This window comes from Ruditapes philippinarum, unplaced genomic scaffold, assembly GCF_026571515.1.
Source record: "Ruditapes philippinarum isolate M1 unplaced genomic scaffold, ASM2657151v2 ctg991_1_1_1_1, whole genome shotgun sequence".
Classification (NCBI taxonomy): domain Eukaryota; kingdom Metazoa; phylum Mollusca; class Bivalvia; order Venerida; family Veneridae; genus Ruditapes; species Ruditapes philippinarum.
Window position 1 is genome coordinate 1 of NW_026858667.1, and position 72,089 is coordinate 72,089.

At 33.1% G+C, this 72,089-nt stretch overlaps 6 protein-coding genes across 11 annotated transcripts in view; 3 read left to right on the forward strand and 3 right to left on the reverse strand.

The window, feature by feature from the left end:
• Positions 1-16,007: 16,007 nt before the first annotated feature.
• Positions 16,008-20,802, forward strand: LOC132753893 (putative nuclease HARBI1). The gene is made up of 6 exons (XM_060744436.1): positions 16,008-16,726; positions 18,004-18,105; positions 18,341-18,418; positions 18,544-18,650; positions 18,899-19,098; positions 20,704-20,802. The coding sequence occupies exons 1-5, from the start codon at positions 16,189-16,191 to the stop codon at positions 19,085-19,087; spliced, it is 1,014 nt and encodes a 337-aa protein (XP_060600419.1). The 5' UTR covers positions 16,008-16,188; the 3' UTR covers positions 19,088-19,098; positions 20,704-20,802.
• On the reverse strand, positions 19,118-22,735 carry LOC132753894 (uncharacterized). The gene is made up of 5 exons (XM_060744437.1): positions 22,575-22,735; positions 22,180-22,269; positions 21,288-21,407; positions 20,798-20,846; positions 19,118-19,394 (listed from the first exon to the last, which is right to left on the reverse strand). The coding sequence occupies exons 1-5, from the start codon at positions 22,705-22,707 to the stop codon at positions 19,268-19,270; spliced, it is 519 nt and encodes a 172-aa protein (XP_060600420.1). The 5' UTR covers positions 22,708-22,735; the 3' UTR covers positions 19,118-19,267.
• Positions 22,736-24,027: 1,292 nt separating this feature from the next.
• On the reverse strand, positions 24,028-32,565 carry LOC132753895 (zinc finger protein 91-like). Of its 2 annotated transcripts, none has more exons than XM_060744438.1 (2): positions 32,456-32,565; positions 24,028-27,565 (listed from the first exon to the last, which is right to left on the reverse strand). In XM_060744438.1, the coding sequence occupies exon 2, from the start codon at positions 27,266-27,268 to the stop codon at positions 24,602-24,604; it is 2,667 nt and encodes an 888-aa protein (XP_060600421.1). In that variant the 5' UTR covers positions 27,269-27,565; positions 32,456-32,565; the 3' UTR covers positions 24,028-24,601. The 2 variants fall into 2 exon arrangements, with proteins under 2 accessions (XP_060600421.1, XP_060600422.1); XM_060744439.1 differs by lacking the exon at positions 32,456-32,565 and adding an exon at positions 32,189-32,291.
• A 7,482-nt stretch (positions 32,566-40,047) lies between these two features.
• LOC132753897 (uncharacterized) lies at positions 40,048-56,305 on the reverse strand. 5 transcript variants are annotated; one of them, XM_060744442.1, is made up of 11 exons: positions 56,168-56,262; positions 54,793-54,880; positions 53,440-53,562; positions 52,677-52,724; positions 50,837-50,902; positions 49,952-50,017; positions 48,493-48,558; positions 42,418-42,619; positions 41,961-42,050; positions 41,010-41,099; positions 40,048-40,646 (listed from the first exon to the last, which is right to left on the reverse strand). In XM_060744442.1, the coding sequence occupies exons 3-11, from the start codon at positions 53,526-53,528 to the stop codon at positions 40,362-40,364; spliced, it is 1,002 nt and encodes a 333-aa protein (XP_060600425.1). In that variant the 5' UTR covers positions 53,529-53,562; positions 54,793-54,880; positions 56,168-56,262; the 3' UTR covers positions 40,048-40,361. The 5 variants fall into 5 exon arrangements, with proteins under 5 accessions (XP_060600425.1, XP_060600426.1, XP_060600428.1 ...); XM_060744443.1 differs by lacking the exon at positions 54,793-54,880 and having other exon boundaries at positions 56,168-56,305; XM_060744445.1 differs by lacking the exon at positions 50,837-50,902.
• Positions 56,306-56,319: 14 nt separating this feature from the next.
• LOC132753896 (eukaryotic translation initiation factor 5B-like) lies at positions 56,320-62,882 on the forward strand. The gene is made up of 10 exons (XM_060744440.1): positions 56,320-56,460; positions 56,658-56,690; positions 57,727-57,839; positions 58,810-58,838; positions 59,476-59,974; positions 60,230-60,276; positions 60,696-60,842; positions 61,367-61,492; positions 62,263-62,385; positions 62,756-62,882. The coding sequence occupies exons 2-10, from the start codon at positions 56,679-56,681 to the stop codon at positions 62,848-62,850; spliced, it is 1,191 nt and encodes a 396-aa protein (XP_060600423.1). The 5' UTR covers positions 56,320-56,460; positions 56,658-56,678; the 3' UTR covers positions 62,851-62,882.
• Positions 62,883-62,963: 81 nt separating this feature from the next.
• The window catches only part of LOC132753902 (uncharacterized), a 12,746-nt gene continuing 3,620 nt past the window's right edge, over positions 62,964-72,089 (forward strand). The window contains exons 1-6 of the mRNA XM_060744453.1: positions 62,964-63,000; positions 63,719-63,846; positions 64,600-64,686; positions 67,100-67,192; positions 68,133-68,219; positions 69,012-69,210. Coding sequence (XP_060600436.1) covers positions 62,964-63,000; positions 63,719-63,846; positions 64,600-64,686; positions 67,100-67,192; positions 68,133-68,219; positions 69,012-69,210 — 631 coding nt within the window. The remainder of the gene's footprint in view (positions 63,001-63,718; positions 63,847-64,599; positions 64,687-67,099; positions 67,193-68,132; positions 68,220-69,011; positions 69,211-72,089) is intronic.

The following is a 72,089-nucleotide window of genomic DNA, read 5'->3' on the forward strand; positions in this document are numbered from 1 at the left end:
ATCTTATTATAACGAAGGCGAGATTAAAGTCGTTAAACGTGTTATAGATGTATTACTCAATGTTGAAGAGGAAACACATCGCAAACAAAAGACTAGCTGTTTATGAAATTGGAGTAATTACTATGTATCAAGCTCAAGTTCATGAACTGAAACAGCACATTAAAAAAGACATGAAAATAAGCACAGTAGACGGGTTCCAGGGACAGGAAAAGGATGTTATTGTAGTCAGCACCGTCAGAAGCAACGAGAAAAACTCACTTGGATTTTCAGATGATCCCAAAAGGCTTAATGTTATGTTTACTAGAGCTAAGAGAGGCCTTATTGTTATAGGTAATAAAACAACGCTGAAGGCTTCATCCATATGGGCAAAGTGGCTGCAAAATGCTCCTGTTCTTGACACAGACGTTATAATACCAGCCGGAGAACAACAAGTTCTAGTCAGAGAACAGCAAGATGAGATTCTTTATCAGCGAAAACCAATGAATAAGAAATCCAAACGGAGGAAGTGATCTTTTTATCAGCTAGGACCGATCTCTCACGTATACATATCTATGTATTGTATATCGTTCAACTATATGCGCCACGTTGATATGACCTGCCCTTTTATGCTTTTATATTTGACATCAGGAGAATAAGTTGACTTCCGCTTCTAAGTAGATAAAACAAAGTTATTGATGAACCAGTGCTGTCCTTTTTTGACTATTTGTTATATACACCACATGTGGTCCAACGAAGTGGATATCACAATGACAACGAAATTATAAACTATCTTGAATGGTCACGCCTTCTGAACAAATTTAAGATAATTCAGTTAGATGCACCCGATAACTCGAGAAACAACAGGGATCACGGAATTACATGATAAGATCTTTGATTTGCTTAGAAGAAGAAGAGAAGGAGGAGGAGGAGGAAGAGGAAGAATTCGAAATAAATATCCAATGAAGAGTTTATTTATACTATATGATATACTAAATTTTATGATGGTAAAAATTTCAAATTTTAACTTGTTTTGCTAATGCTCCGTTTGTTCAAGGGTCTGCTTCACGGAAAATATTCGAGATCATGTATTTGGAAACAGCGAGAATTCTTCCTAGATGTTTATTTGCAAAGCTCTTCATATGAAATACATGTATAACCCTCAGGTCGAAAGAAAAGACATTGCATACATTATGGTCTTTCTTTTAAATGAATGCAATGTAAATCAAATTATCCATATTTTTGACGCGGAAATTTTGTTGATTTCACATTACCACCCGATTTCAGGATTACAAAGGAAAAAATAGCCAAGGCAAAGGATCGTACGTCCAAAGAAGTGCGTATTTTATAAGAAAGGGCATTCGTGTAAAGTCTGCAGCGCATAAATATTTAAGATCGTGAAAATAGATAAATATCAAAGAGCAAGAAAGATAATAAAAAAAAAACCACAAGATAAAGAAATGTTAGTGAAGTATAAGATATGTTCATACAGGCTTCAGACATTTCTATTATGTGCGATACTAAATCAAATCACACACCAAACAAATCATACGTCAGTTTACATTCAGTCCATATTTCGCTACTGTGTTAATCAAGACAATAGTTATTGCAAACATATGAATTGATGGAAATACTCGATGTAAATTTATGATTAAACATCTTTCACGAAGAAATATAGTAGAAATCAACGTGAAACAGTTTGCATTTCGGGAATTATAGACACAAAACGACGTGTGTGACAGTTAACATTTCCTTTGAGTATTTCGAAACATCAAAAGAAATTATTCATATAAAATTCTTCATAATTCCTGACATTTCCATACCAATGAATTTTTTTTCTTACCTGAAGACGCTTTATTTCGCACATTCTCTCTCTAATGATGAAGATCTTGTAATGAAGTTTTCACCGATTAAGAACATGCAACAATACAATCGGATACTTATTAGACACATAAATGGACGATATACTGCCAAAATACAGTGGGAAGATTGTCGTAACAAGCAGATAAGTCGAATTAAAAACGATCAAGATCTTCTTCACAATTATGGAAATAACATACAATCAGGGGTAGAAAGTAAGCGTAGAGAAAATTACTCAGAAATTAGTCACTTATATAGACCACACATCAGTCTCCACCACATTGTCATCAGATTGAAAGTATACTACTTTTCCATGATCCTGTGATAAAAACAGCATCCACAACCATATGTAGATATTGTATATGACTGCGGTTTCAAGGCATAAAAAATATCTTTATTTGAATGATTGTTTGATGAATGTCCAATCACAGCTCAACGACTTGACCTCAATATTGCGGCATTTAGGTACTACAAATTTGCCTTCTGTATTCAATTTGATATTTAAAAAATCAAATGTTATCCAGACGATCGTGACCTTACACGATTTCCATGCTTATCAGATCAAAAACATAAATTCTTAAAATCCGTTCTTTCTGAAGCGAAGTACTCATTATTCAGATTGAACGCTGTAATTGTAAAACACCTAGGTCTACTCTACATCAGTGTGAAATAACAGAACTAGTAAGACAAGTGTTTTTTATCTCTACATAACAGTTGAGAGTATACAGTTTGATTTGACAGCTAACATCAAACCAGACTAACAGGCATAACTTTGAAATCAAACAATATAGTGTTATGCGAAATGATCAAGTCACATGCAGACAGCGATAAAATTGAAGTAACAAAAGTCCTGCGAATGCATCCGATGAAATGTATTTTCCACCAAAAGTGCCAAACCAAATAAACGGGAGTTCTGAAGAATCTACGTTGATATTTGACCTGTTTGATCCGTCACTGTCTGGGAAAAGATATGAACACATTTGCAAGTTACAAATTTGAGGGGAATAAAGATTTACCGGAATACATAATAATAGACTAGAGGAGATCTTACCAAGACATTCGAAGTAAAATTCGACATATAATGGCTGCTATAAACCGTAAATACATATATTTTTTATGCAGTGACTGTCAAGTTATGTTGATTTAGATTCCTTGGGCCAAGCTGCAACCGATATCTTTATCAAATTGTGTAAAGGAAATACGCGAGCTGATTGATGGTTTAATTGGCAGTATTTTTATATTGAGAAGCAATACCTTCTAGAAAAATAAAAACAATCGATTATGGGTGAATGGACTGACCTTGCTGATAACACTTTATTTCCAACTTCAATACGGCTTCATTACAGCCAATTTTATTTCGCTTAAGTTCTGGGTTCAAAGTATTTGTCAAGGTGTCTTAAACACTGTTTGCTCGTAAATTACACGCAGAAAGGTTACAGAAAGAGCATATCTGACAGGAACATAAGAAAAGCATCAGAAAAGTTTTTGGAAATTGATTAGCATAGATGTTCTTTGCATACTTGCTGTAGAAAGAGTATGTCACCAATAACTACCCGTTTATATACACAAACACAGGTCCAATAGATGAAGATCAACTTACATCGTCTCATCTTCTATACGATCCCTATATACCCAGACGACAGAGAACCCACATCAAAATCTGTTTAATAGATTGAAGACTGCAACATTTCTGTTCAAGATAGAAATCCGAGTACCATTTGTCGCTGCAAGAGTTGCATAAATGTCCGGTATACATGGCGACACTGTTACGGTTGTTGGCGTGGTTCTATTTACTGAAGAAGCGCTGGTCCTTATGCATTAAAATGACGTAATGTTGGTTACGTACATATTCGAGCGAGCTGTTTCTGATAACTTCGCGACAATTAAGCTATTTTCACTTGATTTAATTAAAGTAACACTTAAACACATATTTCACGTACATCCGCAAATATGTTTAAACTATTTGTTCATGTTTCGGTGCGTTACCTGTAAAAATCAGTTATTCATTGAAAATTCTTATCTACATTTAATTATGTATGTAATATTATGAAATAGTATCTTGATTTGAAATTAGAACCTGTAAATTTCTATTTAATGATCAGAGACACTAAAAGAATTTTAAGTGAAAATTCAATCTATTCACAAAATGACTTGTAAAGATACCCGTGTTACTTCTCACAAGATTTCATTTTGCTTTCTTTTTTAACCATAATCGTATTAATGTGCTTAATTTTGCAAGCTATTTTACAAGACATTGTTCTAGTGTTTGTTGTTTCCATAATCAGATGTAGATGTACATTTATCAATTTTATCTATGTTGTTGAATTGTAATTATGGAAACACTAATAAGGAAATTGATATCAATTTTGAGTGCATTGTTGTATAATTATGCATTGTTCGAGTTCAAATGCGCTTGAATATTACGTGTATTACAAAGCATTTGAACGATAAATCGTGCATTTTTATACTACATGTATAATGTAAGAATATATCGATTCTAACATGCTAACAAGAGCACCGCTAGGCGGAGCATTATATGCCCGAAAGTGTTTTTTTTTAGTAAGGATGAAGCATTTGTAAGACATGTGACCCCAAAATCAAAAGGGGTCTTCTACCTTATATGGACAATCATCCTAAGAAGTTTGAATATTGTGGGCCAATTGGAACTTTAATTATGCTCTAGAAACTGTTTTCAGTATTAAGGTAAAAGTGACTTTGACCTTTGACCTTGTGACCCCAAAATCAATAGGGGTCTTCTACCCAATATGGACAATCATCCTATGAAGTTTGAATATTGTGGGCCAAATGGAACTTACGTTATGCTCCGGAAACTGTTTTTGGTTTTAAGGTAATTGTGGCCTTGACCTTTGACCTAGTGACCCCAAAATCAATAGGGGTCTTTTGCCCAATATGAACAATCATCCTATGAAGTTTGAATATTGTGGGCCAAATGGAACTTAAGTTATGCTCCAGAAACTGTTTTCAGTTTTAAGGATATAGTGACCTTGACCCTTGACCTTTTGACCCCAAAATCAATAGGGGTCTTCTACCTAATATGGACAATCATCCTATGAAGTTTGAACACTGTGGGCCAAATGGAACTTAAGTTATGCTCCGGAAACTGTTTCCAGTATCAAGGTAATAGTGACCTTGACCTTTGACCTTGTGACCCCAAAATCAATAGGGGTCTTCTACCCAATATGGACAATCATCCTATGAAGTTTGAACATTGTGGGTCGAATGGAACTTAAGTTATGCTCCAGAAACTGTTTTCAGTTTTAAGGTCATAGTGACCTTTGACCTTTTGACCCCAAAATCAATAGGGGTCTTCAACCCAATATGGACAATCACCCTATGAAGTTTGAATATTGTGGGCCAAATGGAACTTACGTTATGCTCCGGAAACTGTTTTTGGTTTTAAGGAAATAGCGACCTTGACCTTTGACCTTGTGACCCCAAAATCAATAGGGGGCTTCTACCTTATATGGACAATCATCCTATGAAGTTTGAACATTGTGGGTCGAATGGAACTTAAGTTGTGCTCCGGAAACTGTTTTCAGTTTTAAGGTCATAGTGACCTTGACCTTTGACCTTTTGACCCCAAAATCAATAGGGGTTTTCTACCCAATATGGACAATCATCCTATGAAGTTTGAACATTGTGGGCCAAATGGAACTTAAGTTATGCTCCGGAAACCAAATTGCTAACGGACGGACGTACGAACGGACAGACAGACAGACGGACGCCAGGGGGTATAACATAATATGCCCTTTCGGGCATATAAAAAAGAGAACTGGTAAACATATGCCGAATAACATTGAGCGTAGAAGTAATTGTCTGACGTCATTCGGTTTATATTTACGCCATACATCACGTAATTTATGACATGTAAACATTCGTTTTTTATGCTTTGCATATATCACTTGATATTGTCCTGTAGATTTGTTTGATAGGAGAATAATGTGAAGTGTGTTAGAATGTATGATATTTATTTTTAAATTTTATTGATAAAAACAAAATTACAATAAGCTGAAGATGTATTCAGGAATGTTTTTTGTAAATGGTGTATTTACTTAGTATTTGTGTGATATAAATATGATGTAATTTATCATATAATCATTTTATCAACTGATATGCTGTTATATTTACTGTAGAATAGAACGTAAAAAGATTGGTACCTTGTTACTCGCCAGTGACATTGACCATGAAGGTCAAACGAATAAATTTTGCTTGAGTTTTGCTACAATTGTCTATTACTTATTTATGAGTGGATTTTCTTCATATTTGGGCACAACCACCCTAAGAGAACTGTCTTTAAAAAAATCGGACTAAGTTGACTTTGACTTATAGATTATTGTAATTTTACAGTTTTTCTTGTGCTATAATTAATTGTCTATGACTTTGTAATAATAAATTATATTGTCATCATACATGTATACTACAATTGTTGCCTTGACACAAGTCACCAAAGAAGATTTTATTGAACTTGACATTGACTTAGGTCAAAAATGGTGAATTTCGCTCCATTTGGCCATAACTTTGTTTGTTATTTATTTATGGATTGATCAATACTTGGACAAGGGAATCCTTATGACAAAAACCGTTTGTTGAATAATCCAAATGTGATCTTTATTTGACACTGACTGTCAAGGTCAAATTATTGAAATTTGCTTTAATTGTCATAAATTTGATCTTAACTTACAGATTTGATTTTTAATTGCACCTAAAACACATATGACAAAACCGACACGTTGAATTTTTCCTGATATGACTTTGGCTTTAAATTGACCTTCCCTGTCAAGGTCAAATTATTGAACTTTGGTTTGATTGTCATAACTTTGTTATTTATTTACAGATTTGATTCATTCTTGGACAAAGAGCACTTGTGACAAAACGGACATGTTGAATTATTCTGACATGACTTTGATCTTCATTTTGACTTTGAATGTCAATGTCAAATAATTGAAAATTTTCTTAATTTGTCATAATTTTGTTATCTATTTATGGATCTGATTCATTCTTGGACGAAATAACACTTATGAAAAAGTCGACATGTTGAATTATTTATATATATATGACTGACTTAATTGACCTTGCACGAAAGTGTCATAACTATATATTATTGATTTATGGATTTGATTGATTCTTGGAGTGAACTTAAGGCCACTGATTACTTACTTAACTAACAGGATGAAACATGTCACCTTGACCTCTGAATGACTTTGATAAAAAAAATCAATATCAAATATGAAATTTGAATTTAATTTGTTTAGAAAATTGCCGTCTTCAGGAGCGCTCTTCACTATAATATTTTGCCTCTATTTTTGAATTTAGAAATAAGAAAAAGTCAAGTGAGGCCCCGCTTGGCGGTGACTCTTGTATGTCTCTATCGAGCTTCAGAAATTTTGTTTCTTTATATCGTTATACATTGTATTTTTTCTTTAACTTGAATCAGCAATTTTTGTTGTAGATAAAACAATTATTCTTTTAGGAAATTGTGAAATGTTTAACACTATTTAACCAGTATTTCTATTGCTGAGAATAAAATAAATGTTTAAAAATACCATACGTGTGTACTAGTGTATGGACCGCTAAGCATACTTTCATAAAACTCAGCATGGTCCTTTACGAAATATATCATGGTTAGATCGTGTAATTACCCACCGACTTTCCTGATCTGCAGGGCATAGTTACACCATGGGAGGAAGCAGGGAGGGCATTTAGGCCCAAGGGCGGTTGCAATCATGTCTTTGCTCACCAAAATCTAGATCAACAAATGTCAAAGTTAAATTTTGCATCTATGAATGGCATTTAGTCTAAATTTCAAAGCTGTAGCTTAAAGAAAATGGGTCACATGGTTTAAGTTTTAACTATAATCATAAAAGGAAAATCCATGACCCTTAAAGTTGGGCCAAATTAGACCGCAGAGCTATAGCTTGAACAACCTTGGAAAGGCTCCTTAAGACAATATGTTATACCAAATATATGTCAGATGAGAAATAGACAATTTAAGTTTACTTTATATATATACTTTATAAGGAACATTTATGACTCCGAGGTTGGGCCAGTTTAGAAACCAGGGCTATTATTTGAACAAAAATTGGTACAATATTCCATGCCAAATAATTAAGCTTTAGTCTTAATGGTTTTAGAGAAGAACTGTTTAAGTTAATTGTTACTACAACGAAAATCCACGACCCCCTACCGCCGGTATAAAACCAATTTAAACATAGGTTATACTTTGCACCATGAAAGCTGGAAGTTTATATTTGGCATGAAACATTGTTTAGTGAACCGCTACCAAGTTCAAATTATAGCCCTGGGGTCTAAATTAATCCCGCCCCAAGGGGTCATGGATTTTCTTTATTATATACCTTATATAATTATATAGTACAAGAGGGTCATGATTGATGGTCCTGAGTCGCTCACCAGAAACAACTGCTTTTCAGTAAAAGATTAAAGACTACCTAAAGAATGCTACAGACAAAAGTTTGATGATCATCCATCAATTAGTTCTGCAGGAAGAGACCTATTTCTTTTTTAAGTTTTAGCTGCCCCTAAAAGAGACCATTCAAATTAATATGAAAAAATTGATAAAAGACTACCTTAGAATGCTACAGACAAAGTTTGGTGATCATCCATCAATTATTTCAGTAGGAGATGATGTTCAAAACTTTTTTTTCTATTTTTAGCTTCAGCCGCCCCTTAAAAGAACCAATCAAATTAATGTGAGCAAACTTGATAAAACACTACCTGAAAATACTACCGACAAAATTTGGTGATCATCCATCAATTAGTCTGATGTTAAAAAGGTTTTTCTATTTTCATCTTCAGCGGCCCAAAAAAGGAGCCAATCAAATTAATATGAGCAAACCTGACAAAACACTGCATATATATATTTATAAGAATGCTAATGACAAAATTTGGTGATCATCCATCCATTAGTTCTGTAGAAGGTATTTCTATTTTTAGCTTTAGCGGCCCCTAGAAGGGTCCAATAAAATTAATATGAGCAAACTTGACAATTTCCTCTCAACAAGAAGGCTATGACGGCCCTGGAATGCTCTCCTGAGATACGTTGCAAGAAAAAGTCACACTTTTCAATATCAAAGTCGGTAAAAAGGTAAAATTGGGTTTGTAACTTTTCACCCAAGCTGCATTTTTTAGATATTATAATTTTCTACTTGTCTTCTGCACAATGCTTCATGACAATTATCTAAGTTTTAGCATAGTAATTTCACACAAGAAACTGTATGAAATGTGTATCACTCGATACAAACTAAGTCACTATCAGGACGGGGCCAATTTTGGATGTTCACTAGGAAATGCCAAATAGCTGAGATCTTGGCATTTGTAGTTTCAAAACAAGAACGTGTTTGTTAAACACAAATGCCCCCGGCTAAGATTCTTGTCAGTAGCAATATTTCAAAAAATGTTTACCCATTCACTCAGTTATGGACAGAAAAATTGCCAAAAAATTGTAAAAACAAATTATATAGCTTGACAAAGTCATAGCATTTTGTAATTGTGAAAAATATAAGTTGCCAAGTCATTGCTCTGACTTGTGAAGATGAAAAATATTCAACTTCATGCAAGTTATCTTCCTACCAAATATGAAATACATCTGTCATTAAATAAAGGCTGTATGGGCAAAAGTGTAAAAATCTATTTTTAGCACTGGTGACCTTAACCAAACTCACCCCTAACTCTATCCAAAAGAAGAATACTATGTAAGTTATCTTCCTACCAAATATGAAATACATCTGTCAATAAATAAAGGCTGTATGGGCAAAAGTGTAAAAATCTATTTTTAGCACCTTAACCAAACTGACCCCTAACTCTATCCAAAAGAAGAATACCATGCAAGTTATCTTCCTACCAAATATGAAATACATCTGTCAATAAACAAGCATTTGATAGTATTGCGGGCAATACAGTAGTCCCCTACCGGTCCCTCAAAAAGTTCTTTAATTGTCATACACTCCTGTGTATTGCCATTTATAATGAATTTGAGGATGAAGTCTGTATTTGAAAATATCAACCACAAAACATAATAAAATAAGTTTGTCTATATCACAGTAATGTGTTAAGTTTCCATGCTTAGTAAGGAAATTATGTTTATACAACCTTGTCATATTATTACGATGTGGGATTTTAAAGTAAATCCTATAAGGAATGAAGAAGTTGGAGTGAAAATACTAGTTTCTTGAAAAAAATCTAAGTTCAAGGGGGACATAATTCTAGAAATAGTCTTGCTAGAGTATTTAACCTTCTCAAAAATATCTAGTGATAATAAGAAACATATATATGAAGTTTGAAGTAGATACATAAGGAAATAAAGAAGTTATTTAAAAAAGACAACATTTTTTCCCCTAAAAAATCTAAGTTCAAGGGAGATAATACTGATATTTTTTGTGCTAGAGTTATAAACCTTGTCACATATGATGTGGTTGTTGACCAGAAACTTATATTTAAAGTTTGAAGTAAACACCTTAAGAAAATAAGAACATATAGTGAAAAAGCTGAAAAATTTAAATCAGAAATCTTGAAATTCAGGCTTTTTGTTGCCATAGCAACCAGAATTTTCAACATAGGAAGAAAAGAAAAAGATGTGCATAATGTCCAGACTGCCATCGGGTACCCATATTTCAAGTTTCATAAAAATATTTTCAGTACTTTTTGAGTTATCACTGGATCCAGTTTATGTGTTAAATTTGCCATATTTTCAGACTATTTGTTGCCATAGCAACCAGAATTTTCAACATAGGAAGAAAAAAAAAGACGTGCATAATCTCCATACTGCCATCTATCCATATATCAAGTTTCATAAAAATATTTTCAGTACTTTTTGCGTTATCGCGGGATCCAGTTTTGTGGACGGACGGACTGACAGACAGACGGACAGACAGACAGACGGACGGAGGGTAAACCTAAAGTCCCCTCTTTACCGGTAGGGGACTAATAAAGGCTGTATGGGCAAAAGTGTAAAAATCTATTTTTAGCACTGGTGACCGTAACCCAACTGACCCCTTACTCCATCCAAAGGAAGAATACCATGCAAGTTATCTTTCTACCAAATATGAAATACATCTGTCAATAAATAAAAGCTGTATTGGCAAAAGTGTAAAAATCTATTTTTAGCACAAGTGACCTTGACCCACTGATCCCTACCCCAATCAAAATGATGACCATGCAAGTCATCTTCGTACCAAAGATAAAATATATCTGTCACTTAATAAAGGCTGTATGAGCAAATGTGTAAAAATCTATTTTTAGCACTGGTGACATTGACCCAACTGACCACTAACTCCATCAAAGTTTATGTTTCTATCAATTATAAATAACATCTGTCTATAGAATAAGGTCAATACATCTGTAAAAATGTAAAAATATATTTTTAACATTGGTGACCTTGACATTGGTAACATTGACCTTGACCCAAATGACCCCTTACTACACCCAAAGAAGGAGGACCTCCCTTGGCATGTTTGTATTAAACTAAAACATCAACTAAAATATAAAGGCTGTATGAGCAAAAATGTTTATATTTATTTTTTAAACCAGTGACCTTGACCTTGACCCTAGAGACCGCTTACTCCACAAAAAATTAGAAGACCATCAAAGGTATCCACCTACAAAATATGAAAGATATCAATAAGGAAATTAAGCAATAAGGAGAAATTTAAAATAAATCCAACTTGCCGAAATAGGTTAACCAGACAAGGCCTTAATTTCAAAGTGAAAAAAGGGAAATAACTGGGAAATATGGATGACACAGTTATATAACTTGGCAATATCATGTACTTTGTATTGATAAGTAAGTGTGGAAATAATAAAGCCATTAGTATTGATAGAACTTAAGATACAAATGTATTTCCAACTTGCCGTTTTAGGTTAACCATTATTCATTTTCTAAGTGCTGAAAAGGGCAATAATTTGGTAAATATGAATGCCAGGGTTATGTGACTTGCCCAGATCAAGTACTTTGTATTGATTAGTAAGTGTGTAAACTTAGAAGCCATTGGTACAGGTAGAACTTAAGAACAAGAGCGATCAGTAATCACATGTGTCGCCTCATGATGGCCAATTTCATGTTGGGACAAATTTTGTGACAGACGGACAGACAGATGGACAGTGCAAAACTAGACTTGGTACTGATCATTCCTGTAAAGTTTGGATAAAATTGCACCAGAAGTTTATGAGGAGTAGTCCGGACAAGCTTTTGCATATCTGGCAACACACAGAAAAAAACACCTTTTTATCAAAGGGCCATAACTCGGCCAAAAATCATTCAACCAGAAAACCCATGCAATATGCGCAAGGACTTGAGCTACAGATCAATCCTGTACAGGTTCATTGAAATTGCATTAGTAGTATAAGAGAAGTAGTCCGGACAAACTTTAAAATTAACAAGAAGCGCCGCAATGCGACGAAAACCAGGTTTTCAACGACCAAGTTTTGATGTGACAGCAATCAATAGGTCAAAGTGCACTGAAGTTATTGAGTAGATACTGAAAATTCTATTGTAAGCAAATTTCCTTGACCTTGCTCCCAGATATCTAAGTGGCAATCGAAAGCTGCCACTCAGCAAGTTCGGTGTCAAAAGGTCAAAGCAAACTAAACTAACTGACATGAAAACTAAATACATTAACCTTGATCACAGACACCTGGGTAGCAATCCCAAGCTGCCTCTTGATATAAGCTACCCATTCATCAAGTTTGGTGTCAATAGGCCAAAGCAAACTCAAGTTATTGAGCAGAAACTGAATTTCTATTTTTAGTAACAGTGACCTTGACCTTGATCAAAGACACCAGGGTAGCAATCCCAAGATTCCTCTTGATATAAGCTATCCATACACCAAGTTAAATGTCAATAGGCCAAAACAGTCTCAAGTTATTGAGCAGAAACTGAATTTCTATTTTAGTAACAGTGACCTTGACCTAGATCACAGACACCTGGGTAGCAATCCCAAGCTGCCTCTTGATATAAGCTATCCTTACAACAAGTTTGGAGTCGATACACCAAAGCAAACTCAAGTTATTGAGCGGAAACTGAATTTCTATTTTTAGTAACAGTGACCTTGACCTTGATCACAGACACCTTGGTAGCAATCCCAAGCTGCCTCTTGATATAACCTATCCATACACCAAGTTTAATGTCAATAGGCCAAAGCAATCTCAAGTTATTGAGCGGAAACTGAATTTCTATTTTTAGTAACAGTGACCTTGACCTAGATCAACGGCATCTGGGTAGCAATCCCAAGCTGCCTCTTGATATAAGCTATCCAAACACCAAGTTTGGTGTGAATAGGCCAAAGCAAACTCAAGTAATTGAGCCGAAACTGAATTTCTATGTTAGTAACAGTGACCTTGACCTAGATCACAGACACCTGGGTAGCAATCCCAAGCTGCCTCTTGATATAAGCTATCCATACACTAAGTTTGGTGTCAATAGGCCAAAGAAAACTCAATTTATTACGCGGAAACTGAATTTGTATTTTTAGTAACAGTGACCTTGACCTAGATCACAGACACCTGGGTAGCAATCCCAAGCTGCCTCTTGATATAAGCTATCCATACAACAAGTTTGGAGTCAATACGCCAAAGCAAACTCAAGTTATTGAGCGGAAACTGAATTTTTATTTTAAGTAACAGTGACCTTGACCTTGATCACAGACACCTTGGTAGCAATCCCAAGCTGCCTCTTGATATAACCTATCCATACACCAAGTTTAATGTCAATAGGCCAAAGCAATCTCAAGTTATTGAGCGGAAACTGAATTTCTATTTTTAGTAACAGTGACCTTGACCTAGATCACAGACATCTGGGTAGCAATCCCAAGCTGCCTCTTGATATAAGCTATCCAAACACCAAGTTTGGTGTGAATAGGCCAAAGCAAACTCAAGTTATTGAGCGGAAACTTAATTTCTTTTTTTAGTAACAGTGACCTTGACCTAGATCACAGACACCTGGGTAGCAATCCCAAGCTGCCTCTTGATATAAGCTATCCATACACCAAGTTTGGTGTCAATAGGCCAAAGAAAACTCAATTTATTGAGCGGAAACTGAATTTCTATTTTTAGTAACAGTGACCTTGACCTAGATCACAGACACCTGGATAGCAATCCCAAGCTGCCTCTTTATATAAGCTACCTACACACCAAGTTTGGTGTCAATAGGCCAAAGCAAACTAAAGTTATTGAGCGGAAACCAAAAGTTGACGCCCGCCCGCCCGCCGACTTCGGCATTACAATAACTCCGGTTTTCGTTGAAAACCTGGTTAAAAATTATTAAAGGGCCATAACTCTGACAAAAATCATTGAACCGGAAAATGCTGACAATATGCACAACTACACTTGGTACTGATCATTCCTGTAAAGTTTGGATGAAATTGCACCAGTAGTTTATGAGGAGTAGTCAGGACAAGTTTTGTGACAGACAGACGGACAGACAGACGACGGAGAAGTGATCCCTATATGTCGCCACTTCTCCCTAGAGGCGACACAAAAATTCAACTTGCCGTTCTAAGTTAACCTCATACGGACAGACGGATGGTTCAATCACTATAGGCCCGGGGGCATAAAAAGAAGATTTAAATTTATTTTATCATACAAGTCATAAAAAGTAAGAGACCCCCAGGGCCTTGGGTATGTTAGGCCCCAGGGGCATAATTTATATACATATTATATAGACTCCCAACATGATTGTACAAACTAAATATTTAAGATCTGCGTAATGTACTTTCAGAGAGGCGGCTTTAAGACATTTATACCATACAAGTCTTTGTAAACTAAGTGACCCTTAGGGCACGGTCATTTTTGACTCTATGCATATAACTTTTATATCTTGAAGAGGTCCACTTGGCAATGAGACATTGTTTGTTTGTGTCATTTTACGCCTTTTTCAACAGTATTTCAGTCATATAGGCGGGTAGTTTCCTAACCATCATTCCTGGAGAGTTACACCAGTACTAGACTACCAACCTCCGCGCTAAACTACCTAAGCATCTCCCGGGGGTCGAACCCACGCCAGAGAAGTAACTGGATTAGAAGTCATCGACTCTAACCCCTAGACCACGGAGGCTGTTGGCAATGAGACATGCCAAATATCTACGTTATTGACATTGTATACAAGTCTAGGTACATTAAGTGATCCCATGCGCAGGACCAATATAAACCCCTAATGCATGAATTATATTATTTTTGTGCAGGTTAGCTTGATCATGCTACATACCAGATTATATAATTTTATTTTTTATGACCTTATTCATCAGACTGGAACCATTTATATAAATTGTGTTGGTTGAGGACTACCTATGGATCATTCCTGTGAAGTTTGGTCATAAATCCAAAACTGGTTTATGAGGAGATCAGGACCGGGTTGTTCAAAACATTGGTTAAAATTAACCAATGGATAGCTTATCCACTGGCTAAATCCTTAACCAGCGGCCAGCTATCCTGGTGATAAAATGTCATTGTTCGACAGTTGGATAGTACACTGGCTACCTAACCAGTGGATAGAGTATTTATTCACTGGTTAAGTACCACAATGCAACAGGGTTGGTTAGTGATTCCGGAAACAAAATGGCCGATTTTTTGTTAAATAATAAATTTATTATGATCAAAAAGCTCCCAAAAATAATTTTGCATGTTTTGTGCTTTTTTGTTTTTGGAATTAAACAAAAAGTATATCAGAGGCCTTAAAGTATTGATAGATTTACACACATAAGAAAAAATTCAAAAACAACTTTTTTTTCAAATTTTGAGTTGAAATTACTTCCATTAGATGAGTAATGTTCTAACACTGACACTTGTATGTTTTATTAAAGAATAAAAAAGTTATGACTGTTTAACTGAATTTTCTAAACTACAACAACAACAAATTTAGATTGAAAAAGGGTTCTAGAAGCACATTTTCAGAAATGCTTCAATTTAATCCTATGCATTTTATATGAAATTTTCTAGTTAAGAAAAATAAACATATATTTGCAACAAACTTTTTTTTTAAACAAGTTTTAATGATTTTTACTGTTTAATGATGATGACTAACCACTGGTTAATGGTATTATCCGGTGGTCATAGGACTGGCTTAAGTTAACCGCTGGATAACGCATTTTATCCGTTGGATAAGTTTTGAGCAACAGAATTTATCCAATAGACAAATTTAACCAGCTGCAGCCAATTGTATAAACAATTTAACCGCGCGGTTACCACACGGTTACGGTAACCAGCCCGGTAACCTCGCGGTAAGCGATTGTATAAAAAACATCAAAAGCAGTTACCGCGCTATAACCGCGGTTAAATTTAACCCAGGTAAAGTAGCTCGGTAACTGCACGGTAACCAAAACCAACATGGCGGACATTTTACGCGTTTCACACCGACGACCCCGGCAATTTCGACGAGTTGATCGACAATTGACTGACTTTACGGACGAGGAATTGCGGAAACGGTATAGGTTTTCTGCTGACAATATTGACAGACTAGTCAGACTTATTGGACCACTTTTGGTGCGACAAACCCGTCGGAATCAAGCCCTTACACCCCGACAACAGATTTTGATTACCTTGAGGTTTCTTGCCACGGGTAATTTCATGCAGGTTATTGGTGACACCTTTGGTGTGGACATTGCTACAGTTTCCAGAGTTATCTCAAAAGTGACTGACATACTTTTCGGACTGAAAGACCAGGTAATAAAGTTTCCAATGACCGACACTGACCGACGAAAAGTCATGAATGGGTTTTACGCAATACGCGGATTTCCCTCAGTGATTGGATGCATAGATGGAACTCACGTAAAACTGATATCCCCAGGACAACCAGATGAAGCAGCATATGTGAACAGGAAACATCAGCATAGTATAAATGTACAGGCAACTTGTGATCATAAAGGTACATACACATATACACATTACAGTAAACAACTTGATTTCCAATTCAGATTTTGTTGACTTATAATATCTACTGCAGTAAACAATATATAATAGACTAAGATAGTTCAAGACCTTTGTTTCTTTATAAATAAATCTTACCTGTACTTTTCTATAGTGAAGTCATTGTCATTTAAACTCATTTTCACTATTTCCTCACTTTACAAATTTTCTTAGACTCTCTACTGTAGACCTAAAGTTGACATGATACGATGATACTGTACACAATGTCACTCCCGAGTCCTGTATTTTCTATAATCTATATTCAGTATAGTCTAAATTAATTTCTCAATCTAGAAGTCACAGCACAACTAGAAACCCTACTGTAACGACACATGTAAATTTAATTACTTTCACTTCCTCTTTTACCAGAATAATGATTTTTTCCTGGTAAAGATGACATCACATATTTGATGACATCATTAAGTGTCAAGGTAAAAGTATTGTATGGAAAGCAATTACTGTCATGTTCAGCACACACTCATTGGTTAGCGATGTAATAGTACTACAGTACAGTACTGCTGTACAATCAGCACTTGGTTTTCGCAAAACTTATTTTGCAACCTTTAAATGTTGTTTTTTTTTATATTAGACTCTACATATAAAGTACAGTACCCAGTATAGTACAGTATAGTTTTTAATGCGAGCAGTTCCCGTACAAAAATCGAAGTGACTTAAATATTATTTTTTATTACGCTCACTCACCAAAAAATTAAATGTTACACATCAAAATTAGGCTCGTCATACAAATTATGGAAATTCCATTATGTTCTAAACATAGAATAACCCTTAGTTATGAGGCCTCATATGGGGTACCGTAATTATCCATTATTTTGTAAGAAGAGAAGTAGTTCCCATACATGTAATATAACCCATTATAATTCTAATATGTTGTTATATCGGACCTATTTTTCATTTATAATTGTTGAAGAGACCATTTCCCAGAGTAATGTAGGTGTTATTCAGGATATAGGGCGTAGACTAAACGCTAGTATAGATCTATTACCCGGTACCATTCTCCTAACGCATTCACATGCATTGCATGATAAATTTACTCAGTAAAGCCATAAAATTATTAGAAATAGCTCGTGAGTGAAAGGTTTGAGAAAAGGCTGGTACATGTATTATCTATTCAATTATTATCTTTAAAGAAAATACATCTTATTGAAATTTGATAATGATATTAACGTTATTTCCATCATAATTGATTGATTCGAAATTTATTGTATCATTTAACAGGGAAGTTTACAAGCCTAAATGCGTGCTGGCCAGGAAGTTGCCATGACAGCCACGTCTTCAGAATGTCAAGTATTGGCAGACACTTGCAAAGTCACAACCAAGGTACTTTTTATAATGTTGATAAATAATGAGTTATATGGTTATCAATGTATTTATTAATTAGAATGAAGCGATTTGGTAACGTTATTTAAATATGTATTATATCTAAGGCAATAAAAATTATATTTCTAAAAAATAACTTATTAAAGCGATTTACTACCAAATCATCGTTTTTCTCTATTCTGTAGTATAAACATCAACAGAGAGTATAGGATAACTTACAATTTATTAATTTCAGACCCACAAAATGGATACCTTTTAGGAGACAGTGGATACCCGTGCCGACCATTTCTTATCACACCCTTTTTACAGCCAAGTACGTACACATACACATTTAAATATAAACTTAGTGGTAGCATATTGTTTTAAAAATTCGATCTTTTCATAATTTCTGTTGACATTTTGAGACTGGTGATCAAGAACAAACCATTCATTTTGTAGGAAACGAGAATGAAGAGCGATTTAACAAGGCACACATTTCGACACGCAATGTAGTAGAGAGAGTGTTCGGAGTTTGGAAGAGAACCTTTCATATCTTACATGGTGAAGTATGTCATATTTAATACACTTTTTCCAGTTGTATTTCAAAAAGTTCATGTCCTTAATAATTCTCTTATTGAGAAAATTGTCAATGACAAATACATTTGTAATGACATGTACATGTCCTTCTGTTTTACATTACATAATGAACATTCAAACCGCGCGATAAATTTTATTTTTATTTGCCGTGTTGTACGTTCTAAAAGGTTTTGACGCTTACATTTAAAATAAAATTGACACATTTTTTCGATTATAGATACGCATGAAACCACATAGAGTCACACGAATTATTGTAGCCTGCGCTGTTCTGCACAATTTAAGATTACAGTGGGGTGAGCCTCAAGAGGGCAGTGACTCTGACCAGGACCAACCTCCAACAGAGATATTTCAGGGGACTATGGATGGCAAAGGAGTGAGGCAGCACATTGTTCAGACATATTTCTAGGATAAAATATAGTTAGTATATAAGAACATGTTTTTAGGCAAATACAATCTATTTTTCGAATTTCAAGTTTAACAAATTTTATACTCCAAATACAATATTTCATTTAAAACATCAAAATTTTAACAAGTTCTGTCCTCAGAACAAAGCACCAAAGCATATATTTAAATAGTTTCGTTTATATTAATCAATTTTATATTTCTCTATCAAAACATCAGCCAGCTGTGCAAATTTATTGTAACATTTCATTTGTGTCTCGGAGAGCTGGATCTGCCTCTCATAAAATGTCATCTGTAGATCCTTCAGTGTTCTGTAATATATAACAGAAATTTTGGCGTACATAACATATTTATATAAATGATCAGCATTATTTTTTGTCCAATCACATTGTAGTATTTTTCAAATTTCTGCTAAGTCTAACTTTGGTTTATGTGTACTAACTAAATCAAATTTACTTAATCTGCCGTCTAACCTGAGTCTAACAATTTTCAATAATGCATTATATTAGGGAGGAGTTAGAGGTGTGATTTGCACTCTGAATTGTAAAATATCTGGGTTAGCAAACAATGCCAACGTAAAAAACAATTGGGCGAGGTCAGGTGTTTCTAAATGTGAGGATACAATCAATTAATATATTACATAGATAATACATGTGGGGCATGCAGAGACAAATGTTTTTTTTATATCCTTTTAACTCTATGAAAAGTGCCTGTTATAAATTGCTGACTGTTTTAAACTTCTTTTTTTCTAGAAAAAGTAACCAAAACATAATTTTCTTTCAATTGATAGGAATGAACTGCATTAACAATCCTTGATATTAAGAATACAATGATTATAAATACATTTTTTGACTGGAAAACTCATGGTAAATGAACAGCCTCCACCTGTAAACCTAGATTGGCACACAAAAAAGCTGTTTTTCAAATGAGCAAATCAATTGGGATTTTAAATGTTAGTGAATAACTTAAAGCTAATAATGAATTTGTATAAATTATTAATCTAATGCACTTTTTCACATTTTCCATTTATTTATAAAGGATGTACACATTTCGTTAACTCCATTGATTTTACCTAATTGCATCATTTTCCTCGCTGTTTTTTTTTCAGCATGATAGTCTAACTGTAGATTAAAGTATAAATTCTGTGACATTTCAGTAAAAAATATGCCTGATTATTTGTTAATAGGGCCATTCATTTAGCTTATCTAAATGTGATATGTTAGAAACTTAACAAGGTGTAGACATCTTGTAGAGCGAAAGGGCGGAGCTATCGGTGATTTAATGAAATGCCTTTTTTTTGGTTGAAAAAAAAATGTTGATCATTAAATAGGTTAATGTTTAAAAATATGCATTAACAAAAATAATTGGTCGCCTGCCTGCGGCAGGCTTGACCAATTATTTTTGTTAATACATATTATTAAACACTAACCTATACTTAAGTTTTGTTCTTTTGCGACTAAGTCTGCACGTTCGATATCTTATTTTATTCATTCTATTATGTTACATCTATCATATCCTATCACAAAGCCATATAACGATTTGACAGATTATCTATCATTAAATTTTGATCTCTCTAGTTTAAAAAGTTCTTAAAAAAGATCAAAAACATATTTCTTCCAGGCTTACAGATGATGAGAACCGGAGCTGGGTGTGACGGACGTATTTTTTAAATTTTGTGAAATGAATTTTAAATATATTAAAAATATGTTTTAACCTTTTCTGGTGAGTTTTGTTTTTATGCTGCCTCTTTTCATCCGACGTAACTGCAAATAAATTTTACACTTTATTAGATTAATAAAATTATTGTGAAATATCGCCATATATATCCCACTTTGAATGTAGGAGAGATAAATTTGATTAACTGACTAGATTGGGATTTTTTCTTCCTTTTTTAACGGTTAACCCGTAATAAAATCACACAAAACTGAAAATTAGGACAAAAGTTATGACGTTCCAGCTTTACTGGTGAAGGAAGACGACAAATGTTCCTTCATGCATTATTTCACGCACGGGCGACTACTTGAGTATTACAACCGACCTTCCATGAATCTCAAAATTTATAAAATCAAACTAAGATCCACAAGCTTTAGTATGGTAGCAGATAGATGTAATTGTATATGATATACTGTACATCTAAGCTTTATTGAATTTGGTAGATGTGATAATAAAGATTTATAAGGAAAACAAAATTAAAAAATAATCACATGAAGCAGTTTGGCTTGGAGCATTTGTTGCAGACTCCTCTGGATAACTTGCTCTTTGCTGTGTGAAAGTTTCGTCTGCTGTCACCGACATGGATGGCATGTTCATGTTATCTTGAACATCTGCAATATTTCATTTGTAAAAGTCATGCAAAAAGAAACATTTTTGAATATTGAATATTTTTATGAAAAATATAATATCTGAGTATGGGTCATGAAAATTGATTTATATGGATTAAGAAGACTAAGAAGACTATTCACAACTTAAATGTCATATCTAATAAAATGTATGATACACCTTCCTACAAAAGTACCAATATTACAGAATTTTACAAGAAAAATAAATCGTATCTGTTTACAGTAATATTGGAAATTGTCGTAGTTGGGGCTAGTTCTTCCTTTAAAGACGGATGTAGCCTTCCATAGCTCACCGAAACAGGTCAACGGGTGAGTTTATTTGTGAATAGAGTTAGGTAAGGCAGGAATGTGTTAAATCGTTTAAATGGTTGGTGCACACGTTTACTGTGTTTAATAATTGAATAATATCTGTAAAAACTATTTGTTTATTTAATTCTTATAGCATATACAAGTTCAAAAATGTTGAAAATGAAATAAATTAATTACTTTACTGTATTACACATTTGTAAAAACCGCCCACTAAGATAAAGTGTTCTATTCTGTGAATAGTGTGTAAACCGGTAAAATTTTAAACCAGTACTGTATGCATGTGTTAACATATTGGAATGTAATATTAATTATTTATTTATCATAAATTTAGTGACTTGAATAAAATGAACGTTATTGAGGATAATAAGTGCATAATTTAGGAAATGGATAGTGAAATTTATTTCGGAGCTTATTAAATTATGTAAAGGAAATCAGAAGATCCAGACACCTTGTGTTAACGTCTCAAGCGGGCACAAGCTTAGAAGGCCACTGCTTAGAAGATTGTCATCAACAATGTCATAAGTTGAATCATTAAAGTCTGAAAAAAACAATAACACACATTTCATAAGATGGAAACGCTATATATGCATATGACTTACTTTGGAGTGTTTTAATATAATTTATAGACCTTTAGGTCAGGAGAATGAAATTGGAAATACAACATGTAACGAATAGTCAGTAGATTTACTGTAAATAAATTAGACCTGACAGTGTACGTACTTATTGTCAAAACATGTCAGTCAGGATTGATGAAGTAATTCAGGTATGTACTTTTTGATATTTACTGTAATATACTAAAAGTTTTTTTATAATTATTTTACACATATTCGATTAGATATTTACCTTTGTTTGTGATGACGGTGTCGGCATCAGAACATACACCATGGAATGATGCTGAGGTCTGGAACAGGCTTGCCACAGACTGAGATTGCTGCGACATCTCAGGTCTTGCCGGTCCACCTCCCGTTTTCCTCATACTGCACTTCTCTGCAGAAACTTCACTCTTAGCGCACAGACGCTTGGGGGTCAGATCCTGCCCCCCCCCCCCCCAACGTGATACGCCCCTGTTAACACTCTACCAAAACTATTTTAATGTTTAAACACGAATTGTAATAAAGTACTTTATTGAGACTTGATGGTATACGGTATTTTTTTCATATACGTTAAAATTGTTTGAAAACCATTTTTATCGTTGTAACAGATGTACAATTCGTGTTTAAATATTAAAATAGTTTTGGTAGAGTGTTAACAGGGGCGTATCACGTGGGGGGGGGGGGCAGGATCTGACCCCCAAGCGTCTGTGTCTTAGCGTTCTTAACCTGATTGTGAACAAAACATATTTTTCATATGTGACGTGAAATACATATTGTTTGTATATCTATTACCTAAAATCTATAATATAAATAGGTAGATCTCTACATATCATTCATGTCATTGTCACCATATTGAATGATTTAGACAAATAAATCAACAAGATAGCTTTTAAAACCTTTGAATATTTTAAAACAAATTGATTAAAAAATACATCACAACCGGTTGCTTATATGTGATACACGGAAAACTTGAAAACAAACCATATTCCTCCACTTTTCTTTAACTTGTTTGCTCGTTCGGGGGCCGTTCCCGCAAGCATTAACCTCTTCCGTAAGCCTATCCCAGACCTTAGACACCTTTTGGGAAGCCCCAGGCCCTCCCTGTGCATGGCTGGCTTTCAACGTATGTAAATTGATTTTCATAAATTCTGTTATCACATCCGTTTCACGGAGATTGAACATTCTTGCTCTATTTATTTTTGTGGTGGACGCCATTTTGTTTGTAAATATTACCGTCTGACATTTGTTCGGGAAAATTACGTCACGTCGCGGTGCATCATAGGTAATATTACCACGGTTAAACTTTCGGTTTTGCGTGGTTAGGTAACTGCGTGGTTAATTTGTTTATACAATTCGAAAAACCGTGTGGTAACCTAACCACGATATATACCACGGTAATTAAATTACCGCGGTATATTTTAACCATCGTTTATACAATTGGCTGCAGCTGATAATGAATTTAACCACTGGTTAACACTAACTAATGTTTTGAACAACCTGATCCTGATGTTATCGAAATACATTTGAATAACAATCTATGACGGACATACTGCCTTCACAAAAGCTTTTTGTAAGTAAAACTGGACCATAACTCAAACCCCATATGAAAATGTTCATTAAATTTTTTATCATTATCTCCTTTTTGATACACATGTAAACATTTTTTTTCATTTCAGTAATATTTTTCATACATAAATTGACAATCGAACAAAATATTTCCATTATTTTACTGCTCACAATGTTCTCCTATTGGCCAAAACAGGCATACAATATATAATACTCTGCTGGTCACAAATTACAAAAATAAACTGGGTCAGTATTTTTAAAACAAAGAATCTTAATTATAATATACAATGTATAATGTCTTATTAAAGTATACAGGAATCTTATTAAAGTATACAGGAATTACAAGTGTACATCACATATACATGCACATTTAAATTGTTTATCTTCTTTGTGTCATGCACATGAAAATACTAAGTTGATAATGAATTATCTCCAGTTTATACTCATGTGTCACTTCAGATGAGTCTCTTTCATGAATAATGTAATCCTTAAGACTTTCATGTGCAAGAATGTGCCAGTTTGATAATGGTTTATCTCCTTTATATATTCACATGTGTCATTTCAGACTGTCATGTGCATATGAATGTACTCTGAATAATTTTATTGAATTTCTGAGTTAACATCACATATTTAACTAATCAATAATATCAATATTGTGTTTACAATGGCAGTTACATGTATATTGTATTCATGGATGGTTCTTCAGATAACTCATTTTGCAAAATGTACTATCACATAACTTGCTTTTGAATTGTTTTCTTTAGTATGTACACTAATAAGTTCCTTTAAACTACTCATTTTGCCAACTGTATTTTTACACACATTGCATGTTGATGGTTTTTCACCATTATGCATTTTCATGTGTTCATTTAGAAGGCTCATTTGATTGAATGTGCCCTCCGAATTATTAGATTTAAACAACTTTTCGCCATTACGTCCACTCATATGCTCCTTTTGATTACTCATTCCGATATCACAGTCATTAGATTTAGAAGGTCCTTCTCCAGTGTGTTCCTTAAGTTTATCAATTCCGCTTAATGTGCCATCAGAGTCATTAATTTTATAAGGTCTCTTTCCAGTATGTTCAGTGTGTTCCTTAAGTTTATCAATTCCGCTAAAGGTGCTATCAGAATCATGAAGTTTATAAGGTCTCTTTCCAGTATGTTCAGTGTGTTCCTTTAGTTTATCAATTCCGCTAAAGGTGCCATCAGAGTCATTAATTTTATAAGGTCTCTTTCCAGTATGTTCAGTGTGTTCCTTTAGTTTATCGATTCCGCTAAAGGTGCCATCAGAGTCATTAAGTTTATAAGGTCCCTCTCCAGTATATTCAGTGTGATCCTTTAGTTTACCAATTCTACTGAAGGTGCCAACAGAGTCATTAGATTTAGAAGGTCCTTCTCCGGTGTGTTTCTTTTGTTTATCAATTCCACTTAACATGCTATCAAAGTCATTAATTTTATAAGGTCCCTTTCCAGTATGTTCAGTGTGTTCCTTTAGTTTATCAATTCCAATAAAGGTGCCATCAGAGTCATTAATTTTATAAGGTCTCTTTCCAGTATGTTCAGTGTGATCCTTCAGTTTATCAATTCCGATAAAGGTGCCATCAGAGTCAAAAGATTTAGAAGGTCCCTCTCCAGTATGTTCTCTCATATGTGCCTTTAGTCTACTAATTCCAATAAACGTGCCTTCACAGTCATTACATTTATATGGTCTTTCTCCAATATGTATTCTCATATGTTGCTTTAGTCTTCCTTGGCTTAAGACAAGACCACAGAACTCACATGCTAGTGAATCTACTACTACTACTTTATCTCGTGATTTTTTTTTATCTCGTGTTTTTTTTTCTCCATCATGGACTCTCTTGTGTCTCTTTAAAAGACTTTTTCTACTGAATGTTCCTTCACACATGTTACATTTGAAGGGTTTTTCTCCATTATGTTCTTTTACATGTGCCTCAAGAGTACTTATTTGGCTGAAAGTTTTGTCACACAAATTGCATGTTAATGGTTTTTCTCCATTATGTATCTTCATGTGTTCATTTAGAAAACTCACCTGACTGAAAGTGCCATCACAGTCTTTACATTTAAATGTTTTTTCTACATTTTGTTTTTCCAAATGGCTATTTAGATTACTGTTTTCGCTGGACATTTTATCACTTTCATTGTGTGTTAAAAATTTTCCTCCATTATGTACTTTCATTATGTGTTCATACAGAGCTCTCATTTTGTTGAATGCACCATCACATTCGTTACATTGAAACAGCTTTTCTACTTCTTGTTTTTTCAATGGTTTTTCTCTCACATGTATTTTCATGTGTCCTTTTAGAGCACTCATTTGGCTGAATGCACCCTCACATTTTTTACATTTAAAGGGATTTTCTTCAGTATGTTCTTTCATATGTTGCAATAGATAACTTTTCTGGACAAAGGCTTTATCACAAAGCTGGCATGCAAATGGTTTTTCTCCAGTATGTATTGATGAATGACTCTTGAGTGTAAACATTCGACTGAATGTTTTATCGCACTTGTCGCATGTAAATGGTTTTTTTCCTTCTGTATGTTGTCTAACGTGTCTCTTTAAACTTTCCTTTCTGTTGAATGATCTATTACACACAGTACACTTAAATGGTTTTTCTTCCTTATGTACAAGTGAGTGAATCTTAAGTCTATCCATTCGGCTGAATATTTTATCACAAACATTGCATGAAAATGTTTTTTCTCCAGTATGTTCTCTCATATGTTCCTTTAAAATACTTAAGTGTCTGAATGTACCTTCACATTCTTTACATTTGAAAGGTCTTTCTCCGGTATGTGTTCTCAAATGTTGCTCTAAATTATCTCTATTGCTAAATGCTTCTTCACAGAATTCGCATACATATGGTTTTTCAGTCTGTTTTACCATAGGTTGCATTATTTGAAGCTTTTGTTCATCATGTTTCTGAATATGTAACTTTAACTGACTATTTCTATCAAATTTTTTGTCACACAGCTGACACAAAAATGGTTTTTCTCCAGTATGAATTCTCATATGGTACTTCAGATGACATTTATAGATAAATGCACTATCACAAAGCTCACATGCAAATGGTTTTTCACCTGTATGTTTTTTCATATGCCTCGTTAACTCACTTTTTCTTCTAAATGCATTTTCACACTGCTGACATTTAAAGGGTTTGTCCCCACTATGTGTATTCATGTGTTCCTTCAAATTACTCATTTGTCTGAACAGACAATCACACAATTTACATTTCAATGGTTTTTCTCCAGTATGTATTTTCATGTGTTCATTCAAATTATATATTCTGATGAAAGTACGATCACACAACTTGCATTTAAATGACTTCTTTTGTTTTCTCTTGCCTTGCTTTTTATTATTCATTTTTTCTGCTCACTGTTATCAAATTTACCGTATAAATGAACTTTTTATCAACTTGTTAGCATTTAATCATTTCACATTAATAATGCAGTCAACTTTCCTCACTGTAAGATTGGTGCTGTAACTAATCAAATAATATGTAACTTGATAATTAGTTTTTTTTCTTTACAATATCTTGCATGCTTACTAGTTTTGAATCCACAGTATTTCCGTTCCATCTGAATACAGCATTTATCATCAGCTACACAAATACAAAACTGTATCAAAACTTGACTGCATCTGCATCACTTTTCACAATATCTACAAAAAGAAAAATAATAATAAACACAGCACATATTTGAATTAAGTCAAATATAACATGTATAATACAGCCATTTGTTCTCTTTCTTAATCTCTGGATTTGGTACAGAATGTTGCATTATTTGCATTCTGTGAGGAAGCTATTTTGCTTTAAAAGTATAAATTAAGTTACAATTAAAGCTACATTAAATAAATATGTACAAATATTTTTGATTTTGGCCTAAAAACCAAGCATTCTACAGATTCATTAACCTTTTAACAGTCTTGTTGTAAATCTCATGAAAAATTGTTCATAAATAAGGATTTTAAACGAAAAACCCCTTGGTAACACTAAAGTTCGTATACAAATTTTAACATGCAAATGAAGATTATAAGCAGCTTGTGTATGCGCTACGTCACAGTGTTATAGCTGCTATTCGGAACACAACAAATATGAGATTTTCTTGTGCTAACACATTTTAACTGTTTAACTTCACAGTGCACTAGGCCTGAGGTTCAGTAAAAGTAGTCATCTCATAAAAAGATTAAATTTGTATAAAAACATCCGTTACAATGTGGAAATATACCATTAAAATAGTACTGCTACTTATAGTCATGTTTGTTGATTGATGTACGGATAATCTGAAGGCGGAGTTTATCATGCAAACAGAAATTGTACTTCAAAATTCGCCACAATGAGGTTGTCCTTTTTTATGCTTATAAAACTCCTTTTGGTTGTCTGGACACTAAAATAAGATCTTGAGTCGATATAAAACCTAATTTATTAATGAAATGTCGTTATTTCTGTTTTTATGAAATTTATTAAATGTATCTTTAAGGTCAAATTAATAATAATGTTTCCTGTAACATACTATAACTTTGTTAAGTCATTATTAACAGGGGTGTAGCCAGATTTATTCATATTGTAGGCCCATAGAATGGGGTCTGGTGGCTTAGCCCCCAGAAGCAAAAAACAAGTTTAGTTTAAAAAGAGCAAAATTTGGTTCCAATGAATTTCCAAGGAAAATCATCAAAAAAACAATCTAATCTAGACGGTAAATCAAGCTTAAAACACACTTGATTTGACAATACGGTTTGAACCCACTACCATCCCAACCCCGTCTGTCTTTATTGTACTTTTTGGACTTTTGAAAATGTCAATTTATTGACCAACTAGTAGGCCCAGGCCTACATGGCCTAATAGTAGCTACGCCACTGATTAATGGATTAAATTTAACTTCATATTAGGCACAACATCTTTTATAGGTCCAGATCTTCATGTACATGTATAATCTAACTCAAACCAACCTTGACTCATGTATGACCTTCACCCTGAAGGTCAAACTATTGAAAGTTCACTGATTATTGCAACAATCGGCTGTAATCAACAATGGAATATCTTCATACTTACATGTAGATAGACAACCTCAGACATGACCTCTCAAAAGATTGAACTGACCTTATCCTTTCGATTTGTCAGCCATGTTTGTTTTCACTTAAGTCTGTACATAGTGAAAGTAGGCCAAAATTCATATAACAACAAAGCTCTTATTGTAGAATGATGAACCATTTGAAAGTTCACTTCCAGGTTTATATTTCAAGGACAATTATAAACAAAAATACATGACCTCTCAAAAGATTGAACTGACCTTATCCTTTCGATTTGTCAGCCATGTTTGTTTTCACTTAAGTCTGTACATAGTGAAAGTAGGCCAAAATTCATATAACAACAAAGCTCTTATTGTAGAATGATGAACCATTTGAAAGTTCACTTCCAGGTTTATATTTCAAGGACAATTATAAACAAAAATAACAAGAGCTGTCAGTAGGACAGCAACGCTCGACTATTCTTAGTGCTTGATAGTAACAAAAAATGCTTGATACAGTTACCTCCTCCTGTCTACAGGTTGGGGTCATGATGGTGAATAAGTGTGCAAAGTTTCAAGCCATATGTCAATGGACTTTGAAAATATTTGAACTATAACAAAAACTTTAACGTAAATTCTAAGTCGAAAAAGGGGCATAATTCTGTCAAAATGCTTGATAGAGTTACCTCCTCCTGTCTACAGGTTGGGGTCATGATGGTGAACAAGTGTGCAAAGTTCCAAAACCATATGTCAATGGACTTTGAAAATATTTGAGGTATTAGAAAAACTTTAACGTAAATTCTAAGTCGAACAAGAGCTGTCGGTAGGACAGCAAAGCTCGACTATTCTTAGTGCTTGATAGTAAAATAAAATGCTTGATACAGTTTCCTCCTCCTGTTTACAGGTTGGGGTGATGATGGTCAACAAGTGTGCAAAGTTTCAAAGCCATATATCAATGGACTTTGAAAATATTTGAGGTATTACAAAAACTTTAACGTATATTCTAAGTCGAAAAAGGGGCATAATTCTGTCAAAATGCTTGATAGAGTTACCTCCTCCTGTCTACAGGTTGGGGTCATGATGGTGAACAAGTGTGCAAAGTTTCAAAGCCATATGTCAATGGCCTTTGAAAATATTTGAGGTATTACAAAAACTTTAACGTATATTCTAAGTCGAAAAAGGGGCATAATTCTATCAAAATGCATGATAGAGTTACCTCCTCCTGTCTACATTGTGGGGTCATGATGGTGAACAAGTATGCAAAGTTTCAAAGCCATATGTCAATGGACTTTGAAAATATTTGAGGTATTACAAAAACTTTAACGTAAATTCTAAATTGAAAAAGGGGCATAATTCGGTCAAAATGCTTTATAGAGTTACCTCCTCCTGTCTACAGGTTGGGGTCATGATGGTGAATAAGTGTGCAAAGTTTCAAAGCTATACGTCAATGGACTTTGAAAATATTTGAACTATTACAAAAACTTTAACATAAGTGGTTACGCCGACGCAGACACTCGGGTGACTACAGTAGCTCTACTTTTTCTTATCGAATAGTCGAGCTAAAAAGGGGCATAATTTTGTCAAAATGCTTGATAGAGTTACCTCCTCGAGTCTACAGGTTGGGGTCATGATGGTGAACAAGTGTGCAAAATTTCAAAGCCATATGTCAATGGACTTTGAAAATATTTGAACTATTACAAAAACGTTAATATAAGTGGTTACGCGGACGCCGATGCGGACACAGACGCTCGGGTGACTACAAGAGCTCTACTTATTCTTATCGAATAGTTGAGCTAAAAATGATATTAATAAGAATATTAACCTTGAATGGGCTAAATTTCTGAAGACCAAAAACATTCTGTAGCAAAGTTTATAAATGCACTATTCATGAATGGCAAAATCCTTTTTAATGTCTGTTTTAGTGCCTACAAAAACCAATTTTTGCAGCAATGTGAGCTTTGTTGTTATATGAATTTTGGCCTACTTTCACTTTGGACATACTTTGTGAAAACAAACATGGCTGACAAAGCGGAATCACCTTAATTATTTGATTTTATTAAATTTTGGTTTAGTATACTCGAACCCCATGATACCGTTGACTCCATGGTACCGGTATATTTACAAATCTTGCGATATTATTGTCAACGCCACCTACCGAGTGTTTATATTGACATGCTCCCAGTAATATTGGCTATGTATAGGTTAGAGTGCATATTGGGTGTTCTTCGTAAATAAGAAAGCTTAAAAGGAGCGGAGCTTGCGAAGCGACTGTAGCTTTCTTATTTACGAAGAACATCCAATATGCACTCTAACCGGCTTAGTGCTCTGCCCATTTTTTTCCGCCCAACACACTGCATGACGTCACACGATAGCCTAAATGTGTATAACCATATTTGGAAGAGTTAGCGGTACACATTTTCGGGTCACGTGTTTTGCATTGCTTATTCCCGCATTCTGTCTAGGTAAATCAGACAATATCACGGTGCATATCCATATCGGTACCCTCTTTGCGAAATATTCTCAAACGGTACCCTCTTTGAACATACACAGGTCATTCTCTGCTAAAAACAAACCAGCGATGGATAACAATGCAGTAAAAAATCATTGTAATAAGGAAAGGAGGTATGACACGTAGAAAAGATGTATACCAAGGAACACTAGAATGTTTTATTTATGTGCTGATTTGTCATGTGCCCGATTTTCATGTACTGCAACTTCACAATAAGCACCAAATTCAACATCAAATATTTGCAAATAACATGGTGAAATGTCATAATATTTTTACATGATACGATTTAAAAACACCTTTTCTCTGTAAAATCAATTCCTATTTTGTCATTGAACAATGCATAAATTTTGATGAAGCTGATGAAACTCAGACTTATTTTCAAATATGAACAGTAGATTTTTACTTTGACACCGGGAACGAAAATTCCTAATTTCATTGCAAATCTATAAAATTGTTACTTTAAAAGCAAAAACTGATAATATAATGTAGTCGGAGTTAGTTTTAGTAAGTTTTTGATTGATATAACAAAACATTACATTATAATTTGATTTTTTGAATGGTGATGTGCTATGCCAGATCACAGTCGGTAGATAACCCAATCACGTGACTCAACCGAGACAGCTTTTTTTGTGAAATCGGTCCGTCTCCAGACCATTCTATTTGAAAGACCCTGAGTAGGGGTTATATTTTGGATTTTATCATTAATATTAATAGAATTTCAGGTTCCTGTGATACATTCTCTATTAATATTTTTGTCTTAAATTTTACCTCTATGTGTGACCTCGACTTTGGTGGCAGCGAGACACTCATACGCGAATACGTGTACCAGTTTTGTTTAAGCAAGGGCTGAGTACAGTACTCAGTCGACTTCATCTGTTCATGCACCTGCCAGTAGTTTAACTTTATTTTTACTGTATTTTTAGCGAACTGATACATACGAATGGGAAAAATTATTTTATTCTTTTAACTTTTTGTTGCGGCTTATTTTTACTAATAAAGCATTACATGAACTGAAGAAATAAGTAAAGAACTTACATAATATATTGTGATATTTAAAATATTTATCACTATCTAGGTCATGGCGGACAACAATCAAAGGGAAATTACTAATCAAAGTTGACCACGCAGTGTTCTCCCCTTACAGGCTAAGCCGGTTTGGAAAGTCAAACCCCCTTCAGTCGCATTTTTCTGTCGAATCGTGTTGTTCGGGTAAATAAACATAGATATATGCAAAATGTAGAATTATATTAATCAAACGCTATCTTTTATGCAATTTTTTGTACCACACTGTACAGAGGATCTATACAAATGTAGGTTTGCTCATTAAAGCAGCAGGTCTCCCGATTTATGTTAATTTTCACGAAACTTTTAAAAATGTATAATTTTTTCGTACATGAATAGACCCACAGGTGGCAGTATCTGTTCTTGGACCTCTGCTACACGGGGGTATCCATATGTGTAAAAAAAAGAGCATCGGTTAAAAGTACATGTGAATTTCCGCTGCAAAAGATGTGAAGCATTTATAACACAAAATTAGGTCAATAGCTAGTTTTCAAACAGTTATATAAAATTTAAACCATTTTTTAGCAACTCGAGATGTGATTCTACGCTCCTGACTCTCTATAACACCCATTTTTGTATTGGATTTCTATGCAGTCTTCATCGACGTGGGTTCTGCTGGGCCCAAAGCATGCAATGCGTATGAAGACGGACTCAATATACAGATATCTTACAAAATCTCACCAGTATACATGTAGTTTCATGGATGTCATTCTGTTAGCAGTCTCCTGTGTGTAAATCCGTGGTGTTAGTGAGTGAGTAGTCTGGAGTGTCGTGCGTGTGAGTAGCTAGCTAGTGTACTGTGTGTCAGTATAGTGTCGTGCGTGGTGTCCTGTGTGTCAGTGAACGAGTAGATCCCAGTGTGTCCGTAGTGTCGTGCGTGTGTGTAGTTTCTTGTGTGTCAGTGAGTGAGTAGTCCCCTATGCGTCAGTATGTGAGTAGTGTCCTCTGTGTTTTAGTGGGTGAGTAGTGCCCTGTGTGTGAGAAGTGCCCTGTGTGTGAGTAGTGCCCTAGCTGTGTGTGAGAAGTGCCCTATGTGTGAGTAGTGCCCTGTGTGTCAGTATATGAGTAGTGTCATGAGTGTCAGAAAATGAGTATTGTCCTTTGTGTCAGTGAGTGAATCTGCCCTGTGTGTCCTTAGTGTCTTGCATGTGAGTGAGTCCCTGTGATTGCGTAGTGTGCTGTATGAGAAGTGTCCTTTGTTTCAGGTCAGTGTCATGTGTGTGAGTAGTGTCCTGTGCTTCAGTGCCATGTGTGGCCATGTCATTGTTTAGTTGTGTCCAGTGCGTCAGTGCCATGTGTGTCCGGTCAATGTCTGAGTATAGTTTTTATTAATTAATTTTAACGTTTAAGTATTTAGTATTTTTAGTGGAGTAGGTAGAGAAAGAACTCGCAACCCCAATACTTGTTATCGGGCAGTGTTACCACTACACCACAGCGCCCGCTCTGATTTATAACTATTTTGCAAGTTCCTATATACGTACATTACATGTATCACATTAGTAAGCTTGAAATTGAGTTTTTTCATTTGAATTTTCACACCTTAATACTTACTATACATGTGTAAAGTGTTTTACAATGTCTGACATTCTTGAGGGGTTATGATAAAGGACTTCACACAAAAGAGTAGTAAAAGGGAAAAAAATAAGACTGTTGACAGGCAATAAAAATCCATACTGTTCCGTTAAATAGAATTTGCAGTTATTATATTGACAATAAGTATGCTTATATCATTACTTTCTGTTAATGATAAATGATGGTTTCAGGGCTGGGAATCAAAACTGCGTCGTATCCTTCAAAATGTAAACAAACGCCGCCATCTTGGAACGAAAAACGTATGTTTTTGATTATAACTATTTTTGTTGGAAATGACTGAAAACCAGATATATGTATTAACACGCTACACTATTTTCCGCTTCGTTCGGTATATGTTGCTTGCACAACTATTTTGTAAAACAAAAGTTATAGCGAACTTGCAACTCGAAGCGGAGCAGAATTTTTGTGAAAATGTGTGGATACGACGCAGTTCATATTGCTTTATCCATCGTTTTTTCCTTCAAATCAATTGTATACTCGTTTCAGAGTTCACCATAAACTTCAAAATATGAGTTTGCATCATTTACTTAAATTTCATTAAAAAGAGATGTTTATTTTCCAAGAAAATAATGTTTTTTTCTAAATGATACGACGCAGTTGAAAATAAAATATGATACGACGCAGTTGTATTTTCATTGCAGGCTGCATATTGGTTCAGCTATTAAATTATGTGCTAGGTATGCTAATAACGTCCAGCAATATTTCTTGTTTACAACTTAAGTCAAAAGCAGAGGTTTGTTCCACTAAAATGGAAAATGTAATAAAAATTCGATTAAGGCTTCATATTTCGGTCGCATTTTTAGTTCCTGTCATAAGCATCTACAAATTCCGGAAAGCTGTATCAAATGCAATATACATTGAAACACGTGATCGCACACCCATATGACAACGTGTTCTAGAGTTGCCTAAGCATGCTTATAAACTTGTTCCCGTGAGTTCGAAATTGGGGTGGTTACTTTTTTCATTTACAGAATTTTGATACAAAAATCAATATTCCAGAGTCACCTCTCCTTGACCTCTCCAATCAGGAATGACCTTTGTTTTTTTTTTGTTTTTTTGTTGTTTTTTTTAAAGAATTACAAATTTTGTAAAGGTCTCTTGCTATCTGAAGAGAATTATGCATGCCTACCTTTGTTACTTATAATTAGCAACAATTTCCGGCAATTCCGTTACGTCTTTTACTTGCCGATTTTATTGTATTCATTTTGTTAATAATCTGTGGGAACAGATGAGCTTTATTATTTGAAACTGAACATTAAATTTTTTAAATTATATTATAAATGGTTAAGCTACGATATATAGGGTATGCGTTCCGTTCAGTCATTTTATGTTCAGCGCGCCGATTTTGTCGTATTGCATTTCTTTATCGCCGATAAGATCAGGTCTACGGAATGTATTTTCTATTTTTGCACTAAAGTATCATTCTTCTCCACTAAAAAACTTAAATTTTCAAAATCGATTTACAAATGATAAAACTACAAATTATTTTGTAAAGAAGATGTCCGTTTTGCAAAGGTATTTTACGCTTTGCACCGATAAATTTGATACAGATGTATGCACGACAGGATGTTTCAATAGTATTGAAGAAGTTTTCACTAAACATACCTTCAAACTAAAGTGTGATTTTTATTTGAAAATGAATTGCCTGAAAAATTAAACAAAATTTTTCAGAAAATGACTTCAAAGCGGGTTACCCCCTGTTTACATTGAAAATTTCTCTGCTATTCGCACCGAAATATCAAAGTAAAAATAATCTTAGAGATAAAGGAAATATTTCATTTCAATAAGAAAGTTAAATTTTATTGTCTTTATAATTAATTTAAATATTTATAATCTTAAAACCTCACGCCAGAAATTAATAAAAACAACTAAAACTGCTTATTTGTACAGCTGACGTAAACAAATTGTTGAAAAAAATCAGACAGGTGTTCGACCGAAGCCGAGCTGTTTATGTTTACTGATTCAAATCACTTGAACTGAACTGCTATGAATTCGAAAACCACCAGGGACTTTTGATTCTTTCGTGTGGAAACCTATCAAGCTACATGTAGTTTCAAAATGTCGATGGTTCTCTGCAGGTGCAACATTTTGCCTGAAATAATGCACAAAGGCGCATCTGAGGTCTTCGCCCCCCAGTAAAACTAATGTGTAGAGACAAACCTAAAAAAAACCCAGTCATTACCCAGAACATGCAGAACCACAGTTTACTTAGAGCTTAGCTAGCCAAAATAAATTCAGGCTCATAGACTTCTATATATATTTATATGCCAAAAAAATGATAATATTGAACATACAGGAAAATATAAGAAATTATTTCAAAAAATTATAATAAATTAAGTAACATGTTCATGTTTAACTGTGAAGTAGCTTCCGGAATGTAAACTTTCAAATTAAATGTTATATTGGGCACGACACAATGTATTCTAAATAATCAAAAGCAACAGAACATCGCTATATACACCGCAAAAAATCTGGGTTTTTTATCTAGCGCAAGTGATTATTCCATAAAATAGACATATATTGCCAAAATTATCCCTGTTGAAAAGACTGCCAAAAAATACAACTGCGTCGTATCATATTTTATTTTCAACTGCGTCGTATCATTTCGTAAAAATCATTATTTTCTTAGAAAATAAACATCTCTTTCTAATGAAATTTTAGTAAATGATGCAAAATTATATTTCGAAGTTAATGGTAAACTCTGAAATGAGTATATAATTTATTTGAAGGAAAAAACGATGGATAAAGCAATATGAACTGCGTCGTATCCACACATTTTCACAAAAATTCTGCTCCGCTTCGAGTTGCAAGTTCGCTATAACTTTTGTTTTACAAAATAGTTGTGCAAGCAACATATACCGAACGAAGCGGAAAATAGTGTAGCGTGTTAATACATATATCTGGTTTTCAGTCATTTCCAACAAAAATAGTTATAATCAAAAACATACGTTTTTCGTTCCAAGATGGCGGCGTTTGTTTACATTTTGTAGGATACGACGCAGTTTTGATTCCCAGCCCTGGGTTTGAGACAATTCTATTTAATTTAGTTTCACTATAATTTGAAAATATTTCTTTTGGTGGAAATTAGGCGGAAAGGGTATGTTAAAGCAAATCTCAAGACTCGTGCTAATTTTCATATTTTTTTTTATAAATGCAATGTAGATTAAAGGTAAAACATTTTCAAGTGAACCAAAAAAAGTAAATAACATACTGCAAACAACACGTTCAATCCCCGTAAATTAAATGTCAAAATATGCAAAACCGAACATTTACTGCGTTAGTCACGCAAAATAGTTTTATTTTTAGTAAATTCTTAGTGAATTGTATCTAAAGTTTTTTTACTAAATAAAAGTTACAGACAATTGACAAGATAGATGAATTCTACCAAATGGTATCACCCATTCACTTTACGTCGACCAGGGAACTCCCCAACTACACACCTGAATTCTGATATTGAATGTTAACGATTAACAAAATTTAATGTTACGGTTATATTACAAGATACATGTATGTATTTTCTATGATATGGTAACACCCCATTCGCCATAAATCTATCAAGGGACTCAGTTGATTATTTGCGTGAATCCACAACTTTCTTGGTAATTCGAACATTGCATGATCACCCCTAAGCAAGTACTTTTTCTATGAGAACACTTTGCGCGTTGCGTTGTCGATAGTGACAACACAACCTTAATCGTTATCGTCGCAAGCGGACCGCGCCAAACGTTTCGCACTGTTGTCCTGTCCCTAGCGAAGCGCGCCAAACGGCGCGTTGTCGTGCGGCGCGTTGTAGCGATGTCTGCCAATCCTTTGATTTGAGCCGAAATGTCCTTGACCGTCAAATGAGTGAATAATTTTTATATCATTTACTTATGGAAATGATTCACAAGAAATGTGACTAAACAGAGCTTTTAAAATGAAAAACAAAATCTTTAATTTTCTTTTTAAACCGTTTATTTTTTGCCTTTTTTTCGCTCGGCGTTGGCTTTTGTTTACGTAAATTTTAAAGTTGTTTGGTCCGTTCATGTTTTTTATTATAATTATTTGACTATGAATTTGTTATTGTAACATGTTTTGGGGGTTCTTAGGGGATGGACAATAGTCCATATGGCATTCAAACTAACCTGTATGAAATGTGTCTTTACTCTTTTTGGACACATAGACATATCAACGCAAGTCTGACCAGATGATCGCTTCGTAAGGAATGTCCTAACCAATAATTATTGCACCAGCTTGGAATGAGGAAGTCGAATGAGTATCACACTTCCGGTATGATTGTAACCAACGATATGGGGATCACTATAGTAAGTCGAGTACTCAACCCCTACATCAATTATCATTTGAGCCGTGTCACGACAAAACCAATATAGTGGGTTTGCGACCAGCATGGATCCAGACCAGCCTGCGCATCCGCGCAGTCTGATCAGGATCCATGCTGTTCGCTTACCAACCCTATAACAAGTAGAGAAACTGATAGCGAACAGCATGGATCCTGATCAGACTGCGTAGTTGCGCAGGCTGGTCTGAATCTATGCTGGTCGCAAACGCACTATGTTGGTTTTGTCGTGATGCGGCTCAATTTTTGTGCCCCGTATATCTTGTTAATTGTTTTGCGCATTCATTTTATGTTTACTTAAAATGTGTACGTCAATTTTATTCTCATGTGCATTAATTTCATTAACTCTTGTGAAACACTTAGTTCGCTATGACTTTATGTTACATTTTGTATTTGTTATTTTTAATTTTGTCACTAAGCAGCAATAATTCCATGAAATCAATGTAACTTACGCTTATATTTGTACATTTATACATTTGTACTTGTATGTTTAAGGGCATAAATCTATCTTGTGAAATATTTTTTGTAAAATTTGCCAAAAGCAAAATAACATTGGTTCCATTATTATATGCTTGATTCCCCATAGAATGTTATTTAACACACACGAATAATGTACCTAAACAGAATAAATTATCCGGAACAAACTATTATTTTGCTCTTTTAATTAGGGTTTTTATCCGTTAAGCAATGACTTTGTACATGGGTCACTCGCTTTATGGCAATTTATTGCCATTTTTATATCATACAAGCGCATTTCCAAAGTATTCTTTTTTAAAATCCAAACAATAATTTTTGCATCAAATATACAGCAATTTATACACTTTAATAATGAGACGTAACTTAAATTATGGTTCTTATATACTGATAAAATAATAATCAACAACTATGTCTATCTCTATGTATCGAAATATTGTTAAAACACGTTTAAGTTAATATTTTAATATGTATTTTGAAATCAGTTAGAACCTCTAGAATTTCATTAGTTTGCATAACTGCATTATCTTTAAAAGTGCTGTATTTCTTTGTTTTCTTTTTTATCATTTCTATAGGAGTCTACAATAAATTACGATTACATATTGCTGGACCATTTAAAAGAATGTCCTGCTTGTTAGAATAAAGCTACAGTTACTACAATCTCTGTATAGAATCGCCCATCGTGAGATAAAAAAAGGTGGTTGTTGTTTGGGGTGTTGCTCTAGACAGGTTTATTTTAGCCGCGTCATGACAAAACCAACGTAATGCGTTTGCGACCAGCATGGATCCAGACCAGCCTGCGCATCCGCGCAGTCTGATCAGGATCCATGCTGTTCGCTTACAAACCCTATTACAAGTAGAGAAACTGATAGCGAACAGCATTGATCCTGATCAGACTGCGCGGAGGCGCAGGCTTGTCTAGATCAATGCTAGTCGCAAATCCACTATGTTGGTTTTTTCGTGACGCGGCTCATTTTAATGTAAAGTCTTTCTTAGGGTAGAAATGATACTGTCACTATAGAGAGGTTTTTCTCTATACATGGCCGTTCTGCAGAGAGTACACTGTGTAGTGATTCAACTTATTTAGTGATAGTAAAGTTTTTATTTACATTTTTTAATCTATATTTTGCAAAAAGTTCTATGATATACAAATCTCAAACAGTAACAATGATTTTTTTTAATGATTTTCATCATTAGAGAATCTACAATAACTACAGTGGAAACCCCGCAAAACCGGATCTCCATTAAACCGACAATGTCCGGTTTAGTGAATGAGTTTTTACTGTACATGTATATTTCTTTTTATATTAAAATGTATTGAGCAATATTATATTTTCACTAGCAGTTTTAGCACAGCAGAAAACAAAATGAGCTACATGGTATTGTAATAAAATTACAATTTGTTTTTACTTTCAAAACCTTTTTGAAAGTCATTAATGATGCCCTTTGCTCACTGATGTTTTCTTCGCTTTTCTATTAATAAAACTTGACAACCCCTTGCGAAACCATCGGACCACCTTCTTTCAAGAGCAAAGCAGGCCAAACAACAATGTCAACTCGTGTGCCTTTGTTTCTATATTCTCTAAAGGAATTAATCACTGCTACATCAGGCTTGAATAATAAAGTCATCGGTGGATCTTGTATCACCATTAGCCGACAAATTCTAAGGCATTCTTTTATATAAGCCTTCATGTCAGGCTGCTGCATGTTCACCTTGTCATTAGCTTTAGATGATTTGAAGTATTTCTTTAGTTTTGATATCTGTGAAAAAAAATGAGCATTAAGAAAATAAAAATTCGGAGAAACGGGAGAGATGAGCAGAAAAAAACGTATATGGTTGAAAATTATCGATTATTTGGTTAATTGGGTGTGTTAATCAAAGACATTAAAAGGTAAAGTATCTCTTACAATAATAAATATCAAGTGATAATGTACGCTATTTAAGTACATGTATTTTATTTATCAAACTAGAGTCGATTGCTCTTCATCACTCTAATAATCTTTTACATACAATGCATGTATATTTAAATTGAATTGATTTTCAATGTTTAATCTATAAAACATTTTTAACTTATAAAAAATAGTTGTATCATCATTTATATTTGTAACAATATCTCAACAAACCTTATTATAATCTGGTACTTGACCAGTGGCACTCAGTTTTCTCTCATCTTTTATTCGCTGCATCAAGTCACTCTGTAGTGTTTTGTGTTTCTAAAAACAAAATTCATAATATACAACTAATGCACATGTACATGTATATGATCCTCCAATAAAAACTAAAATGTTTAGAATTTAGAGCAAATAAAACAAAACAAATCACACGAAAACGGTTTTTGAGGCGCACCGCAAGCGAGCGCCTCTAATGGTATTACCATGCATGAATTGAACACATCTCTACTACGCTGGACAAAATAGGTCAAAGACTTTGTCATGGTATTCAGGCATTTCTATACTTTAATGTTGTTTTTTTTATCTAATCGAGGTAGTACAGTCTGAAGTCTAGGCTTTTCTAATCCGTACATTATTTTACAGGCATTTGTTTATTGGAAAGTGATACAAATACCGTATAATATCCAAAGACAAAATTTCTGTACAACACATGTTTACTCCTTATAAATTATTCATATATAGATAAATGCATAAAAAAACTGAATGTTTGATAGCATATTTGTCATTGATTAATTTAAGGGGGTATATTTTACGTTATTTTTTACCACGGTTTGCTACATAAATTAACCAAAATGTTTGTTGATCTATTTACAAATGAATGGTTTGTTTGAAGTGCGTAAAACAAACATAGTAATGAACAAGTCTGAAACTTACTTATATAGCCTTCTTGACATCTAAACTTAGATACATGCTTTCAATATTTTTTTCCTGTTTATTCGTACGTCTTTATTACACTAATTATAGTCTTGATACGTTAATATCATGAAAAAGTTATGTACAATAAAAGCCAGTAAATACTGCACATATATATCCAGTGAATTTACATGTTTGCAATCAATTTATTTTTATTACGATATATGTTTAATTTTATTATTATAGCAACAATATTGAACTTTTGTTTACCGTCGTCAGCTCTTGTTCAACATGTTTTACTGAACTTCTTAACCGTTCTAGCTCTTTCTCGCCTTCTTCTTGACATGTTTCAAAACATATCTATATTGGAGTAAATAAAAATGATAAAGGATTATGGCATGTTTTCGACGATAAATCTAAGAGAACATAATTATGATGCACCATTTGATTTCAACATTTCATCATCGTGGTTTCGACTTTTTCGACTGTTCACCATCGTATTTTCGCCTTCCTGTTAAGCATGCGCACTGACATCATGCTAACATCATGCTAACATCATGATCCAGTCATTTATATTATTTGGCAACAACAATAAATAATTTTTTTTTCTTTCAGCTCTTTAATTTGACACAAATTATCTTCACCATTTATTTAGAATACAGATGCAACATTAATTTAAACAAAATTAAAATTAGATTTCAAAGCTAATAAACTATATTATATTCACCTTAAGAATATCTACGAGAAACTGAAAAATTTTATTTTCGTTATTTTTAAAGGTGCTCTCTAAAACCTCGTAGGCGTCTGTCCATTGGTTGCTATAAAGTTCAGAATACATCCCTGCAATTTTCTCTGGACGGTTAGGGTCGCTCAAATCTACGATGTCCGGATTGTTATCTCTTACACGATTGGATATTATAGCGCTTAATCTGTCAGAAGAAATAACACGAACGTATTAAAGGCCCATTATTATCCGAAAATGTTTTTATTCTTATTTTTCAAAAGTTGCTTATGATAAAAATGTAATTAAAAAACAATATCTGAAAATATGATGAAAATTCAGGCCGCATATATATAATGTATATCAGTACTTTTTTTGACTTATTTTAGACACGACAACAACAGTTAACACCAACAAGTAAATAATATTCAACTAATGCTCGACAATCATACAAGAGCTTGGCAAGTTGTAGAAAATACAATGTCAGCTCAGAATGAAAAGCTAATGAGGATGGAAAGTCTGCTATCAGAGGTAACAAATATAAAAAAAGACATAGTTAAAACAAATACAAAAGTGTATGACATTGAAAACAACATGAAATTTTTACAAACAAAAATTACAGATTATGATGAAACTGTACAGCATTACAGTGACTTGTGTGATGATATAACGATGAACAATAGGGATACTGACGCAAAAGTGAGACAACTCGAAACTGAAATAGACAAACTAAAACAAAATCAAGAAAACATACAAATGCAAATTAAACACACAGATGATAGTATCGTCGATGTGAAATGGCGAAGTATGCGTGAAAATTTACTTTTCTATGGTCACCCTGAATCTCCATACTCCCAAAATGAGAAAGAGCGTGAAAATTGTGAAATGATAATCCAAAACTTCATAAAAAATGAAATGGGTATAAATAAAGAAATGCAAATAGATAGAGCCCACCGTTTGGGTAGGTTCAATAAAAGAAATGTACGACCCAGGCCTATCGTCGTAAAGTTTACATTTTACAAAGATAGGGAACTTGTCAGAGTTGCTGCACCAAGCACATTAACCGGCACCAAATTCGGAATATCCGAACAATTTCCTGTCGAAATAGAAAGTAAACGAAAAGTTCTATATGAAGTTGCCAAAAAAGCTCGTCAAAATAAACAAAATAAAGTTAGACTAGTTCGGGATAAACTTTACATCAACGACGCATTGTATAACACAGATAACATGCAACAGGAGCCGAAAAAGTACCAGAATGACAATGGCGCAAGGCCTAAAACATACAGAAACTCAAATTTCAGAAATACACTTAACACAGACACAGTACAAAACAGATCACAAAAGAAAAGCAACGATGTAAATCCACACATTACAGACCATAACAAACCATTTGTCATCCCGCTGAAAAACAAATTTGAAGAGCTAGCGTTTGCAACACCATTGAGAGAGATGTCTTCTCGTACTTCGTATGCAGGGAAAAAGAAGGCAACTTCTCCACTTGAACAAGACTCGAACTTTAAAAAACAAAATACTTTTAACAGTGAATATGAATATGAGTCGCTGTCTGACTCTCAGCTTACACAGGAGCCAAGTGTTTCGCAACATTCACCGTCAATATTAAACAATGACATGACAAATACGTTACTAACAAATCCAACAAGTATGACGCTACAGCAATATCCAAAAGTCACACTGCCTACGCCCCCGCATACCAATGCTGGATACAGTAATACGGATCAAGAACCCCGCTTTTTTTACGTGAAAACACGGGTGATTATTGCCAGACCAACCATGACACAGATTAGCGTGAACCGGAAAACTGCTACTTAATTACGGACAGTATTGAATGCACAAATTGTAACGGTGTTGATACACAAAAATCTTTAAAACTGTTATCTTTGAATGTTTGTGGATTAGTCACAAAACTTAAATGCCCTGAATTTCTCACTTTTATCAATAACTATGATATTATAGGTCTACAGGAAACTAAAACAGATGATACTGATGTAATTACTGTTCCTGGATTTTTAGTTCATATGTTTAATAGAAAAAAGCTTTCAAATTATCGATCAGGTGGAATGGCATTATTAATTAAAACACATTTAGCACCATATGTTAATGTTGAGAGTAATAACGAATGTAATCTGATTAAATTTTTCACAATTTCAAATGAAATATACGGTTCAAATTGTAGTTCTCATGTAGAAGATCTTAAATGCGGAATTGTATATATACCGCCAGTTAGTTCGAAATATTCTCACAGTGAACCTTTTTTTGATATACAAAATGAAATCTTTAGATATTTTATAATCAGTAAACATTTTTTGTTGTTTGGTGATTATAATGCACGATGCGGTAGTTTAAAAGATTTTACGCCTGTTGACTTATTTATTTCTAACATGTACGATTTATTAACATTTACGTCTTATCTGTGATACGCAGGCTTTACATAACCTCTGATCCCCTTTCAAAATTCCATTTTATTTAGTTCCGCCCATTGTTTTCTCGTTTAGGGCACACGCTTTTTATTACTTGGGGACCATACGCCGCTTTTCATGGAATGGCACGGAAGTGTCACATTGAAGGTTCCATGATAACCGCCGTATGAACACATCTGCGGATGTTTCTAAATTCAAAATTTTACTATTTCATGTTTAAATGTTGAATTCTGCTTAAGCCGGTGCTAGGGGGCGTGGACGGTAACTTGCACTTTCCAGTACCGTCCATGAACAGGCTCAATCAAACCGAGCCTGCAACATTTTCAATTTTGTCGTGTTGGGCTTTCTTTAGGGATTCTGTATTTATCTATTTTACAATATGTTGAAAGCGAAGAAAATGAAATAATGAAAAATTTTGAGCTATTTGATGTACCTGTAAATAGAATATGTATAGATAATACTGTAAATCATTATGGCAATCAGTTGATTGAACTATGTAAAAATAACAATATGTTTATATGGAATGGTAGAGTTGGGGATGATTGTTATAATCCAAAATTAACATGTAAGAATTCGAGTACTGTTGATTATTTTATATCATCATCATTTGTTTTTGAGAATGTTTTAAATTTTAAAGTACATGATTTCTGTAGCTTATACTCTGATGTTCATTCCGGCTTAGAAGCAGTGATAAGCATCAGGCCTAAAAACAATTTTTGTATTCCTGATGAAATAATGTTTGAACCATTAACTCTTAAAACTAAATTATGGGATAACAAGAATGCCCATACATTCTCCGAAAATCTTGACCTATCTAAAATCTCTGAAATTGAATTAATGCTTGATAAAGTATTAGAAAAAAGCATAGTTGTACAGAACGACTTAGATGAAATAGTTTCTGACATTTCCACTCTGTTTACTAATTGTTCTAAACAGTCATTTGGAGAGATAACTCAGAAAAATCAAAACAAAAATGTTAATATAAAAAATTATTTCCCATGGTTTGACAATTCATGTAAAAATATGCGTGATAAATATCACAAAACTAGAAAAGCTTACAACAAATATAAAACCCCCTATTTCAAAGAATTATTAAGGTCAATTAGTAAACAATATAAAAACACTTTACGCAAAGCGAATAATGATTTTAATGAGAGAAAAATTGAAAAATTACGTATGTTAAAACACGCTGATCCAAAACAATACTGCATGGCAAAATATTAATGGAAAAAAACACTAAACAAGAAAACATGGCTTCATTAGATAGTTTTTACGAGTATTTTAAAACATTGAATGAAGATGTAAACTCAAATGAAGAGTATCAATATAACGGTATAAGAAACTCTTTTACTGAAAATGAGGACATAAATGGCCCAATTACAGAAAAGGAAATATTAGATAATGTTAAAAATCTAAAAACAAATAAATCACCAGGTGTAGATGAAATTGTAAATGAACAAATAAAAAATTCAATTAACTTAATGTTAAGTATATATAAGAAATTATTCAATATTGTTTTTGACAAAGGAGTAATTCCAGAAAGCTGGACAATAGGAACTATAAAACCCATATACAAAAACAAAGGAAATTGTCTCGGAAAACTTTTTACAAGCATAATAAATAATAGGTTAAATAAATTTGCAAATGACTCAAACCTTATACATGAGACACAAGCTGGTTTTCGTAAGAAACATTCGACAGTTGATAATATATTCATTCTAAAGTCCTTAATCGATATTGTCCAGTCAAGCAGACGAAAACTTTTTTGTTATTTTGTAGACTTTAAGCAAGCATTTGACTCTGTATGGAGAATAGGACTATGGCAAAAAATAAGACAAGAAAATATTAATGGAAAATGCTTTAACGTTATAAAAAGTTTGTATGAAAATATTAAGTCTCAAGTAAGCACAAATGAAGGAAGCACCCCCTTTTTCGATTGTTTAATTGGGGTACGACAAGGGGAAAATTTATCGCCATTTTTATTTTCTATATTTTTGAATGACTTGGAATACTTTTTACAAAGCAACGATATTAACGGAGTTTCAAGAGATACAATTATTGAAGGCGTACATGTCTATCTTAAACTTTTTATTTTGCTTTATGCCGACGATACAGTGATCTTCAGTGAAAATGAAATTGATCTTCAAAAGGCTTTAGATCAGTTTAAATTATATTGTGAAACGTGGAAATTAAATATTAATGTAAATAAAACCAAAGTTATGATATTTAGTAAAGGGCGTCCAAAAATAAATAATGTTTTTAAAATTGGGCAACATGTCTTGGAAATTGTAAATGAATATAAATATTTAGGGATATATTTCAATAAAAGTGGTTCGTTTTATAAATCTAAAATACAAATAGCTGAACAAGCTAATAAAGCACTATTTGCATTACTGAGGAAAATTAAAACTTTGGCTTTACCATTTGACCTACAAATTGAATTATTTGAAAAAACTATCAAGCCTATTTTACTGTACGGAAGCGAAATTTGGGGATATGGAAATGTTAATGTTTTAGAGAGAATTCAGCTGAAATTTCTCAAATATATATTTAAATTTAAAAAGTCAACCCCGTCTTATATGATATATGGTGAAACAGGTGTCCTACCACTCAGTGTGCATATCAAACACAGAGTAATTACATTTTGGGCAAGACTTATTGAAAATATCAATAGTGATGAACCAACAAAATTATCTTCAAAGGTTTATATTTTCTTACGTAAATTACATATAGATAATAAAGTTAAATCACTGTGGATAGAAAATGTAAAACAATATTTATGTGAAACTGGTTTTTCTGGGATTTGGTACATAGAAAGTTTTAGCAATAGTAAGTGGTTGATACAAACAACATTTCAAAAGTTAAAAGATATTTACTCGCAAAATTGGCGTTCTGAACTAAATAACACTTCTGATACAAACGTTTACAAATATATCAAAAAGGATTTTTCTAGAAGCTGTTACATAGATAAACTACCAAGCAATTTAGCTAATAAATTATTACTATTTTTGACAAGAAATCATCGCCTTCCAATTGAAATAGGACGATGGCAGAATATACCTATTCAAGACCGTAAATGTAATATATGTAACGATATTGGCGATGAATTTCATTATCTTTTTGTATGTCCAGAATTTGAAAATGATAGAAAAATATACATAGATAATTTTTACATAAATAGGCCAAGTATGTTTAAATTTGTAAGCCTGGTCACATCGGAAAATACAAATAAACTAAAGAATCTTAGTATTTTTTTGTATGAAAATAATGCAACATTTTATTGGAACTTGATGTGTTTTACTAGACAATTTTAAATCATGTCTTAAATTACTATATGCGAAAGATAAGTTTATGACCTTTTTTCTTTTTGTGTGTCTTTGATGATTGAATTTTGTAATAATTATTCTTTTCACTTACATATATATACCCAGCTCAATTTTATAGCTTAAATAAATATGAATGTGTTAGGCTCTGTTCTTGGAAATCTCAATAGCCGTTTTCTACTACATTATGTTATGTGATTCTATGTATGTATTTATGCATTTATGTATGTCACAATTTACTTATGTTTCCCGCTATTGTGGGACTTTTGCATATATTGAAAATAAAATCTGAAATCTGAAAACCATCATGTAATGATTACCGTGTTATAGCGTCTTCTTTCGCCTCGCGTTCTTTTCCCGCTTCAATTTGTACATCCGTCACTTGTCTGTAGATGAAAGAATTCTGATTTTTATAATGCATATACGATTTGATTAAATAAAATTAAAAACATTAGAATTTAAAATTAAATTAAATACTTAATATTAGATACAGTCTGGGCGCAATGACATATACTTTGTTGTTGTGTATATATAAGGCGGAAGGTTCCCTTTGTGGCGGTTTTTACCTCCCAGTTTGGTTATTTCGATACAAATATTTACATGCCATGTTTGTTATTATGTAACATTTGTCATTTATGGCATTTAATAAATGCCCTATTTCATTCAACCTAAGTGTTGTGTTTTATCTCATACCAAACAAGTTCGTCTTGCCAGTTATATTTGCTTGACCTGGACAATACATAAATAAGATTTTATGCCCACATAAAATAATTTATGTCATTGGTCCGTCCCTATTCTCATTACTGTACTGAATATTACCCGTTACGGGTCGGGTTTTAGCCAAGTACATCTTAGCCAATCAATATCAAGACCTAAATCACGTGATGTTAATTAACCAATGATTACATTAGATCTATCACAAAGAAATAATTTTGGCGAGGAATGATTCTCGCCTTTGTTTTTTACTAAAATCCACCTCCTCCAACTCCATCCACCTCTTTCAATTTTTGATGTTGCTATAAATACCATTTCATTTATTGTTCATGAATCAGTAGTTTTACTTATTGTTTATCTCAAAATACTTGTGCAACTATTCATCATGTACACTATATATATATATATATGTATATTGTTCATGCAAAAATTTTTAAAACTAGTCAATGTTATATTATCTCTTTCAAAATTTTTTATTTGTTGTCATAAATACTTATGATCTAGTCATATGAAATACACTTATTCATGTATAGAATGTTTAAAATATTTTTCAAGGATGTAGCCCTACATCAAGTGGTACTAGACACAAGATGAAAGGGCACAAGTTTCCAGACTATGGTTTTTCCTGGGCGAGTCGACCACGATTTGGAAAAATATTTTTTATTTAATGGTTTTTGATCAGCAATCCATATTATTATATTTGTGTAGATGGTTTTTAGTTCAACTTTGTCATCTATTACAACTTTTGCTAAGATTGTTATCTATTTCATAGTTTATTTTGATCTTGTGCTTAATCATTACATTGCAATGTATATCATAATCTGGCGGTTTTTACCTCCCAGTTTGGTTATTTCGATACAAATAATGTACATGCCATGTTTGTTATTATGTAACATTTGTCATTTATGGCATTTAATAAATGCCCTATTTCATTCAACCTAAGTGTTGTGTTTTATCTCATACCAAACAAGTTCGTCTTGCCAGTTATATTTGCTTGACCTGGACAATACATAAATACAACATACAGAAACAACAATAACCACATCAGAAGCACAACGCACTTACTTTTTCAATGCATCTTCCTTCACATTAAATTCCTTTTCCATGTCTGCTTTCAACACCTCCACTTGACTGAAATATGAAATAGTTTACACAATGTACGTATGCTTATATTTATTATATACAGTTTAAAGTTATAAAAGTCCAAATTCGGTAGTAGAAAAACTTTCGAAATGAACACTTATTAATGTACTGGAGTTAAAGGAAATGTATTTCGGAAATGTATTCCGCGGCAATGATTTGATGACATCGCACTTAAAGTCATGCTTCATTCTAAAAATATCGTAAAAGCAAAACATATTGAATGAATTCAATTTTTTTTCAGGAATCGATCACCTATGTGCCTTTATTATAATACTTATTAATGAAATTTTGATAAATATTTGTATAATAAAATGCATATTTTTATTTTACATATCTCCAATGAAAAAAATATTTTTCACATTTTTCACTACAGTGAAACATATTTTCCGAATTTTCACTGGTGTCTGGACTAGTTTCTTTTAAATTCAGCCAATACACAAAATCAAAAAAATCTTTCGAACTGTGAGCTCAAGAAACAGAAAAAAGTATATGATAAACAGAAAATTCAAGTATTTTTTATAAATACAGGATGTAGTTTCATCTCGTGGTATGAAAATTTAATGTATCACGATTTTAAGAAGAGTAAAAAGATTCAAGAGTAGAGTAATAATTTACATAATATGCGCGATTGATGATTGATTTTTTTCTGTATGTATTATCATATTTCTACTGCGTTACTAACACAAAGAAGGGTATTTTTAATATTTTGATCTGATTATGATTATCTTTATGGGTTGTATAAGCACTGTTTTTAATATGTAACATTCAGAAACAACAATAACAACAACAGAAGCACAACGCACTTACTTTTTTAAAGCATCTTCTTTCACCTTGAATTCCTTTGCCATTTCAGCTCTCAACGCCTCCACTTGACTGAAATATGAAATAGTGTACACAATGTGAGTACGCTTTATAACTTCTAAGTATATTTGTTATAAATATATTTTAGATTTATAAAATTTGTGATAGGTAGGAAACTTTCGAAATGAACACTTATTGATGTTACGCTTAAAGTCATGCATCATTGTAAAAAATATCGTAAAAGCAAATCGTATTGAATGAATTCAATTTTATTCAGGAATCGATCTCCTATGTGCCTTTATTATATGCTTATTAATGAAATTTTGAGAAATATTTATATGATAAAATTCATATTTTTATTTTCCATACCTCCATAGTTTTTTCTTAATTCAGCCAATACACAAAATAAAAAAAAAATCTTTCGAATTGTAAACTCAAGAAACAAAAAAAGTATATGATAAACAGAAAATTCAAGTATTTTCTATATTCAAAAATTATCATATTTCACTCGTGGTTACCGCCACTCATGAAATATTGATTTTATTTTATAGACCTTTTTACAATGCGATTTCTCCATAGCAACCGATGCTGCATTTTGCGCTTGCGCATTCTGCGTAGGGCAAAAGCGCAATAAAGATAGACTATATTTAGCGTTGTTGAAGGCTTTAAAAGACGTGATTATAAGTTATGACACCCAGAAAACAGAAAATTTGGGATGAATTAAAGCGGTTAGTACTTAAAACGTGAATTGATATTTATAATAGATATACAAAATTAGCGGGACTAATAATTCAATGACCAAAAGTCCTCTGTTCAAGGTTTCATTTCATCAGTTAAAGATAAATTTTATTACCGATGTATTACATAATATTACACAATATTGGTATGCCTTTGAAAGTGGATCGGCAAGGCAGTAAGTGTCAAACGGATTGACACGTGACCGGCTGTTATTTGCCAACTATAGTGTACAATATCATTCAACCGGGACGTTTTAGTACCATGACATAGTTAATCACTTAAAATTATGATAATCGTATTTTAAGTTACTTTTATTTATACCAGTCTCATCAATGTTTATTAATTTTGTGAAGTGACAATTAGTATACGTGACATGCATTGTCATGTGTTACGAGGAACCGGATAAAATGTGTCTTATTTCACCACCCATCTTAACTTCTCAAGAGTTTGAAAAATTATTTAAATATATTTATGTGACTTAAAACATTTCTGTTTGGCATTCCAGTAAATTGGATAAAGGATAAAATTAGGTAAACTGAAAACTAAAAATGCATTATCATGTGTTCCGACTTATTACAGAATGATAATTAAACTCGATTTTATATGTTATTTTTTATATAAAATTTCTCTTGCTTTTATATGGACAATTTCAACAACAATTAAATTGACTTCTTTATTTACCAATATACATATTTCCACATTTTTTTACAACAATTATTTCGATGTCAGGTCCGTGATCGTAAGGCGGAATCCTTCAACAAACATCTTTCCCATGCCTTTTTATGACACTCTTGGCCACAAAGCTATAAAAGTATCTTTTGTGTTTATATTAAAAGCTATTTTATATGATTTTCTAATTTTTACCTTAAACTAACTCGGAATTGTCTATGAATTTTCTACTACATTTCTATTAAGGACTATGCACTTTTTGCCCTACGCAGATGGCGTATGCGCGAGAAAATACTACTTCCGGTCAATTTTTCATAGCAACGGACCGCGTCGTAAAAAGGTCTATACCACTTGGTGATAAAAAAAAACAACATTATTTATAAGAAAAGCTTAAACGTCCTCTATCTATTTTTCATTCTAACGGCAAATTTTAACCTACCTTGGTAATAAAACTTCCGGTTCTTGTTCAGACTTGATGAAATGTGTCCTGTAATATAAGTGAACATTTATGTTTGACGGAATTGATTGATTTGATTTATAACTTCATGATGATAATGATACTTGTATAAAGCTGCAAAACCAAGCTAAATTGGACTCAAGTTGCATCTCGTCCTGTAAAGCTGTATACACATCCAATATAATTCAGTATTGTACTCTTATAACATTATTCGTTTAATACAGGCTGTAATTCGTTCAACATATAAAAAGGTATATTTTGTTTATTTAAAATAATGACAACAACAATAATAATAATAATAATAATAATTTTTATTATTATTATGAAGTTAATGATGATGATGATGATGATGATGATGATGATGATGATGATGATGATGATGATAATAATAATAATAATAATAATAATAATAAGACTTTATTTAACGAGAGAACTCGTTTGAACTCCATGAGGCCCTCAACAAGCATCAATATAGATTTAACATATTCAAACTATCAAAATACATAAAATGTTACATACATGTTATTTTAAAGACAGAGTTATCAATTTATAGTATGGAATTGACGCTAATTATTATAATAGAGACCGGTGTATGATAACATCTTAAGTATAAGGTTTTAAAATGGTTTACAGATTTAGCTGACTTGATATAATGAGGAAGGCCGTTCCAAATACAAGATATGACTTACGAAGTTGTTAATATTTGGTCTTGCTTTGTAAAGTTGAAAATACAGTTAATACATACCCTAAGAATATTCCTGCGACAATAGCAGTCAAAAACAAGAAGCGAGATGCAATCGTTTCTGAGTCAGCAGGTACACTGTCACCGCCCATTATCTTCGTTCGTTAGAATGACTTTTATAGTATACTACAATGTAATTTAAATGTACAAATAGAGAGTATTAATACATCTTTAATGCTTAAAGGCATATTATGCCTCAGAAATGAATACATATTTACTTCTTTAAAAAGGTCAGACATGAGTTTTATAATGTTTATTAAACTTTAAACAATGTTTTTATAGCATGCCACATGCTTGTTAACTGAAGAAAATAGCGCTAAATGTTAAATATTATGTTATACAAGTAGCTAAATGTAAACAAAGTAGTATTTTTACTTCCATACAAAATATTAAATCATTATAAATGTACTAATTGCCAAAAATCAACAGAAGAAAAAGACTGTTTAGGTAATTGGCCAGTAAGAAACGTACTGGAAACAATAAAAAAAATACCAAAAAATAAAATTGAGAAATAAAATTAAAGTATTTCTGATGCATAATGGGCCTTTAAAGAAAAGATTGAAATTAATTGCAATTAAAATTAGTTGCACTAATTAGATATTAACTTTGATCTATAGATTGTATAGAATCTTTTTAAATCTTTAATTCAAACTAAAAGTTGATGATTGAATTACTTAACATTTGTATTAATCAAGGCGGTAAAATAAAAGCTAAATGCTTAGTCAGCATATTCTCTAATCTCTTCAAATAGACACTAATTCTCGTACTAATACTAGTATACTAATATATTGCATATAAAGTCAAACCGAAAGTACATACATCAACCCAAACAATTTTAATCAATATTGAAAACAAATATTTCAACGAATCGATTTCCTAACAAGATTAACCCGATATAAATGTTAAATGTAATTCTATTTATATACATGCGATATAGTAAATTGAGTAAATATATATGAAGTTGCAAATAAGGATTTTTTTTATTAAAACCGAAAGTTGGTTATATCTTACCATTAAACAAATGATGATGTTTACTCAAACGGAGAGGCAGATTTAAAAACTAACAAATGAGAGATTTACAAAATACTTCAAGCAAATTCATCTTAAATATAAAAACGAAAGTACATTGAAAAACATATTACATGTTCGATATATTTATTTCTTATCTTAATATAGATGGTAAATTTATTTATCTCCGGTACGTAAATAAGAAATGATACTCACGTGATCGAGCTGTGTCTAAGACGTATATTTTTCTTTCAGATTTGTTTTGTTGTCCAAATTTACTTTCGTTTTTGGTCCGGGTAAATTAAATGTTTAAAATATTAATGCTTCTAAGATTGTATTACACTTTACCTCTGTATTAAGTCCATGGTTGGCTGCCTTTGATTTATAAATACATGTATTCTTGTATTACATATAAGCGCAAAGGTTTACAAATAACCTGAAATATTATAAAATGGTATTAGTTTAAATGCTAAGGAAAAGGTACTCAAATAAAGTTGTTTATATCTCTAAAATTTGATAGTGTTTTATCTTATTAATTTTGATGGCTTGACTTGAGATTCAAGTATTGCCTTATAAAAGAGAAGAAAATACACATGGTAGTTTTACATTGCCTTACTCATGCAAATACTGGCTAATTAACTAGTTAATTGTTTTACAAAGAGCGGTATTAGTAGTTTACATTCTAGATCACGACAGTAAGCCACTTTAAATTAACCAGAGCACATTTCAGTTCATGAGCAAGATGTCAAGAAGTTTACTAGTTACTGTACTAAATGAAGAAACTGCAATAGTTACTTCTGTACATGCCAGAACAGAGATACCGAGTGAATGACAAAGGGAATGTCTCGGCTATTATTCATAATAACCTCGGACTTAATACGGATTGAAAGTAGTTCTACCACGTGGTTTTAGATGTATTTTATTTAGAATTTTAGCAAATTTATGGGCACAATTATTCGTCACAAATGGTTGGTAAAATACTTTACAAGAAGGATATTAATTTTAATTAAGTATATATCAAATAACAAGCTTTATAAAATGTTCAAACTGATCTGCAAGTCTTAAAGTTATACAAAATATTAAATCTGATCCATCATTTCCACTGATTTGTATTGTTAATATAATCTGTATCACAACCCGGTTTTCATTTGACTAACTGCCCCTCTCGACTGAAATAAATTCACATAGAACGCGATTAGGTTCTAGCTACAAAGTTACAACAAATTTGTGTGTAAAGAATCGTTTCCATCTTGTTTCTTGCCGCCAATATTTTGATGGACATGCAGAGTTGGGTAGTGCAGTTGACAGTTTTTGTCCCGTTTCTTTTTAAATCCTCGATGTAGAGTAGAGATACATTTAACTTTGATTTTTATTTGGTCTCATCCGAAAGACAATTATAAGTTTTATTGGAAAAACGGCGGATGGAACCTGCAACAACTGCATTACTAGCGTAGCACATAACCACTGTCCCATGGATTCGCTCCATATCTTTATTCTGTATGATTTTCGGGTATTTACATATATACATGGACAAATCTTTGTTTTATCTTGGGAGCCATATTGATTAAATGCGTCTTTGAAACACGACTGTTTAATAAAGCAGATGAAAATGACAATTTTATGAATACATGATAGAAAAAAAGTATTGGCATAATAATAATAATTACAAAATTAGCGAATTCAAGCGAATTCAAAATTTGTGTTTTTTATATTGATAACTTACATGACTTATGCTTGACAAATTTGCATTTCCGCTTTAATTGTTCACTATTATCTTCAAGAAAATAACACATAATTATATCATCCTGAAAAGTTGTTACAAATTACAATTGGACCCTAGTTTGTTTATAATGTAAATTAGAACACGGAAGTATTATTTGAAAAACGTTTGGTACAATAAACGGGCCGATAAATTTTGACCCAAAATCACACTGGAAAAGCCTACTTTCGATTTGCATGCATTTTATCAAAGGTGTCTGAAAAAGACTAATATGGAATTTATTTGGAAAATCCTTGGTATAGTTTTCAAGATTTTTGAGATCATTTTAGTTTTAGATCATAGTCAAAATTTGATAAGGAATGTTGTATAAAGCAAGTTTTATAAAAAGTCATTTTCATTAATTGTAACTTTTGGTAAAAATTTAAATATAAAGATAAAGTAAACCTACTGAAAAATGGATTGTGTGTGCAAATAAAACTGTTTTGCATTTCAGTATAATCAACTCTACACAGTCATGGAGGGAATGGTAAGATTTACTTGATTTTTTTTAATTTAAGAAAGAATACATAGTTTAAAAAAACAACAACAATAAAACAAACAAACGAGCAAACTTGTCTAGCTGCATTTTATAAATTTACGTTAAAAAGCTGGGAATGTGTACAACATGCATATAATATTTTTAAAAAAACTATACGATCACGTTGTTTTTAATTTACCACATCTATACGTTTTTTCATAAACCATTAATAAAATGCATGCAAAGCGAAAGTAGGATTTTTCATTGATATTTATCGTAATTATATAAAATATTAGAATGAAACCACCCGTAACAAAACGTCTCCTTCCTTTTGCAATGATTTCGTGCACGTGTATACCTCAACGTTGCTAGGAACTACATGTATACAAGAGTCATCTTCTATGGTGGTTTTTTTTGACAGATTTTAATGAAAGTCTTATTTATGTATTTTGGCTGAATGAAATATTGTGATATGAACAGAGAAAGTTATAATTTATATAATTTAAACACGGAACTTACAATTTACGTAAATTAAAAAAGAGAGGTCAAAATTTACAAAAATAGCCCATACTGCTTTAGTCCGCAGATAAATATTTGTACTACAAAATCAGACATTTATCGCACATAACACGTAAATTATAAATTCAATGTTGATCTTTGAACTTTTCTTAAATCTTAGTAAATGTATGTTAAGTTTGATTTTCTTAAAATGGTTTGGCTTATCTGGTGGTAAGAATCTTTAAAAGTAAAACACACATTTATACAATCATATTTTATCTCGGGGGTTGCGTTCTGTAAACGTTGCTTTGCCTTGTTGATCTTTATTCTCATGTTTTAATATTATTTAAAATCAAGCACAGAAACACCTAAATTTTTATATATTGATGTGTAAAATGACATCACCGGTTATGGCTTTTTTTCTTATACTAGTATATAAATACATTTCATTAAATATAAAACATGTTGATACGTTAATATGATCATAATAAAGGGTTGTTACCCTATATGCGTCGAGCCGTCATATAATTACATTTTTGTTTTACAGGTACTTGAGATAAAGGAAAAGGTGGAGGAGATGGAAAATTTCTTATCATCGTTGAAGAAACGTTTTGATAAACTATTTGACGAATCTGGTTGCCAAGGAGATCTTTGTAGCTGGTTTGTTTAATATTCTATATGCTCTTATTGTTTTGTTGCTTAGAGTAATGATATTATCAAGTGGGCTTCACAAAATAGCGATAGAACATAAACACGTCTTTCCTTTACAAAATTCATATTTATTCTCTTAACCCATTACGTCATATACATGCCTTTTAACGCCTTTTTCACCCCCCCCCCCCCCGCATTTTGTTGTCTCAAATGTTGAAAAAATGCCTTATTTAGGCCCTAAACACTTGTTTTTGTTTGAGAAATGTTGTTAAAAAAGTGACCACTTTTTCGGCGCGGCCCCCAACCAAAGATACATCAGGGGGTTGCCAGAAGGGGGATGCGCCCCCTTCTGTTTGGGGGGTTTGAAGGGGGACAGAGTCCCCCACATTGCCAAGAAAATTTTGGACTTGTGAGAGGCTATAAATGATCACAGATTGATCATAAGGTAACGTGTAACCAACGCTGAAAAGCATTTGACTCTATCTCAATCCATTGAGAAGTTGCAGCACTTTGAAATCAATTATGATTGAAAAAAAAACAACACAAAATAGTGATTTTTGGCAATTTTGAGATGTCCCCTCGTTGCCATGGTTACAGAAAATTTAAGCCTGAGCATGTTGTTGCAAGGGCAATGGTCCAGTCAATATTGTGCCAAGTTTGATTAGTGTTGAAGCAGTTTTTATAGAATTATAGCAATTTGAACTTGTAACGGGAGACTTTTTAATGAAAATAGCCATTTCATGAAGTAATGGGTTAAAGTGGATCGGTTATATATGACCATTCAGCATTTGCGACTTATTGAAGTTAGATATCATCCTTCAAATCGCATGTATTTTTGTATTCGTTGCCTTTTTACGAGCTTTTCTGATTGCCCTGTGTAGCCCTAATGTTGTCGGGGGACTGTGTACGTTCCAAATCCATTAATATTATATTCGATTTCTTTTTAAAATGCTTATATTTTGTAACATTTCTTTTGCAGCATTACGTTTTACAAAGGGACAGAATCACGTATGTTTGATTTTTTTTCTCAATATACTTTAAAGTGTATATCGAAAATGATTATCTTGTCAAACGTTTTGTGTTTAAATTGCTATAATATACTAATAACTAATCTTGAATCTGCTGAATTTGTGTCATGGATTAATCTTGAGCAGTCCATTCAAAGTTTAAGGTGTCAATATAAAAAAAAAACAAAAAAAACATTGTAATAAAATTGAACTAGCAACATCAGTGCAATTTTTTGTTCTATACTGGTGGCAAACGCTAATCACTTTCTGTTCCAGCAATTAAGGGTTAAAAAAACTTAAAACTTAAATGTACACTTTAAATGTCGACATGTTGTTATAAAAGGCCAAAGTCAGTATGATTTAAATTACTACATATAAAACATGTAAATCATTTTCCTTCCATTTCGGTCGGATACAAGAAAGTGAAAGACTGACAATTCATAAATTTGTCTTTAACGTATTAAGGAACTGATATTTTAAGATAATGGCATTTTTGTTACATTGAGCACATGCGTGGTGTTTAAATATTTCATACAAATAAAAACAAGTGTAGAAATAAGAAACATAACTAACATTATGTGATGGACAGATTTTTCGTCGAGTTTATATTGGAAATATGATTGTTTTCTCATTTTCAGAAATGAAGGATTTGTTCCGACAAATGAAAGGAATTAACAATAGATTATCAGAAAAGGATCTTGAAGACAAAGCTCGAGATAGAAAATTAGAACAATTAAGTAAAGAAATTGCAAATATGCGCACCGCAGACACCGCTACTTCTTCTAAAACAGTCATTCCTAAAATAGACAGTCGAAAAGAAAAAGCAGATATAGAACCAAGAAACAAAGCGCCAAATGTAACTAATAGGTCACGTCAAACTAATGAAAGAAATGATGGAAACAGATCAGGTGAAAGAAAAGGCAGTAGCTCAGAAAGGCGACGATCAGATTCGCGCGGTAACCATGACAAAAGTTTCGACAGTGATAATGAGCAGAATGATACAAATAAAAGACTTGAACTACGACCAGAGTCTCGTGGTGAAAAACGTGAACAGCATAAACAGAATCCTGGGTCCAGAAACAGGAACTCTTATACACAATCTGCTAATCTTCAATTACCAAGGGATGAAGAGCCAAAGTAATATAATTTGAAATCAACAAAAGTAAATTCTGTAAATCGGTTTAAGTTAAAAATGATTGTTAAATGTTTTTAAAATAATATAATTCTTGAGTACACTTGATTACCTTTCAACACACTTTAAAATTAACGTATACACATTTAAATATCACTTAAAGCGTCCGTATTCAATGTTCCTAAAAATTGATTCAATATTAGAATATAAACTAAATTTGATAATATTATTATAACACAATCATTTTTTATTACTTTCAGTCGTGACAATATACAGAAGCCAAACTTTAAACATTCGACGGAAGTTGGTAATTGATATGATATTCCTCTTTTTTGCATAGTTTGTAGTGAACAAAAAATTACTGACCGGCCAAATACCTAAATCATCTTTTTCTTGTGTTGTTTCTTGACAGTTAGTAAAGTTAAAGTGATTCAGTATTTTGTAAGGGAGTCAAAATACAACTTTGTTTAACTTTTCCTACTTTTATGTAAAATAGATTTATACTTAGCATTATGTAAACGTAATTGAGATCATGTTTGCTCTTTCTAAAATCAATTTTTTATTCGTTTCTGAGGCATAATATGCCTTTAAAATGATAAGGAACGTTAACTTGACTAAGTTCGGGGTATTTTGAACTTATATATATTCTGTTTCACTACTTAAAGGTTTACCACCAAATAATTGGAGTTTGTATTATAACTAATTTATTTCTTGTTTGATTCGCAGCTTTGAGGCAGCCGAGTTCTTCTGCTACTGCGTCTGCTTTAGAACAAGCACGTGGCGGTCTTCCAGTGGTTGAAAGACAAAAAGAAAAAGAGTATTATCTATCTCCTGATGTTTGGGAAGTAGAGGCTAAAGGAGAACTAATTGCATGTAAGAAAATTAACATTATTTTATATTAAAACATTCAGCTGGTTACCTGCAATTGTTCATTATATATGTATTTGTAAGAAGTATAATTTGAGACAATCGCTTTTTGTAAACATATGAACGTAGAACGTCCTGCATTTAGTGATCTTGTGATCTAGTGATCTTTGCAAACGTAGTAATCAGACATTCTTACTGATTTCTGGCAATAATATAAGTATGACGCTGGTGATTGGAATTATTTACGTGTCACAAAGATATATTTTTTTTAAAAATTCATTTCAAATTAAATAAAAACACGAACCCTTCATAAGGAGTCAAATTAAATGTTGAATTCAACTCTTCATATACATATGAAGGGTTGAATTTGCCTTTAATCTGATACAAATTTTGATTAACCTGAAATGAATGTAAATACATGTAAGCTTTTTTTCGGGTCTCAATAAACTTAAATTACATTGGGTTATAAAATAAAGTGTCTAAGAGTTTTTCTCTTTCTACAATGTGAGTTCCTGTTTTTCTTGTTCTAGCACAAAAGACACCATTACGTAAACTTGAAAAAGTGACAACAATACTTTTGATTGACACGTCAGAAAGTATGGCAGCTGGTGACACGTGGCGTCAAGTGACGACATTTGTGAACGATTACGTTGATGGTAAATTGCTTATTAATCATAGTGGTTTCCACAATATTGTTGATAAATTTATGTCATTGCATTATATAAATGTTCTTATATATTTCGTTCTGCTGAGCGAATGTGATGAGGACATTAGAAATCAACGACACTCTTATGTTTGATGAAGTTGATACACTAGCAGCCTGGCAGACTGAAGTTTGCAGCTTAGCAGTCTTAAGATAAATAACGAAGATACAAAGAAATGCATTATTAGCACTTCCATAGATCATTATACGTTTTTTCAACATGATGATCTTTATACATTTGTAGTTTAAGATGCTAAACTTCAAACTCTTTCATTCTGACGTTCAAAATTTGTGAAGCAAGCAGTAATGATCTAAGGGAGTGCTCATAATGCATTTCTGATCGTTTGAAATCATGTTTGCAATATTCTTCGTTTTCTTGAGGCTGTTCAACTGCCGACTTTACGAATATTGAACACTGCAGTTCGCATACAATATGCTCATAGCGTTTTCTTTTATGTTTTGGTGTAAAATTGAGGTTTGACCCAATGTCAGAACTATAAATAATAGACGCACTTATAATGGTTGGCATGAAATTATTGTGGTGTGGTGTTTATATTTTTCGTATATTTATACTGTTGTATTGCCACACAACTGCCGTGATACCACAAAATCGTGTCTAAACGATTCGTTTATGTGTTGTTGAGGTCAGAAACAATAAAAACTATGTCGCTCTGTGACAAATTAGCTTGCACAAGTAATATGTATGTTCTTTCTATAACATAGGGCTAGAAGAGATGTATACAAAACACAAAACTGATGAACATTTAGCATTAGTGACCTTTGGAGCACAAACACGATGTCACCAACGCTATACGAACGACTTTAGTTTAATACGATCAGCATTTAGTAAGTGAACATTTTATTTTTCAGCACTTTTTTTTGATTAAGCAGAAACGTCAATATCACTATGAATCCTCGTTGGATCGTTGTTGAATACCTCTTCATGTCTTTCATTTTCCACCTTGATTCTTTTGATTTGACGATTATATGAAAGATTTATCTAAAAATTACGTATTTGACCTTTAGAAAAAACCTGAAAGCCGCATACATTGCCGATCATAATTTTTAGATGACATTTACAATTAAAGCAAACTGTTACTGTTCTACTGAGAGTGGAATAAAAGAAGTCTGAAATATATCTTTTACCGACATATAACGATATATAATGCCCTTATGCATTGTTGTTATATTCCATTAACATCTTTTCGTATTTTAGACAAGTTACAACTTGGAGGACCTAGCCCTTTACACGGAGGGTTAATGATGGCAGATGCTGTGTCTCTTACATGCGAAAGTAAGTCATTTACTTAGTGGTTGTTTTTATTAACAAATCTTTACGCGCAAGAATTCCATTGTTATTAATCTAGAACTTAAAAAATGGATATGTTCTGAACCGGTATTTACTAGTAAACCATTACATATTAATGCAAACAAGACGGCCCTACTATGAAGACAATCATGGTCGGTTACGTGGCAACGAAACCATTACTTTTAATCATAATGCATAACGCATTGCAATTTTCGACATTTGATTTTTTGGACATTTTTTATTCCTAATTTAATGTACCTAAAAACAAGACTAGTTCAGTACTGTTATATTACACACCCCTCTTCCGTTATAACCAATTCGAGTATACCTCTTCTTCCCACCAGATGTCATATTTCGCCATTATCTAGGCATTTCGACAACAACTAATCACTTAGTAGATATCTATACATCACAACAGCACGTGTGCTGTGTGGCAGCCGTAAAAGTTACCATGTACTTTTCTTCAATTTTGTTACATAATTTTGGTCGTTTGGGATAATTTGGTCCAGCACATTCAAATGTACCGCTCAGGGGACATGAGGGATATTGAACTTTTTTATTATCCCGGATGTACAGTTTCAATCAAGTGGAGTCTGCAATTTTCATTTTATTTTACTGTTTTATTGCTTCCATGGGATTACATTTTTCCAGATATATAATGCCGAAATATTTCTCTATATATTGCATGCATTTATCCTGCCAGCTAGTCTGGGTTCCACTATGTCGATTTTTCATTTGCTTCCGTTTGGCAAAACGCGATCGAGTGTGAAAAAGCGCGTATATCATGAATAAATAAAAATATCAACGTCTGAATGCCAGGTTACCTGACAGCTTCAATACAGTAATACAATATATTTTCTATATTTTCAGAGGACCTCATATCTCTACGGAACGGGTTGATGATATATACGAAGATAATTCTTATTACTGACGGTGAACCAACTGAAATCTGTCTCCATAGAGGTCCAGATATTCCAGACCCGAAACAAATGGCCGAGGTATTCCTCCAGTTTTTATAACCCTCTCCACTGTCGTAACTTTTTTATATGTAAAATCACCTATGTTTATTTTAGATAGGTGTATGAAGTTTTGGACTTCCACTATTTTGGACACGTGTGGGTTAGCGGCATGTACAGTCTTGATTGTGTCATATTAACGCATATTAATGTATGATCGATGAAATTGTCTGAGCAGATTTACTCGTGATGTTTGTAGTTTATCCTCTGGATCACTGCTTTTTCACTATCAACATATATTTCACTAGTATGATTCAAAATGTTAAAAAAAAAGGTTTTAACAAAATTGAAATTCACACGGTTAATATTTGAAATCATTTTAGAACTTGCTGTTGCATGAGTCGGCGTTGATTGATGTACGATTTTGTCATCAACGCGGGTAAATTTATATATAAATACATTTTTCTTTTTATATAAATAACCCTTTTTTTAATCTAGAAATTTAAAAAATCTTTTAAAACGGAAATGAGCCGCGTCATGACAAAACCAACATAATGCGTTTGCGGCCAACATGGATCCAAACCAGCCTGCGCATCCGCGCAGTTTGATCAGGACCCATGCAGTTCGCTTACAAACCCTATTACACGTAGAGAAACTGATAGCGAACAGCATGGATCCTGATCAGACTGTGCGGATGCGCATGCTTGTCTGGATCCATGCTGGTCGCAAATGCACTATGTTGGTTTTGTCGTGACACGGCTCAAATGAGTAACAATGATAATCTATATGCCTCAGACGAAGACGTTGTCGGTGGTGTTAATGGAATCAATGTCATCACGGTCTCTAGATTTGTTCTGTGTTCCAGTTGGCGACGCAAATAAGGTAAAACCTTTCGCAATAGACCTCATTAAATTATTTAGTACAGCCTACGCAGAGCACCACCCTTTCGGAGATGAAAGTTTCGGTTCTTGTTTAGAGGTGGTGCTTTTAAGAGGTGTTGTTTTTTTGAGAGGTTAAGTTTTAAGAGAAGTAGTATTTAAGGAATAGTTTATACTGTTGTATTAAAGAGGCTCTTGGTCTACTGAGGACCGCGCCACAACATTTTATTATTTCTATCTACAGGTATATCTTTGTTTCTCGCAAAAATGATATGTTTATATAATATGAGAAGAAAGGGAAATATAATATGGCAACAAGTGTCTGTATTCTTATATCTATATAAATGTACACATAAAGGCCCCCATTCTAGATAGATAAAAATACATCTACAGCGGCTGGAAGCCGTCCGGTTATAGATGAAAAAAGCATGACATTACCATTGTATCACAGTATATAATAAGGATATTAAGTCGGTGGAACAGTGGAGAAACAAACGTGCATTATTTAGAACAAAGCAATTGCTTCGATGTTTTTGTGTCGCCTTGAAATCGCGACATATTATATCTTTACACTGGCTGCCGGTACAGACCGGAATATCTAGCTCGAGGGTAACTGTTTACGGCGGTAACGAGGCTCTGCCGAGTTTCCGCTTAAACAGTTACCCCGAGAGCTAGATATTCCCGTCTGTACCGACAGCCGGTGTTTGATAGTAGCACACGCGTATGAACATACAACTTCATTCATTACGGTTAAGTGACGTCATCCTAAGAACGAAATTCATTCATAAAAGGCGCGCAGCAATGACGTCATTTTAAGCACGCGACTTGTCTTACATGGGGGGTGTAAGACAGGGTTTTCTAGCACCGGCGTAAACGGTAGATAATCATGTATGACATGCAAGAAAAGAATTACTTTTGTCGTCAGCGTCGTTGTCGGCGGCGTCCCCAAAGGCTTGTCCGGAGCATAACTCTGTCACTTTAAGTCGGATTGACTCCAAACTTGGTATGCATGCTTCTTTCAATAACCCGAAGTGCAATGCACAAGAATCGTTACTCTGCATTTCTTATTTTTTTAGTTATTGCCCTCATATAAATATAAAAGTTATGAACTTGAAATTTCATAGGATGATATATCTCATAAAAAGAAGTGCAGTGTACAGGAACCGGTACTCTGCATTTATTATTTTTTGAGTTATTGTCCTTTGTAAATTTTCATACTTTTTGTCCGGGCCATTTCTCCTTAACAGTAAAAGATATTGTGTTGAAACTTCATAGGATGATAGATCCCTTTATGAAGAAGTGCAGTGCACAGGAATCGGTCTCTGCACTTCTTAATTTTTGAGTTACTGCCCTTTTTTATATAAAGTATAAAAGCTATGGACTTGAAACTTCATGGGATGATAGATCTCATTGAGATAAAGTGCAGTGTTTAAAGACCGATACTCTGATTTTTGAATTATTGCCCTTTGTTAATTTTCTTTCTTTATTTTTGTCTGGGTCATTTCTCCTAAACTACAAAAACTTTGGACTTGAACTTCATAGGATGATAGATCTTATTGTAAAAAGTACACTGCACAAAAACTGGTTCTCTGCCCTTCTTATTTCTTTAGTTATTGCCCTTTGTTAATTTTCATTTTCGGCCGGGCCATTTCTCTTAAACTATAAAAACTTTGGAAATAAAAACTTCATAGGACGATATATCTCATTGAGATTTTAAGAAGAAAATGCCTAAGTGACAGTTATTCAAGGCAACACATCCGACTGGCGGTGTTCTAGTTTTAATTATAGAAATAGCATCCAGTCACTCGTTTAACTTACATCGATGAAACAAAACGTTTGTTTATTATATTATTATTTTGTAGAGAATATGTGAGTGGCACATTATCATAACAGATTTTGATAGATATTGCTTACTTTACGAAGCAATAATAGAAACAAAAAAATTGTCCCATTAGATATTCATCAAAATATAATGTTAAAAATTATGAATACAACAGTGGTGTGTTACAATGAACCTTATACAGAAAATAATGTTTCATTAAATGTCAATTGAAAGAAACTCCAATGAGGCTTAAATACGTAAAAACATAGAATTTTAACTATTTCAAAGATCAGCAGGGGTACTTGAAACAGAAAAATATGCAAAACATAATTAAGAAGTATATTCAAAAATAAACTGAAATTAATATGTTTGTGCTATTGTTAGCCCGTTTTGAGTAAAAAGCGTTGTTACACAATTTTGCTTATTTATAAATTTTTAATAATTATTTCGGAAAAGAAAACGGAGTTAGTAAATGATCTGAATTTTTGCACACAAGTTATTTGTCAGACCACATCAAATGGAGTATTAATTTTGAAACAAAATTTCTTGTCTTGTAATGTCGGACTCCCTTTTATACGATGATTTTTGCTTTTAGGACTTCTTGAACTTGTTGTTTTCAAAGGAAGGTGGTAGACGATTTCTTAACTACAGGGATGGTCAATATTTCTCGAGACGATACTTTCTTACAGTAAGTATATTTTTTCAGGAAATGACCTTTGTTTGTTCGAAATGATATTTGTATTGTCCGAAATAACAATAAATTACAATCAAACTAGTGATATGGAAATGAAAATTTTAAAAAATCTTTTGTTTCTAGCTTGAGTTTGCACGTGGTCCAATAAAAAAATATCTACAGTTCAATTTAAACTCCAGGTGAAAATATTGTGCAAAATGTAGCACACACAATTTTTAACGAGTTACTGCATGAGTAAAAGAAGAAGAGAAGCTTCTGATTTTTTGATGTTTTTTTTGGACAGAATAAAGATAATTTGTGTGGATGGTAATTGTCTTAGACTAAAAAATATTAATTTGTAAACTTGACATAATTTCACTCCATGGATCAATTTTAAGGATTAACAAATAGCAGTACCTAACATTCGATTCGTAATTGTTACGACAATGATTTCATTTTGAATGAATTATGACATATAATAATACATGTTTGTAATTTTGCTGAAGTAAAATATGTTGAAGCTTATAAAGGTAGACCTCATATTATGTAACAGCTAGACGTCTAAAGGTTTAAAACTTTCTTTCACCATCATGTTTAAGTTATTTAAGTGATCTAATGACTTGAAACTGAAGAAACAATGGAAGCGTTTGCCTAATGGTATATGATGTCTGCCTCATTGGTTGGAAGCCTAATTGGGTCACGGCCATGTTTCTTCATATGATACCAGTACTGGGTTCCAGTTTGTCGCTTTCTATGCTTCTTTTCGGCAAATCGACAAAAAACGATCGAGTATGAAATAGCACGTATGTTATGAATAAGTAAAAAATATCAACGTCTGAATCCCAGGCTAGATGGCTACATGAAGCGGACTCGGAAGGGATTAATATAAGTTGCAAAGAACTTGTTTTGCAGTAGAGCTTAAATAAATCATAGATAAATCTTTTTATTTCTGTAGGGGAAGGTGGAACCATATCGAAATCTCTTTCTGGGCATTAAATATGAGATTCCACGCCAGGACCCGGAATTGACAGCACGAGATTTTGTATGTACTTTTGAAAACTAAACACTATGCTACAATCTTATACATTTTAACATTTTTAACGGTATACGTCGATTACGTGTTGTGTCACATAACCAAAGCTTTAACTAGTTATAATTATTTCATATCATAATGTCTTTGCCCTTCGGGATTTAAATGTTAATTTCGTACTTTAATTCGTCTCTTTACTCTCTACTGCTTAAACTGATAATATGGATCTGTACTGATATAAATTTGGAATTCATTTATGTTATTGCTCAATTAAAACTTTTCTATTCGATATTGAAACCATTTCGATATCAATACATGTAGTCATAATTGAGCAAACGACAGTAGAGAGCTTGCAGCCTTTGTATTCGCATCTAGAAGGGGAAAAATTAACTGGAAAAAAGAAAGGTGTTAAGTTTTAATTTTAGCCCTGTTTGCTTTCAATATCTTATGTAAAATTACATAAAATTAACGCGGTTAACAATCAGCATGAATGTGTAAGCTGGTCTGGCTCTATATTGATGGCAAAGGCTGATCACTTTTGGTAACAGTAGGTTAACGGTTAACAAAATTGCAATTCGTCACCACGCCAGTTCATCTATATGTGTCGATGTGAGAGCAAATGGTATTTTTTGACATTGTTTTAGATTGTGTCTGAGACATAACCTTCTGCTACCATGGTTTGATTCACTAGTATATCAATAGCTAAAAAAATTGTAAAACTAAAAAAAATTCAACAATTTTAAGCGAAGAAACAATAAATTTGGTGCAGTTTTAATGTTAAGCTCGCGATTTTAACTATTTAAGGCTCACATGCAAGAAATAATTGATGACGCAACCACTAAAAACTTTGAAGAAATGAAAAGAAAAGAAGAAAATCCGTATCAGGAAGCCATTAACGAAAGACTTTTACCACTTGGTTCTCGTGTGAGGCGTGGTCCAGACTGGACCAGCGGGGTTGAGGACGACGAAGGACCGGGAACTGTTGTTGGGCATAATCTTTACCGTAAGAATAACTCATTCGTTTATGAACGAAATATGCAAAGTTATTCAGAATAAAGTAAAAATAGTTATTACAATAACGAGACATTAAAGGAATAGGAATGGATGGATTGATGTCTGTCTAATTTAAATATTCATCATTTAAAAAGAGGAACCATGACAGTTTTCCTATTGACATCAACCCAGTAAGAGAGAAATTTGTGTTTAAAGACACTATTTTTTACTTGAGAGATAAGTTCATGGGCGCCGCCATTTTGGCGTTCTGTCATTCTCGCGAGACAGACGAGACCGAGATTGTGACGTCTTATACCCACTTCCGGTATGGGTGTACACGCTGGTACAACTGAAATATATCTTGATGAAGAACTTATTAATTTTATTGCATACATTATATATTATTTATAAAAACATCATATGGAACTGAATTGTTTTAATTAATTAATTGAAGACGCTGCGACATTAATAATCATTTGTCCGATATTCAAGCTTGCTGATGAATGATGATCCCACCACATGATTTAAGCAATGACAGCTTAATTTTCAAAGATAAACCATAAACTTAATTAGGTACTATGAGAATCTTCTTCAAATTGACGATATATCCTTTTATTTTGTACTTAATTTTCGCTAGAAAAGCTGTCCAAATAGGGTACATCGCCGGTCATGTATCATTTTTTCAGGTAAAATATCAACTAAATCCAATATGCTGAGGACGCGTTTTTCCGCCATTGACGCTTAAAATGAGAATGGCGCAGGAAAATCGGCAGCCAGATTAATATCGTATGAAAACAAAACTGTCCATTAGGTTATTTAGGCAGTCAGTCAAAGCTGGTACCAACAGCAACAGGTTGCCCATTCCCCTATAATTACGCATATTCTCGGGTTTATCCAGTTCCTAAAGCTTTTTTCCACGTTATCTACTTACCAAATTCCTTTCCCCGACAGAAGCGCATTTCTACTACCGTAAATTTAATCCAATAAAACAAAAATCACATATCTACTTAATATTTAAAATGATTATTGGTAACTGAAAAAAAATGTGTTGCTATTTTATGACGTGCTGTAATTTACTACGGTGTGGAACCTAATTCCCCCTAAAGTCATTCAGTTCACTGATGAAGCGTAAAAAAAATAGATGTCTATTTCGTCATAAGAATGTATGACAAGGGTGATTAACCAATCAGGGCAACATTGTGCATGATCAAAAGGTCTGTCGGCACAGAGGCATACAAGGAGCAATAAAAATCGTCAGTACACAGTGTGACAGGAATTAGGAACAATTAAAATGGACAATGCGCAATATTAGACGTAATTAAGAAGTAAGAACCAGCAATTGTGTGAATAAATTATGCAAATTAGATTTTTGACCAGCCAATAAAAATGATTTGCCTGCAGTTAATATTAGGCTACGATTACGATGCGCAGCATCATACGTTGACAGACATGTTAACAATTTACTTTTGAAAAGAGTTGCTTATATTTTTGAAATGTGTACAATCAATTATAACATATGTTCACAAACCCTTTATAATTTTTAAAGTCAGAAATCAAACTGCCAAAATTTAATTATATGTACTATTAAGAACACGTTTAGTAGGGGTTTTTATAATGGAAGTGGCTTAGCGTACGGGCCCGTACGGCTAGCCAAAAGTTTAGCCGTCAGCCGTACGTGAGTCACGTACGACTAGCAAGGACACACTGTATTTGGCTATGCCGTACGGTCTCACTTTTCAAAATTGTATGAAGTTCGCAAAATGCATATGTTATTTTAATGACTTTAAAGCGAGGATTTAAACCAAGAAAACAGTATTGAATTGTCTTTCGGAATGTTTAACTTTTTAGAGATTAATCGCCTTGATCGCTATATATATCAAGATCTTTGTTCATTCGCAAGATGTACGAGCAAAAAAATAGCCTTTGCCTGCATTTACACCAATAAAAATAGTTTACAAAATTTTGATAATAATCCTTTTTTGTTTCATTAAGTTTAATTTTCGACACCTTTAATATGAAAAAAAAAACAAAAAAAAAACAACAAACACTGAAAATGATTGTTGTTAGGCTCTTGATAATTGCGACAATTACCGACGGTACTGTACAGAAGTTTGTCCATCAAGGAAAGTTTGCATGTTCCGTAAAAGGCATTCTAAAATTCTATTGTCAGTCCCTGGATAGGTTTTATTTAAGGCTAATTAATTGATTGACTGTGCTTTTATGTTCGATATTTATCTACTATTTTTAAAATTATATAATTATTTTTTGCATTTCACCGTTTTTTTTTTTCATTCAATGTTATTTTCATTTATTTATTCCACTCTCTGATCATTTTTTATTCGATCCATGTGCTTTAAATTAACAAAAATGATTAAATAATTCATACAAATTAAACAACAAATTATAAGCATGAAAATCAACAATTTTAATACAGTGCGTCCTGGCTAGTCGTTCGTGACTCACGTACGGCTAGAACTTTCGTAGCTAGCCGTACGTTTCTTTATTATTTATTATTATTTTTTTTTATATTGTTACGTATTTTGAACCATAAAAAATCTCCTCTACACCTCCTGTGAAAATTAAATTGTCTGGTCAATACTTAATTATATTAATATTTCCTTACGATTCAACTAGATTTATCATGAATCTAAAGATGTGGGGAAATGACATCACGCGCACCTGTTTTTATACGGCCAATAATCAAACATGGCTGCGCTTACTGATTTGTAGAAATCGGTGATTTAGCGATTGAAATTTTTGTTATCATTCGTTTAATATAATTATTTGGCGGCAGAAAATTTGCAGATTTATTATTTATAGTATTCTTTTTTTGAAATTAAGTTTTTATTCTAACCTTGTTTTTCCCTTTAAATTCCCAGTATATGTCTA

Bases quoted from the DNA above. Each gene is read 5' to 3' on its own strand.
- LOC132753893 (XM_060744436.1), top strand. From the start codon at position 16,189: ATGGCGGACATTTTACGCGTTTCACACCGACGACCCCGGCAATTTCGA. The intron at 16,727-18,003 runs GTACATACACAT...ATCATTTAACAG, and splicing joins GGCAACTTGTGATCATAAAG to GGAAGTTTACAAGCCTAAAT. The intron at 18,419-18,543 runs GTACGTACACAT...TTCATTTTGTAG, and splicing joins CACACCCTTTTTACAGCCAA to GAAACGAGAATGAAGAGCGA.
- LOC132753894 (XM_060744437.1), bottom strand. From the start codon at position 22,707: ATGAGGAAAACGGGAGGTGGACCGGCAAGACCTGAGATGTCGCAGCAA. The intron at 21,408-22,179 runs GTGTCTGGATCT...GAAATATTGCAG, and splicing joins GCTTGAGACGTTAACACAAG to ATGTTCAAGATAACATGAAC. The intron at 19,395-20,797 runs GTTAAAACATAT...TATATATTACAG, and splicing joins AACAAAACTCACCAGAAAAG to AACACTGAAGGATCTACAGA.
- LOC132753895 (XM_060744438.1), bottom strand. From the start codon at position 27,268: ATGAATAATAAAAAGCAAGGCAAGAGAAAACAAAAGAAGTCATTTAAA.
- LOC132753897 (XM_060744443.1), bottom strand. From the start codon at position 53,528: ATGGGCGGTGACAGTGTACCTGCTGACTCAGAAACGATTGCATCTCGC. The intron at 52,725-53,439 runs GTATGTATTAAC...CTTATATTACAG, and splicing joins GTCGCAGGAATATTCTTAGG to GACACATTTCATCAAGTCTG. The intron at 40,647-41,009 runs GTTTGTTGAGAT...TTTTTTTCACAG, and splicing joins AAGTACCAGATTATAATAAG to ATATCAAAACTAAAGAAATA.
- LOC132753896 (XM_060744440.1), top strand. The intron at 57,840-58,809 runs GTTTGTTTAATA...TTTCTTTTGCAG, and splicing joins CAAGGAGATCTTTGTAGCTG to CATTACGTTTTACAAAGGGA. The intron at 62,386-62,755 runs GTAAGTGAACAT...TTCGTATTTTAG, and splicing joins TTTAATACGATCAGCATTTA to ACAAGTTACAACTTGGAGGA.